Below are 60,948 nucleotides of genomic sequence, written 5' to 3'. Positions count from 1 at the left end.
TTTTCTTAGAAATAAAATTCTACAAACTAAATCTAGCGCCTTATTTAAAACAAACGCCATCCGTATGAAGTCGGACAAGTGAGTAATGTATTAATGATTCTGCAAGTTTTGTCCAACACATCATCCCGTTAGTTTATATGTTAAGAGCAAAAGCGATAACGTTCTTAAACATTGAATAAACCAACCTTACTTAACAATTAAAAAGTTACATATTATGTTATATATACATATATTAATACAATTTTGCTAAGTAGACGAATATATATAATAACTTAATTTAAATATCTTCATGCATATACTATATTTTTTTCGTTCCCACGACCTTATAAATGCAACTATTTCAATCGCCATTATAAACATGACCCAACTATGACACTATCTCTTTCCAACTACAGTAATAAACAATTTATATCTCAGCTAGCATCTTAAGAGAATACCCCGTTACTTTTACCTGTGCAAAAAGGCGCTATCTGCGGTGGCTTAAAGAGGATGCGACAACATGTTGTTGTCTCTTTTTAGCTTGTGTAGTAAGCGCTTATGTTGGAAAGGGCTTGATACAGAACAAATTGCGTCTCAAGGACCGGTGGTGCAAGTTTTTGACAGAATGTTATTAGCTTAGCGGAGTTGACTTCGAAGTTTGTTGCACGAAAGATGGATTGTTTTAAATAATTAATACGTATTTGTTTTATATAATGTGTTTAAATGTTTTTGTGTAAAATGTGATTGTGATATGTTATTTGTGATATTCTGATAAAGGTACGTATTTGGGTTATAAGCTATAACAGTAAATGACAGTTAGGTAAAGGTGCGTATATACGGAACTTTCTTTGCGTAACGTTTTGGTTAGTCATCAAGGTTATATTGTAATTTAAGATTTTATATTGATGCATGATTTAAATGCCATCTTAAGATTTCAACCGTCGTGTAAAAATTAAGAATAATTTTTTTACAAACCTTGAATAACTGATAATTTAAAGATCACATCCGTATATTTAAAAACAAAATATGACAGTTATAAGTCGAACTGGCACATATGTCATTTTCTATATATTGTCTATTGTATTATAGTATTATTTCCTATATATTTGAAATAATCAAAAAAAAAAAACTAGTTAATAACCACTACTTCGCACGCGTTGAAGTCTTTATATTGGATGTTTAACTTCATATTGGACGTTGTAAATAATTAGCTTTTGCTCATCATATTAAAATCGTATAAATATTTGAAGTAGCCACTTACCTATTAAGTGGTCTAACTTTAAAATATATTTATTAAATAAAACTGAACGAATTGTGTGAATGAATTAATGTGACGTATTACATAAAGTTAATCCAAACGAAAATAAAAATATTCGTTCAAAAAACTTATATCAAGAAACATCCAATTTACACAATTCTCACGGCACCATTAACCATTGTCTACAGTTCACTGACTTACAGGCCGTTATGAATGTGTTCATGGAGTATATAAACATAGGGTTAGTAGATAAGATTAATAAATTAGTAACAATTACAAGCTGGGGGTTGGGTTAGGTAATTCAGTTTGCTCTTTTCTAGGAATCTCAATTATTGGAGAGGAATAGTACTTATTCATTCAAAGTATCCGGTGTTCCTTTAACATTTAATCATAAACATTATAGATAAAAATAGTAAAAACAATTTCAACACAAGCCAATTTATTTATTACATATATAATATTATAGACATTGATGAAAATTAAATAAAACACATTCACTCATTACGTAGTTTCTTGAAAATTTAAGGTACAAGATAATGACAGCGAAGATTCTTGATAAGTATGCTAATTATAAAATGCGTCTAAATATGCGGGTATCCAATACGTAGAAACATATACGTTTTCTATAAAGGTATTGACAAAACTACTCTGCGATATGAGTCGATATATTCTGTTTCATACCTAGTGCAAACTATTATTTAACTATTAATATATACACATATGCTTATTTTATTTTTGAGCAAAAATCTCCTCTTCAACTAAGGAGAAACATGTTTACATATATCGTAATATATATAATTATTTTTATATATTTATGTATGTTTATTTTGAAATAATCACAATATTATTGTTTTTTTTTAAGTATTTAGTGTTTATGATTTTGATACAAATATTAACATATATGAAGCACAAGTAACAAAGATTTTGTTAAAAATTCTAACCTTATAACTAACTAATTCAACATCACTATGTGAATATCATGCAACAAAAACACAGAAATTTCGATAATAGATCACGACGCGTTGTTTCGCTTCGAGGGGGGCATATTTATTGACGTGTTAAAAAGTAGTTTTCATGTATAAACGGTTGCAACATGCGTATATTTTTTATGCTTAGAATGATTTACCAGAAATAATTTGGATAACAATATAATAGCAATTTTAAGCCACGTCTTTAATTTATAATTAAATGAAACGAGTGGCAATTTGATATCAAAGTAAGTTGCTTACAAATGAGGAAATTTAAGACGTGACGTTAAACGCATACGCTGCGAAACCTAAAAGAACTCAGGTGACACAATCTTAAATACTCGTAGATAAATAACATACTTATTCATAGCTTGCTGGAATCGTTATGAACGGATACCTGAGATGACGAAAAGTGTGTGATTGCAACATTTATATATCCTATTTTTTCTTATGCGCGGCTGTTGTTACTACATGGGAAAGTATCTGTTGTCTGCCTTACGACAACCTACTTTCGGAACTTCGTTTAGGTACCTAATTTGCATTTACGATTAACAACATTTTTCCTTTAATTAACGTTAACTAATGGCTTTATCTACTCTATTGAATAACACAAACCGTTTTACAGGTGATGAATATCACCCATAGACATTGGCTCTGTAAGAAATATTAACCAATCATTTTATAGCCAATGTGCCACCAACCATGGGAACTAAGATGCTATGTCCTTTCTGCCTGTAGTTAGACTGGCTCACTCCCCCTTTAAACTGGAATACAACAACACTAAGTATTACTGTTTGGCGGTAGAATATATGATGAATAGGTGGTACCTACCCAGAAGGGCTTGCATAAAGCCACCGAGTAAACCAAGTAAACCGACCACTATGTAACCAAAAAATACTAACTATTACTACGACGTAACTATAACAAAATGAATGCAAGTTCTGACCGAGAGCCACTCGCTTGATTAGAACTTATTGCAAAACGGCACGATTTTACGATAAATAACCGACTGCTCTGAATTAAGGTCCGGTTATGTTGAAGTGTACATCTAAAAACGATTTAATTAGTAAGTGTAATCTAGGTGCGTGTTTCTATAATTATTTGTACTCTATTTAAAGGAAAGTACACTGCATTACATTAATTAGTAAACAAGTTATTTTTGTGCATTTGTGCACAACTGTTTCTGTTGTTCACATCGAGGATAACATTTTAGATTCGGTGTTGGCTTTGCAAGAAGTGCTTCTTTTAATACCGGATCATCAAGTGGTCTATCAGCACGACCGACTTCCTAAATTAAATTGAAAAGAAAAACCTGCAACATCATAAATAAATAATGCTGATTCTGTTATAAAATGATTCTTCTTAATCTGTCCTCATATTTTCGTTTAAATTACTACAAAACTAAATTCATGAAATAATAATAATATCTATTTTTTATAGTATAGATTGGCGGACGAGTATATGAGCCACCTGATGTTAATTGCACCAACGCCCATAGACATTGGCATTGTGAGAAATGTTAACCATCGCTTACATCGACAATGCGCCACCAACCTTGGGAACTAAGATGTTATGTCCCTTGTGCATGTAATTACTCTGGCTCATTCACCCTTCAAAACGGAACACAACAATAACAAGTGGGTGGTACTTACCCAGACAGGCTGGCACAAAGCCCTATCACAAGTAATTTAATAAAAACTAACCTAATTAAGTAAAAAAATACTGTCGAATCAATATTAGCAGTAATTCAATATGAATATGATATCATGTTGTGAAATAAATGCTTACTTATTGCAAGATATGTAAAAAACACACAGAGATAACTATCATATGAAACTCAAAAAGTTCCTCGAAACAATCATAGCGATAGGCTGAATATTGACAAAATTCTAATTTGATTTTGGAACAAGATCTTATATATTTTGATCGATTCAATACACAAATAATAAAATAAACACCTAAACGAGCTACCTTCATTTAAATTTCCATATGCGTCTAAGGGTCCGTTACTTGTGGGACAAGTGATGGAATTGTGCCACTTTCAATTCTAGTCAACAAAATACCGGTTATGCGGTATAATGACAAGGCCAAGATATGGTTTCCTGCGGCCCGATTAAACAATAGCTATTTTATTGTACATTTGACACATTCATAATTTGAAGACTAAAAAGTATGAATAATTCTGACATCTGTAACGAATTCTTGACCTGTACACTCGACATTTTTCAATTGTTCTTTCGATTTATTTAGATAATAATTAATTCTCCTAAATATTATTTATTTAAATAGTAGTTTGTTTTTATTATAATCTGATACATACTTCGATTCAATTAGATTAGATTTTGACAATCATATTTGAAATAGAAATATTAAATAAGTACAACTATCTTGTTTTGAAATCTAATTTAATTTAATATACTATAATTTCATATTATGCAGCCAGGATATATTTAATTTTTATTTTTCTAGATGGCTGAAATACTTCTTCAACGACGAAAAGTAGCAGCGGTGCTAATCGAACCAAATCCTTTAATAATATTATTGATTATTTCTTTGTTACAACTATGTGTGGCTCAAGTTATAAACAGAGCACCACATTTCATCCCACAAACTGGAGATATGTCAAAATTCAGTTTACCCGAAAATACTCCCGTAGGAACGCCAGTTTATCATTTAAAAGGTAAATATTGTAGAAAGAAATCAGAGAGCTTTGTATATTATTATAAAATTAAATGTAGTATATTATAAAAGACTCAGCAGCACATTTGAACAAGTTCCCAAATACGCTCACTGCATTGCTAATATTTTGGTAGTTAGCCTTTTTTTATTTGCTCCTGATCGTTTGTAGATATAACAAACATTCTATTTTCTAGGCATTGATCCAGAAAATGGTCCATTAAGGTATTCCATATCGGGGCAGTACTTTAGTGTGGATTCTGCAACTGGTGTCGTCACACTGGCTAAGTCTTTAGATAGAGAGGAGCAATCGGCGCTAGAAGTCATAATCAGTATTACAGGTTTGAATTTATAATATTTAATTTATTAATTAAAAAACTAAACGTTTTTAAAATCCTTTATTTACTGTAAAATTTGTATTTGTGTATATGCCAGTAATTAAAAAATATTAAAAATGTATTTTGTTATCATTTCAGATGAAGGTATGGAAGACACTGAACCCAATACAGTATCTCTCCGACGCGTCATACCAGTGAGAGATGTAAACGACAACCCGCCTATATTTCACAACAGGCCCTACATAGTCAATATAAGTGAAGCAACAGCTGTTGGAACTGAAATCGAGGTGAACTTTTAAATTTACTGATTGCTATGCATTATTCGAAATAATTTAATGCAATTTATTATTTTATAAAAATCGTGAAGATATTACGCGATGAAAGTAAAATTTCTAGCTGCTGTTAATCCCGATGCCTTTGGTACAAAATTCGGGCAGGAACAATAAAGAGTTATCTTTTTCATAAAACATATAAAATTCAATGTATTATTTTGTATGGTCACTACCATTAAAAGTGTGTCTAAAATTTCAGCTTACTCCTGAAAGTGCTTCAAAATTCTGTTCAAAAATGTTGCTCATACATATTATTAATAATTGAAATTAGATAAAAGCCGTTATATCAATAGCTGATGATAATGAATTATTAAAATAACTGTTGTTTTTATATGACAGGTCTCTCCGAAAATAAGAGTTACGGATCAAGATGAAGGTGAAAATGCAAATATAAAAGTAACATGCTCTACCAAAGAGAGGGGAAGTGATGCTGAGGCCTGTTCCGTCTTCAGAATTGTTACAGATATGGTAAACTTTTGAAATGATTTTGTTGTGACAAGTTATTTATTTTTAACTGTCACACATTTTATTACAAAGCATCAGCACCAGAAAAAACGAAAAAAAAACTATTCTTCTTAAATTAATTTATTGAAATAATAATTTTACAAATTAAACTTAATGAAGACTAAAGATCTCAAAAAATCTCAAATTATATATTTAATAATTATTTGCCTAACTGCAACCTCAACAGTATTCCTATACTAGCTCTGCGTAACTTGTATGTATATGGATATATCAACAGTAATTTAATAATCATATATCACGTCCTAAGACTAAAAGGCTGAAGGTTCTAATTCATTCTGTAATTTTAAAGGTAACACCAAACGAATACCAAGTCAGAATCTTCCTAGCGAAACCACTAGATTTTGAAAGTCGCTCTGCTTACATAATATCACTGGAGGCTTCAGATGCATCAGACAAACCTCTTCGAGCCACAGCTAGCGTATCAACAGCGATCCGAGATGTGCAAGATCAACCTCCGGTATTTGTGAACGCGCCATATTCGGCAACAGTTGCTGAGAATACTCCACCGGTAACTACTGAGAAAAGTTAATATTGTAGATCTGTAATAATTCTCAATTTATAACTCATAATAGCTATTTTCAATTATTTTTCGTTCGGTATTTTTTTAAACGTAAAATAAGGCTTACTTTACCTTACTAAGATTTGAAAAAATATTATTAACATTTGTTTCATAGAACACAAGTATAATGGAAATCGTAGCCAAAGATGGGGACACGGCCAATCCACGCCACGTGCTGTTGACTATAGAGGGCGATATCTTACATTACTTCAAGCTGGACCCGGAGAGGTCTATTGGCCGAGCCACACTGATCACAACGGATGTTCCTATAGATAGAGAAAGCGATGTAGTAGTGCAAAATGGGGGTGTTTACAGTTTTTACGTAAAGGTAAAAGGTTGTTATGTATTCTGACCTCAATTGTAACTTTAAAGTTACGTACCAATGTAGTACTAGTAATGTGCTTAGGTTGTGTAACTTATCTTTACTATATGTTTCATTTCTAAAATAGTTTTTGGTGATTTTATAACAACTATAAATAAGATAAAAAATACAACAAAAGATTCCCACGTAATATTGTAATCTAAAGTTCTGATTAATTAAAACTTTACAGGCAACGGAATTAATAAACAATGAAGTACCATCCGATTCCACAGTCATTCCTGTAACAATAATAGTGACAGATGTTGACGATCACATACCCCAATTTAATCGGGATGTATTCGATATTTCGATACCTGAAAACATTGAAAATGGAAGTCCCATCCCAGGTTTATCAATATATGTCGAAGATAATGACTTAGGGCAGAACAGTAGGTATGATTTAAAGATTCGAAATGTTTTTAACTCTGAGGATGTTTTCTCCATAAGTACAGATCATGGTGAAGGAAGAACACCTATTAGCATAAAAGTAAAGGATTCATCTAAATTGGATTACGATATTGATGATGAAGATAAACGATTGTTTAAATTCGATGTTGTTACCTCAGTAAATAATAAAGAACTTTCATCTGCAAGAATTAACATCAAATTGTTAGATGTTAATGATAACGCTCCAGTGTTTGATGAACCACAATATAAATTTAACGTATCCGAAAGTGCTCCAGTTGATTACAAAATTGGTGATGTACAAGCAACAGATATAGATTACGGTATATTTGGAGAAATTGAGTATTCTCTTACTGGATTCGGGTCACATTTATTTAAGACTGATAAAAATAGCGGGGGATTATTTGTAGCAAATATATTGGATTATGAAACACAAAAAAGTTATAGCCTAACATTGTTTGCAAAAGATGGTGGAGGGAAAGGAACAACTACGAGTATTTTTGTTGATGTATTAGATGCGAATGATAACGCACCTGTTTTTGAGGCTTCAGAATATAGTCGTACTATCAGAGATGGTGCTACTACTTTCGAACCACAGCTCGTAGTACGGGTAAGATTTTTTTTCAATATACTGTGCGATATATTAAGTGTGATGCCTTTTAATACCGATGTTAAAATTTACTAGACTGAGTGGCAATCACAATAGGTTAAGATATTGTCATACTATATTTAAAACTTTATATAATTTTCTATCAAGTACAAGAACTTATATTTCAGGCAACTGATATAGATGGTCCGTCTCAAGGTGGCGGACGAGTGCGATATTCTTTGGAGTCAGACAACAGCATCGCGCACAAAGGAAATGTGTTTGCAATTGATGAAGATACAGGAGAGATCACCATCATGACCAAAGTTGAGACGATGGACACTCCAAGAGGACAGTACGAATTAGTCGTTAGGGCTACTGATTACGGTTAGTTGATAGTTTAGTAGTATAGACTGAAATGTCGCTGATCTAATTTTTTCATTATATTATAAAAATGTTATACATTTTTAGTTATGCTTCGTATCTTTTGTTTTAATGAAACACATTTTTAGGAAAACCAACAAAATTTAACGAAACGAAGGTTTATATAAGGGTAGGTGTACCTGGAAACCAGCGACCGACATTTAAAGGCAATTATCATCACTATAAATATATAGTTAATCAACGAAATCCAGAGAGCAATGAAGATTTTACATTCGATCTAAACCCGATGAATTATAAAGCTAGTATTAGAGAAGATGCCTCACCTGGACAAAATGTTACTACAGTTGTAGCTAGCGACCCTGATGGCTTGGACGATCTACTAACATATCATATCGTATCTGGTTCTAAAGATAATTTTGTTATTAATGAGCGGTAAGAATTAAATATTAATTACAAAAAATTTAATCCATAGAAATACTGTACTTACAATATATTCTTGATTTGTTGATTTATTTGCAGCATTTTAAATTTGTAACTACTGTTTCGACATATATATTTGAATTATTATATTTACTTACAGAAGCGGCTTGATAACTGTTTCCAATGATTCAAATCTTGATCGGGACGTAAATCCAGACCGCTATGAAATAATAGTTTCTGCTGTAGACAGTGGCATACCAATTCCAGAAACAGCGACAACTACCGTCTTTGTAACAATACAGGATGTTAATGATAAATCACCGAAATTTAACGTTACTGAGTCAACAACATACATATCTGAACGAACTAAAGTAGATGACGTTGTTACTAAAATTAATGCTCATGATTCAGATTTAAACGCAAAACTTAAATTTAGTCTCATTGAACCAATTAAAGCATTTTCGAAAGCAGGTGTCCAGCTAAAACCGAATTCGCCTTATGATTACAAAAATATATTTAAAATTGATGAAGATTCTGGTGAAATATTAGTTAATGGTAAACTAGATTATAGTCAAACGTCTATAATAATTCTTACTGTAAAAGTAACAGATATCAATGCTGAAATAAATAAAGACAAACAATTTGCTGTAATGGAACATACGATATACATTCAGCCGTATGCTGATAAAAATCCACAGTTTACAAATCCAGGCTGGACTAGCTCTAATCCAGTAATACATCACAAAGTAAAAGAAGATCAGCCTATTGGAAGTACAGTGCTTGTATTAATGGCAGAAGATCCAACATCAGGTCATATGGTGTCCAACTTCAAAGTTATAAAGTCGCAGACTGGCTTACTACAAGTAGATCCTTTGAGCGGGCAAGTAGTTTTGACTAAACATTTAGACTACGAAGAGCTGACTAATGCAAATTTGACCCTTACTGTTCAAGCTACCAGTAACGATGGTAGTAAACACAGCACAGCAAAAATAATAATCGAAGTTTTGAATTTAAATGATAACGCGCCAGTTTTCGATAAAGAGGTACTGTTTTCATTTGTAACTACTATTATTATATTTAATTAATAATTTGCGGGAAACGGCCTGTCCACCTTCCTGCAGTATATTGCGATTAGCTAATGATGATAATAAATAAATAAATGAGAACAATTAATTTTCTCTGACTTACGCACTGTTTCTTATTGTTGCTGTATTATATAAATATGAAAAATAAACATACCCTATGAAAAATGGTAAGCACTTTTTAAACATTTTAATTGTACGACAATTATAATTTACATTCTAATTTTTTGCAGCTTTATAAAGTGAGTGTTCTAGAATCAATAAAACACCCGGATCAAATAATAACGGTGAAAGCTATAGACAATGACGCAGTTTTAACAGAAGAGGACAAAGCAAGTGGGTATGCTGATGTTCGGTACACATTGAGAGGAGACAATGCAGAGCTGCTAACTATTAACAATATCACTGGAGTCATTATGGTATAATAAAATTTAAAAAAACATTCATTTATTCAACATTCCTAAATATTTAACGTAGTAAACCAAAAGCCAAAATATGTCCTGTTTTCTGATGACATGCAGACTAAGTTATTCTCGTTTCGTATTGAAGTAGAAATACGACCTAGACGGGCAATATATTAAAATACAACAGTTATAAATTTAAAAATAACAATTTAGTAGCTTTAAAGATATCCAACAAATCGCTTTATTACTTTTGAGTCACATCCAGGGATGTATTCAAATTATTTGCGAAAATTGAGTACAGGTTAATTTAATTTAAATTAATTTTATAAATAATAAAAAGCTAGTTGCAATCTTTACAAATCAATTAATTAATTCCAATTTTATTAATTTTAAAATAATTTGACTTCTATATTTTAATCTTTTAGGTAGCTCCAAATAAAACATTGGATCGTGAACGCCAATCTGTTCTGCGCTTAGAAGTGGAAGCATTCGACACACCCAAAGGTGGGGGCGATCGTCTCAAATCTGTGGCTACTCTTCTAATAGACGTGTTAGATGTAGATGATAACACGCCGGCCTTTGACAAGGCTTTGTATACAGGTAAAACAGAAACATTTAATGAAATTAAAAAAATACAATTTGAATTCCTTTACATCTTTATTCGTAATACAAAACATGTGATGTTCACGTAAAATATAAACCTTTAGGTAACTTTGCAAGCATTGTAATTTTTTTCCAGCTGTCGTACCAGAAAACGTTCCAATGGGTTTTACAGTTACAAAGTTAACAGCAACTGACCCAGATGAAGGTCTTGGTGGTGAAATTACATATGAATTTTTAGATGAAGGTGAAGCTAATGGTGAGTAACATGAAGTTATTTTTTTTCTTTAAAGTTTAATTATACATCATATTAGGGCTAAAATATGTTTTATATAAATATGGGTTAAGTTAAATAAGTCAAGTACCCCACGTGAAAACAAATAACAATACAAAATTAATATAAAATACGTAATCATTATGAATTAAAAATATTTGTTAAATAATTATTAAGCTTAAAGTAAGCGTTTTACACGTCGCCATTGCCCGAGTCACTCGAACCACACTCAAAAGCTATAATTTTGACCTTCCCATTCTTTTATTACATGTCCGTCTATCTTCTACATACCTATTGTGCCATCTAATCTGTAAATCTATTCAGTTGGGTTGAATATAAAATATAATATTTTCGAATTGTAAATTAAATTACTTTGCAATTAATATTACAAATAATAAAATATATTGTATAATACTAGTTCCAACGCATTATCACTTTCATATACACATATCTACATATTATATAATACCTTCACAGATACTCAGGCACTAAATATTATAATGCATCTTATAGTTTCATATACAGAAACTCAAATTTGTTTATTTTTTTAGGGCTCTTTGCTATCGATGTCGCCACGGGCGTGGTGAGCACGCGCGCCGCACTCACAGGCCGCGGACGTACGGCGCCCTACCGTTTACTGGCAGCGGCTACGGACGGTGGTGAGCACCAGGCGGTTGCATCACTTGCGTTATATGTGGGCGACGTCAGCGCTAATGATGGCGTACCCGCCTTCATCAGACCTACGCCTGAGGAGGAGCTTAGTGTTAGTGAGGTATGAAATTATGTCAGTACCAAGACATAACCCGACCGCAGCGAAATAAGAGATTGACCAAGAGTCTATAGTATCATACATTCATAGACTAATAAATACTTATCGTTACGTATCTAAGTGTTAAACATTTATCCAGAACGCAACAATTGGCACGACAGTATTTCAAGTGGTTGCGACCGACCCCGATGATCCCACGCAGCCTTCCGGACAACTTGTTTATTCGATACAACCAAGTAACGCCGACGCAAAAATATTTGCCATCGGTGAGTCTGACATCTCTTAAACTGACGTTTCTATTTAATTTTAAATACTAGTAAAGTTGACCAAGCATCCTATCACTCCCCAGATCCACACACGGGATTAATAACGACACGTCAGACGCTAGATCGTGAACGTCAATCACAGTACACATTAGTATTGGTGGCAGCGGACGGCGGGCGGCCGCCGCAGCAAACCTCACGCGTAGTGCGCGTACAGGTGACTGATGTGGACGATCATAGACCGCGATTCGCGAGAGCTCTGGTGAGTTTCTTGACTATATTTCCCTATTAGGTACAGTAGGTAAGTTAGGCAATTATAGTAAGATCTCCATTTTGTCCTAAATGCACGTTCTAATGTAATATATAAATATTTAGTTTCACTTTTCTTCTATTTATAAACATAATTTACAATTCGCTATTTAAATGCGCTTTAATTTTAATTTATCGTGTTGGTTAAGAAACGATACGATATAAACTACAGCTAACCAAATATTATTTACATTTTAATAAATTATAATATACAAAACTGAAAGAACACGATTCACTAGTCGTCATAAAATTATAGACTCGTGTGAACCAAATAAGGCTAAACTCGGGGACCATTTAATTAGTAACTAATAATCATTTATTAAAGAATACTTGGATCCATCGTCAGATCAGTTCTAGGTTACAAAATTATTGTGTTGTTAATTGAACTACATAAACGTACAATGATTTAAATCGATAAGAGGATAAAAGTGAAGCTAATATGAAGTATATTAATTAAATAACATATGTTCTTAAAGGACGATCCGCCGGTCTTAATAGCTACAAATGAAGAAGTTCCAATTGGAACTGTGATTGGACAGCTTGAAGCTGTTGACGAAGACATTGGCGAAAATGCTGCTATAGATTATACGATAACAGGTAAATATAATAATTATAAATAACAAATTACCCATTTGTACTACTACTAAAACTACTGATAAAAATAGGCTTATTATATCAAATACGGTGTGTTTGCTTTTGGTATTTTTCATGTAACTGGAAAAAATAGTTTTTGAAAGTCGTTATAATATATGACTTCAGTCTCTAAAAATAAATCCTCAAACGGTTAATTTAAATTTGTTTTACAGCGGGAAATGAACTAGAATTGATTAAAATAAAACGCACGAATGATAGTAAAGCACTTCTAATTGCGGCTGCAAGATTGGACAGGGAGGCTGTTTCGAGACAACTGCTTACTGTAAAATGCTTCAAGTATGGTACCAAGCCGAGACATAGTAAATCTTATAATAGATTGGTTAGTATTTAAATTATAAGTCAAATTTCTAGTCAAAATCAGTAATAAAAATCTTTATATAATAAAACTGTTTAATTATGAAGCTTAACAAGTTTATCTGTCATGTCATAATTATTTTTATAAGAGTAAACTTAGTTTAGTTTTTCCCTTTATATTAGTTCACCAATTACCAAGTGAAAATATACCAAGTAATTGACCTTAAATGATCTTCCAGGACCCGACAGAAATCCAGGTGGTCATTAAGATACTGGATATAGACGATCACCTTCCGGAATTCGAAAGCACCAATATGACGATTGGCGTCCGTCTTAACGTGCCAGTAGACACCGTCATAGCCACTGTTAAGGCCATAGACAAAGATCCTGATGCACTCATCATAGAGTATAAAATCATAAACATGACTTTCGAATCGCCTATAAAGTCCAAATCATCGAATAATGTTACTGATGTTATTGTAGTAAATAATGTGACTGGAGAAATCAAGATAATGAAAAATTTAATACATTATGCTGACGGTATATTCAGGTGAGTGAAGCTGCGAAGTGAAGTTCTTATTTTAAAGGCTTGAAAGTATTTTTTGTGTTCATACATTATCCGTTGCAAATTATAATACTAAAGAAATATATTTTCAGATTAATCGTACGTGCAAATAATTCTAACGAAACACAAAGATACAGTGATCTTTATGCTGAAGTAAGTATTGTAAAAATATAATTGATATAAATAATGCACTAAACATTGACATGATTTCAATTATATATTACGTTAGTGAAATATATTTATTCGTTAAGCGTGACTTCACATTTAGTACTAATTATATTATTAATCATGTAATTGCCAATATTCTAATGCGGATTTGTTTTATTTTAAATGTTTTCAAAATTTAATATTAAATTAGCTCTTTGATTTAATAAAATTAATAATACCTATACATTCTAAGGTTTATTTTTTCCTTAGGTTGTGGTAGTGCGCGAACGCGACTTGTTGAGGCTGGTTGTACCTGACGGACGCTCCCGCCTCGCTTCCCTGAAGGAACAAATTTCTAAAATTCTTGAACCCCGCAACTTGAAACTGCAAATACACGACTCTCCACATGCAGCTTTCTATGACAACGTCGGGTGAGTTATTTTAAAATTCTTGTATTGCAATGACTGACCATGAGTTGTGTCAGGAATCAGGATATCTACAGGAACAGGAATTTTAATGTATTTTACTTGCACTCGTACTTCGTCGTTATCGTCATTTAATATATATATTATTTTGGTCCATACTATTCACAATAATAAGTCTGCAATGCTTAATAATAATTTGTTTATGATAACGTGATTTCTGTGGCAGGCCGTGCTTTCAATTCCGCAAGACGGACACAGGGGAGGCGCTGACCCCGAAGGCAACGCGTGCCGCTATGCGCTCTGCGGGAGACGAGTTGCAAGCGGTGTTATTGGAGCATGGCGTGCGCGGCGTGGCGGGTTGCGGGCCCTCGCGCAGCACGCAGCACTCACCGGCACAGCGCGCGCTATTGCTTTTAGCCGCTGCTCTGCCACTCGCTGCGCTCACTGCTGTAATAGCGCTGTGCTGTCTACGTTCCAGAGGTAATACACTAAAAAACCGGTATTAGTGTATGTGTGTTAATATGAAAAATTTGAATGACAGAAATCGAATAATGTTTGACGTGTAGCATGTTTTTTGATTCCGGTGATAACAATATATTCATTGTAATATTTGGTGAAGCTGATTTTGAAGATATTATATAATAAGTAAACAAGTGTGAGCTCTTGAATTTCAACCAATAAACGTATTCAACAGAATTGAGCTACGTCGTTCGGCGAAAATAAATTGAAAGATTAAAATTTTAAAGTCATCTAATTTCATTTGTCAAAAATAAATATGAAATATTCATAAATGCTTAAATATGTTATTTCAAGTTGAAATGTCATTCTACAGCTAAGAGTCGCATGCGCGCCGCGCTGCACGCAGCGCATGACGTACCGCCGGCCACCCGCGCGCCTCGCCTGCTCGCCGAGCCGCTTTACTCTACGTGACAATTCCAACGTGGCACTTATTTACATACCTTACCACGCTTATCTTATATACATTACGTACTTAATTCCCAAATTTATAAACAAGTAATTTACAAAATTCATGTTTAATGAGCCAATTTATAGATAACACTTTACAATGAATTTACACTTTTTAAAACATTTCTATCAGAACATAGTTAAAATATAATCGTCAATAATTTTCAGATACTGAAATTGCCGTAATGGTTACATAACATAAGAAAAATTTAATATTAGCTGAACTCGTATGATGAATTGATTTAAATAAAGAATAATTTAAATTAAATAATAGAAAGACGTAAGAAACAATATGCGTAAATAATTGTGTGTGTTTGATTTAAGGCGGTACTTCAATTGGCTTTGCAATTCAATTGTATTTACAAATATAACAAAAACGGTATCCGTTTATGGACTTCATCCACAAATAACTCAAATAGGTAAATAAATTAATTCAATGCTACTGAGCGGACCAGTTGACCACGATAAACGCAAACATTTACTTTTTTTTTTAAATATATACTCTGATGTGTAATAACATTTTTAGAATTTGACGGAAATACCTCATTTCTATTCGCGTCCATAATTGTATAATATTATAAGCATATTATCGTATTCGGACAAATGAGGCAAAAGCGCGGAACGCTATACCAAATAATACCATTAAATTTTCTTGACAAAAAAGAGTCATATTTGCTAACAATGCCTGCACCTAAACCTGCACTGTCGTAGGCACTGTATATTTAATTACCTTTAAATTATTAGTAAACAGTCGTTAAAAGAATATATTTTCAATTTATAAAAAAAAAATACTTCGAGAAGACTATAATATTATTTATAGTTTGAATATAAAATGTTGTATCTTTATAAATAAATAATAAATTTCAAGTTGTCAATAATAAATTTAATTAAGTATTGAAATTCTTTTAAAATAGGTATTTTTTTTTCTTTCTGAACCAATAACGTTTCAATAACTAATTAATGGGTGTATTCTAAACAAACCACTGGGTAATATATTTATGTAATTGCTGCGGCTTTGCGCTGTATTTCTTTACTTTACCTATTTCGTAAGAACAAACAAGTCAGAAAATTATGTGTGACATTTACTATAATAATTGTAACATTTACGCGTCATTATAGCCTATCCGTACCATAAGTCAGTTTTTAACATTTCAAAAGTGGCATACATGATCTGGGCTAATTCTACTATTTTATTTTTTTGACTTTCTACTAAAACTAAGATCGGAATAGATCGTAGTATAAATTATCAGAATTTGGCCCCAGTTACGATTCAACTGAAGTTTATTTTTGTAAGGAATTGAATCGGGAACGATTCGTAATCTTTTTAAATTAGCAGAATTTGACCCCTAATTATAATGTTTAAGAATTATACGAAAATAATATAAAATGTATTATAATATTATATGTAGTTATGTTATTTGTAAATGACCTTGACATAAAAACAGTTTGTACAAATATTTCTACGAATCTGAAGTGAATATAATTATATTGTGATAATTTAGTTAGAAGTTAAGTCTAAGTCACAACAATATAAATATTATTTTATTTTTCCTTTAAGAATAATAATGAAAATTTATCTTTGTACATAGAAAATAAAATATTAGTGTTTTTTTTTAATTGTATTTTTTTGCTTTCCAAACCTTCACTACAATGAGGCCATGTCTTTCAGCATCGTTAGCAAAATTCTACATTGTGAGTACATAACAAATACACAAAATTGTTTTATCGGTAAGGTACAATATATAGTATGTTATAACGTTAAATACAAGTTTAAAACGAACATAAATTAATTCAACTAGTTAGCATAATTTAAATATATAAAATTATCAAATTCACTTCAAGGTCAGTCAACCGAAGTGCGAATGGGAACAGAAAATTGACGTTCCGTACAATGTTAAGAACTAGCTCCTCCGCGCGGTTCCACCCACGTTATACACTATGTAAGTAATATTTTTGAAGTCACATCAGATACGTAATTTTATTTATCTGTATACAGTAACTAATAATATATTCTCGCGACATCTGGTTGAAACTAAATGCATCGTATCTATATCCTTTGTCTACGTCGAACATTCGCACCGAGAGACAATGAGTCATTCAGTATACATTTTATATATATATATAGGAAAAAATATAAAAAAGCAATAATTTTCATCTCCCAATAGAGGGACGAATTTCAAATTATATTTACAAGTTATTTTTGATAGCATATCAACAATATTTATAAAAAAATACGAATTTCATACACGACAGACAGACAAAATATTTGTACACATCAAACCGCTTCTTACTTTTCTATTTACATATTATTAATTAAGTGAGAAGAACCCTAAAATTAAAAAGACAGCGACATTAAATTCTTAGATTAAATGAATGGCTCTTACAAACGCAACGTGTTCGTTTAAATTAAAACCAAAGTGAATTTAAATTCCTTAAAATATGTTTATATTATTCATTTTAATTTGTGCAATAATCATATGTTTATTAATAAGTAATTATCAGAAGAAACGAAACGCAATATGTAAGTCAAAAAAGCAACTTACTGGGCGTACGACAATAGTCACCGGTGGGACTAGTGGAATTGGATTACAAATAGCCCTTGATTTTGCCAGCAGGGGCGCCAAAGTTATCATCGCTTGTCCCTTTAATGATGAAGGAATGCGCGCTCAAAATCTAATCATAGAAAGAACAGGTAACCGAAATGTGATTTTCAAATTTCTTGACTTGGCATCCTTGAAATCTGTTCGTGATTTCGCTGACGATGTATTGAAGACAGAAGATAGATTGGATATATTAATGAATAATGCAGGTGTCGGCATCACGGGCGATTTTTTAACAGACGATGGCATGAGTTTTATAATGCAGGTGAACTATTATGGGCATTTTCTTTTATCTATTCTCCTACTTCCGCTGCTGATAAAAACTGGTAAGGAATCCGAAAACAGCAGGATAGTAAATATGACGTCGATGACACGTTACATTGGTTCTATGGACGTAGAAAATTATGATAAAATTGGATACTGGCTGAAATTGAAAATATATTCGAATAGTAAATTAAGTTTTATATTATTTTCAAGAGAGTTAACTAAAAGGCTTGCGGGGCATAATGTTGTCGTGAACAGTGCAGACCCAGGTCTTGTAGGCACTTATATATATGACAGTTGCAATGTAGTAATCGGTTGGATCTTGCGACAACTATTGAATGTGTTTTTCAAAAATCCTCGGGAAGGAGCACAGACGGCTATCCATATCGCACTGGATGAGAAATGTGGATTGCTGAGTGGAAAAATATATGAAAATTGTGAAATTGTTAATAACAAATTCTTTGATAACATTGAAAATGCTTCAGAGAAATTATGGGAACGATCGATCGAGCTTGTAAAATTAGAAAATCATGAATTAAAATTTTTAAACTAAAGTAACTATTATATTCTATTAATTATCATCAATAGTCTAGCAATTACTGTAACAGTGAATATTTGATTTATTTCATATATTATAATACATCGTAAGGTAACTAAGTTATGTATTGTCCCATTATTAAGTTATGTTAATTTGCCGAAAAAAAAAGCCGAGATGGCCCAGTGGTAAGAACTCGTGAATCTTAACCGATGATCGTGGGTTCAAACCCGGGCAAGCACCACTGAATTTTCATGTGCTTAATTTGTGATTATAATTCATCTCGTGCTTTACGGTGAAGGAAAACATCGTGAGGAAACCTGCATGTGTCTAATTTCACTAAAATTCTGCCACATGTGAATTCTACCAACCCGCATTGGAGCAGCGTGGTGGAATAAGCTCCAAACCTTCTCATCAAAAAGAGGAGAGGAGGCCTTTAGCCCAGCAGTGGGACATTCACAGGCTGTTACGGTTAATTTGGAAGATTTTGAGAACAATCCTTAGGAAATTATAAAAACAGAATAAATTACTAACATTGTTGTCATTGTATTAGCATTGTCAATTGTTCAAGTCGTGGATGTGACTAATTTTTATAACAATACATAATGTTGAGAAATTTGTATATGAAGCTTATAGTAGTAGAGGCATCATCTTTTAGTTTGTTTTCCTAAGGAACATCTCTACAATAAATAACACCGTAATAAGATGTTAACCGATGAATTTTCAGATGACAGTACATGAATGCGTAATACATATAAAACGAATGCAAAATCTCATTTTTAACATTTTATTTTTTATTGTGTTTTCTTATAATATATATTTACAATATAATTGTTGAAATGAATTCATGATTACAAATTCTTAACCAATTCTAACAAAAATCATTTGCTCTTACTAAATAATTTCGACGAACTAAAAGCATGTTTATATTATGACAGTGGCTGTTAACAGTCACAGTAGCTGCTGCGTCCCCGGAGTGCCAAAATGATACGCGCTCTGAGTATTTATGTTTACGACTCACTGATGGATACATGAAAATAACACAATCCAATGTCGTCAGTCGACTGGCTGAATATATAACTGCCTTTATTTAATACGTACATATAGGCTGTTTTATATTATGCTACTGAATTTTAAATATAATAAACTGGACAAAATTATTTGGTAAGCAAATTGATTTAGACATGATCACCATGAGGCATATGATCACAAAAATTTGGATTACAATAGTTGTTATTCCTTCACCTTCTTTTTATGATTATAGAAGACATCAAATGTTGAACGCCTGATTCTTGATAAATTTTATCCCATAGTTCCATTCTCTCTTTGTCTGCGAATTTTCCCATTGTCATAGGTTCACCGATATTGAGATATTCTCTTCCATCTCTGGTGTATGGTTCCCAAGTTACTCCCAAGTCGTTATCAGGTGTGGGTCGACTGTAATTAAAATTATTGTATTAGTTATTTAATTTACTTCGGCTGAATAAACTTTGATAAAATAAATAAAAATGAATAATTTATATTGTTAATAGTTTTATTTTACCCTAATTTAGAAATTAAAAACTTCAAGCATTGGTAATATTTTTAACACTTATATGGACTTTATATAATTTATATAAAAAAATATATATCACCAAAACATAGTTTAACTAAATGTCTTAAAGGAACAGTTAGACTCAAATCGAAAAATCATTTAATCAAATATTTGATTCGAACTGGAATCGTATCGATTATAGAATATAATAGAATTTGCTTTATTGTACACCAACAGAGTTATAGAAATATAGAGCAATAAACACAAACATATATATATATATATATATATATATATATATATATATATATAACAAAGCCTTCATAAGTTGTCACTGTAATACTTTATGACACCTATAATACAGATATTTCATTTCAAAATAGCAATCTAAAGAATAAATAATATTGTTATTTGTTTAAAACGAAAAGATAATTTATTCTTAAAGGCATTTAACTACAATTATAATGTAGAGATAACCTAGAGTCAAACGCTTAATCAATAACAACGAGGTCTAATTAAAAAGCGACTGTTCAATAAACTACAAAAATAATTATCGCCATTTAAAAAGCGAAACAGTTCTTTCATTTTTAAATAATATTCTTAATGAGAATTTGTCCGAACTTAGGGAATAAAGAATAATTTTTTTTATTGGTATGGATAAACATATGCATAGGCGCTGTGAGAAATTTAATTTCACTCGTCCCTTTTATTTAAATCAACTTAGTCTTCCGAACAAAAAAATATTGTAACTTTTCAGTTTTATGATAGCACAATATAAATGAGTGATATCGTTCTTGATATCAACAACAAAACAGCGAACTTTAACTCTCAGATATAACAAAAAAAAAGAACAAAACTTTTCAACTAAATAATGTTGAACGATATGGTCGATATCTAAAAGCGAATAAAATATGGTAAGTTTAATGTCGATACAATAGATATGAAAAATAATATCAACACGATAACTTGAAGAAAACTATTAAATTAGGAAAATATATATTCTTTTCTTTGAATCATTAAGGTTATCTAAATAAGTAATATTATAGCAAATTATAATCTTACCCAGTTTTTGCAAAATTGGTCCAAAGTTTTGTCACTTTAAACACAATGTCTCTCAGTTTCTTTTGAGTCTTGTAAGGTTTTTCGTTTAGATAATTGTAGAACATGTAAAATAATTCATCAGCGTGACTAGCGCCTTTCAGGTCTCTAAGACCTAAAGCTATTTTAATGATATTTAAATCTGTCTCATAATTGAATCTATACATGTAAGATACTCCGCAGTGATAAGTATACAAATGTGCAAATCTATGTGCATTAAATGAAAAATGCATATCTGTTTGCATGTCAGTGATTATATTTAAATCTTTCTCGGTTATGTTTCTATTTCCAACGTAAAATTCTTTAATTCTATCGCCAAAATCGTTTAATTTTTCTCTCGAAACTCTCTCTACTAACTCCCTCGGTACGTAGTAAGAAGGTTCTTTATTATATACATCTAATTTCGTTATATGATCTTTTAAGCCTACTAGGCCTTCTCCAGAATTATATCCAAGCATCAATGGAACCTCCTCAAAATGTTTTTCAACAAGAACTTTCAGTGGATCTTCATCGATAAAAGCTTCGACATTCGGAAATTTCTTTTCTGCTACAGGTATGAACTGCTCTGGAAGACCTCTGTACCTTTCATCTGGTGTTAAAGTGGCAATAGTAAGGTTAGTAAGAGAGCTCGCATTTAATCCTCTGAAAAAATGAAGCAACTCCTGAACATCATTTGTGTCTTTACCTAATAATTTTCCAGCTCGGAATGCTCTTCCTTTGGAATCTTTGCCAATAGCCCAATCGTTAATCGCAACACCGCTTTGTGCAATTACTTTGTGGAAAAGACCTTTCGACATTGGAGACAACATATGATAAGTAACAGATGATGCTCCCGAACTCTCACCAAAAATCGTAACACTTCCCTTATCACCCCCAAATTTAACAATATTATTTTGAATCCATCGGAGGGCCGCAACTTGATCTTTCATCCCGGCATTGCCAGGTACTTCTGGTATCTCTAAAGATAAGAAACCCAACAATTCTAGCCTATAGTTCAATGTTACTAAGATAACATCGTGTTGTAAGAAAAAATCTGGCGTAAAAAAGTCCCCAGAGCCCTCATAATAAGACCCACCATGGATGTATACCATAACTGGTATTTTAGCATTTTTGTCCAACGACTTTGTGTAGACATTTAAGAATAAGCAGTCTTCGTCACCTTGGAATGTTGTGTTAAATTGTGCACAAATAGAACCAAATTGTTTTGCGGCACGAACCCCTTTCCATGATTTCGGTGGTAAAGGAGCCTGAAATATTTCAAAAATTTTGTCAAAATCGGAGGAAATTGAATATAATACACTCATACTCTGGTAACTCAACTTATTGGTAATTTTAGTAAGGATTTTATAAAAAAAATAAAAAAAACCTTTCCCACCATAATATTGCAATGGTTAGTACTTTTTTGTGATGGAGAGAAATAGAAAATAATTTTATAGCAGTGCTAACTGCTACAAAGTTACATTTTAAGTACATAGTTCAGTGTATGGTTTTATTAAAATATAATAGTAACCTCACCTTGAATCTAAGATTTCCAACAGGCGGGGCTGCGTATGGTATTCCTTTGAAACTAAAGTAAGAAGAACCATCAACAAGCTTTTCTACAGAACCTTTCAGTTTTCCTTCGTTTACCGCTACTATGGGATCATTCTATAGTAAAAAAATATTTTTATTATAATATTTAAGTAAAATAATACAAATATTTGATATGAAATGTTTGTTTCTTACATACTACGTAATTATAAGTATAAAAATTTCTTTATTTGGTATTTTCACAATTATTTGATATATGTTTTGTCATGTATATAACCTACAACTTTAAAAACAACTTACATTTATATGTAGTGACGAGAACACAATATTTATTTGTAAATAATAAAATATTATACGAACTATAATATTATTTAAACTAGACATTACTAAAAAGTACTGCTCCCTTCAATGGTGATGAAATAATAACTAATACATACATTGAAATACGTTTTATTTTATACTAGCCAAGTTGTTATTTTGTCGATGTTTTCCTCAAACTATGTTTAAAAACCCAATGATATTTTAATGAATAATTTTTATAAGTTCAAGGTCTTTATTATATTTTATAAGTTCATATAATTATATTATGTTCTAATAGTATTATGTAATGCGTCTAAAATAACAAAAACATAGCGAGTTATGAATTTTGAATCAAGTAATATTATTATCCAAGCAAATCATTTTGTGTTCGTTCAAGAATCGAGACTCCATTCTAATATCAGACATATCAGGGTTGTCCTACTTATAAAAATTCGCTAAATTTAGGTGAAATTTGTTTTTTAACCAACTAAGGTAGGTGGTTAAAAAACGAAAAAGAAAGAAATGGTGACGCCTATTGTATTTTATACAGCAAACGTAAAATAAATATATAACGATTGCAACTTTATTCTCTAGAACACATTAGCAAGCCTCCTATATAATGCTGACACAAACATGTTTTTAAGTTAATAATAACTTGAATTGATCCTTGATTTTCTAAATATACTTTCGAGGCGATTTCATAAAATATTTTTATTCTCTTATAAATTGTTATAAGCAGTCGATTTTTGTGATTTGTGATTGTGATAGTCGATTTAGACAATTACTTACAAATAAAAATTTAAGTAATTAAGTAACAAAACTAGATAAAGCAAGATAGTTTTTTTTAGTTTCTTTAATAAATCTAGTGATTGTGGACGATTTGCTTCAGAAGGAAGAGAGTTCCACAAACAGCAAATGAGTTAGTATAATATGGATTCGAACGAAGAGCTGCGGATCCCATAATAAGTGGTGATCAAAAATTATCCCTATTTTAATTTCTTCTTATAAAAGGCGAAACATTATTGTATTTTCTATATTTACTGTGATTAAAGGATATCATTACTGATAGAAAAAAACAACAAATCATGTTTGATGGTGTAATAATAATCTTTTAATAAAATATAGTCTATAATATTCTAAAATATAATCTCTATAATAGTAATTTAATTTAAATTTATATGAGTATAAATATTTAATATTCTCAAGATAAATGTGGAAGTCCAGCCTCAGTATATAGTTCATCCCAAAACTCCATCCTTTTTTTATCTGCATAATGTCCCAACGAAAATGGATTTTCAATGTTTAAGTACTCTTTTCCTTTGATTGTATAAGGTTTCCATTTAGCTCTTAGGTGGTTATCTGGAGTTGGATGACTGAAAGATAAAAAAATTGGTTTTCAAAAATAAGATGATATACAAATGAGGTTATACCTTTAAAATTCACTCTTCTCACTCACTAAATTGAACTGTGTGTATTTTAAAACATTTTAATAAAATAAAGAGTAGTAACATAAAAATTTAAATGAACGAAAGAAAGAAATTATTTACGATATCTCGTTTATACATTCTATTCCCATATTCTTTAACATACTGTACTTATAAGAGTACTTGAAATATAACTTTCATCGTACTTCTTAAGCCAATTTCAAATTATATGAATCAACTTTTTTTGATCATTGGTTTGGAAACCCAGCCGACCTAGAAATAGGTGACAAATCGATGAATAGTCAAAAACTCGTCTATGTAATGTACAAGGCAAACATTGTTGAACAACGTTGAGGAAATAAAAATGGAATAGAAAGAATATCATTGAGGAGTGACTAACTCTATAAATTAAGTATATTTGTAGAGCCTTAATGCATTTTATATAATAATATATTCAATTTTACCATCCCGGAATTCAATTTTTTTTAAATATTTTCCGGGAAGGCAAATGACTCTACTCCACCTACTGGTAAGTGGTAGTAGAGACCAAACGCGACGACGCCAGTACAGTTGGGAAGAATGTTCTGCACTAGCCACCCCCTGCGACCCGCAAGATGCCTCTTCACGCCTCGTTGGAAGAAACTCAGGTTATAAGAGGGGGGGAACACGTGAGCTGGTAAAGAATTCCATTTTGGAAGTGCGACAAGGAAAAGAGTTGCCATATTTCTTTGTGCGCGATAGAATTGATGTCACAGTTAGGCGCCTTAAAAGCTTGCACGCGTGGACTTATGGAGGAAGGGGGAAGCATGAATTAGAGAGAATAATTCCTCAGGGCATTCGACGTGATACAGAGCGAATACGATAGAAAGCGTTCAATAATATAATTCCGAATTTCTGTCATAATCAAAATGACAACTTAATTTCTATGGCTTATATTTACATTAGAAAAAATGGACAAAAAGAAACACTTACCCAGTTTTAGCAAAATCCGTCCACAATTTAGTTACTTTATACACAATGTCTTTAAGTTTCTCTTGACTTTGATAAGCTCTTTCATTTAAGTAATTGTAAAATATATAGAAAAGTTCATCAGCATGACTGGCGCCTTTTAAATTGGTTAATCCTAAAGCAATTTTTAAAACGTTCAACTCAGTGTCAAAATTAAATCTGTACATGTAAGTGGATTCACACGAATTCGTATACAAATGTGCAAATCTATGAGTGTTATACGCGAAGTTGATATCTGTTTGCATATCACATATAATATTTAAATCTTTCTCAGTTATATTTCTATTTCCAACATAGAACTTTTTAATTCTATCACCAAAATCTTTCAATTGATTTTTTGAAATTTTTTTAACTACTTCTCTAGGCACATAATATGATGGTTCCTTGTTATAAACATCTAATCGCGTAACATGATATTTAACAATCACTAATCCTTCTCCAGAATTATAACCAATCATTAGTGGTACTCTATTGACTTTGCCCTCAAGAAGTAGCTTCTCTGGTTCTTCGTTGAGAAACGATTCTATTTTAGGAAAGTTTTTTTCAACTACCGGTAAAAATTTTGCTGGTAATCCTCTATAAATTTCATCGGGTGTAAAAGTCGCAGCAGTTATGTTAGTGAGAGCATTTGCATTGAGATTTTGGAAGTAGTCGAGTAGCACTTGTACGTCATTTGTTTTAATTCCAAGAAATTCCCCAGCACGAAAAGCTCTTTCTTTCGCACCTGACGCTTGAACTAAATCGTATGTTCCACTTTGAGCTATTGCCTTATGAAATAGGCCTTTCGACATTGGAGACAACAGATGCAAAGAAACACAAGATGCACCTGCACTTTCGCCAAATAATGTGACGCTATTTGAATTACCCCCGAATTGTGCTATATTGTTCTGAACCCAACGAAGAGCAGCTACCTGATCTTTCATTGCTGCATTTCCTGGTACATCAGGCGTTTCAAGTGATAAAAAGCCTAAAGCTTCTAGTCTATAGTTAAACGTTACCAAAATAACATCATGCTGTAAAAGAAAGTCTGGTAAATAGAAGTCCCCCGAGCCTTGAGTGAATGAGCCTCCGTAAATAAACACCATAACTGGGAACTTAGCCTCTTCGCTTAAAGATTTCGTATACACATTAATAAATAAGCAATCTTCATCACCTTGGTATGTTACGTTAAACTGTGTGCAAATACTACCAAAGTTTATTGCATTACGTATACCTGTCCAAGGTCGGGGAGGCAAAGGTGCCTGGAATTATAAAGGGTTACTGGTTTAGTTAATATTTATTTATTTCAAAAAAGTAATAAAAATGATTTACCTTAAATCTAAGATTTCCCACAGGCGGAGCTGCGTACGGTATTCCTTTGAAACTAAAGTACGCGGATCCATCTACCAGATAACCCGATGAACCTTTCACTTTGCCTTCTTTTATCGCTACTATTGGTTCATTCTGTAATAAAGTTTCAACAACCAGATATAAATTTTCTTAAAAAATATATGACAAAATCATATCTCATATTAGTATTCGATAAACTATAATAGATCTATAAATGAGCCGTTAGTTAAAAAAAACATCGAATAAATATATTTTGTTTTTAATAGTCATTAAAACCACACAATAACTAAATGATACATGGATTTGCATTTTTCTGAAAATATTTATTGAGAATATAAAATGTGTGGCTATTTTTCCATTTGTTAGGAATATAGTCTAGCTAGTTAAAAAACGTACAAATTGTCTATTGGAACATCTTAATATCTGTCATGACAGCAAATACGACAGGAGGCTATAAATTGAGTAGAGTAGCCTATGCCGGATGCCTTCACAATAATAAATACATATAATATCAAGTACTAAATAACTTTTTTTTAGAATACGAGAAACTTAGTTAATGTGAAATCAATACAATATCTTGTAAATATTCCGATTCTTTTGAACAAACAGCTAAATAACAAACTTTTCCCAATATACCTACTTAATTTATAACAAGCTCCAGAGGTTTTCTAGTACATTAGCTTACATACATTGGCTTTGTTTGTATATACAAATAAACCAAAATAATATAAAGCGTATAAAAATAGATTAACTCACGTGTTGTTTTGTAGACAATACTACGGATATTTGTAAACAAACTACGATAATAAGATAACATTTCGAATGCGACATCATAACATTTAATATTATGTCTGACGTGACAACATAAATAAACTAGAAACGTTTTTATACAAATATATTGTAGTAGATAATATAAACATTAGTCGTCTGTAATACCGATTCTAATTGACTCACGATCATTTGCTATAACTATGTTTATTTTATTGAAATTTTCCTCAAAGACAGGGCTAGGGTTTTTACGATGCTGCCAGGCATAAAATTACTCGCTTCCCATTATTTTGAAATCGGTATGTACTCGCGTGTAAGTTGATTACGCACGGAACCGCAAAAGAAGTAACACTGTTCGCTGAGTTCATAGCTCATTGCTAGTTACTGCAAAATATAATCGTTTCCTAAAGATTAATATTTTTCATGTTGTTGTTCATGGCATGCGAATCAATGCTCACATTATAATCATTTGTAATATAATTTAGTAAGGTGTTTTATGTAATCAAAGTTAATTTAATAATTTTTGAAGCTTATTAACTTTGTTTTTTCTCATCCAGAAGAGAAACAGATTTTATGAAAACATCGAATTGATCTTAACAAAAATAAAACACCAAATCATACGAATTGACGTGAATTACTCACTCAATTACTCTTAGAAGTCCAATTGAACACTTTTAACAAATCACAAGTCGTGCCAATAATGACGTTACCTTACTTATATCATTATAGCAGTGATTCCTCTGAAGAAAGAATCTAGATTGGTAAGCCTGTGAACAGAGCAACAGACTGATGGCGTCTCAGCGGCTGAAAGGACCACACAGCATGACTAAGTGTCAGTGAAGACCATCCGTCTTCCAAAGAAACAGACACATAATTGAACAATTTTTACATATCTCAAGTCACTCCAATAATGAATAACCTTATTGTCCGAGAGTCCATAAAGAAAATGGCGGTTTTAATTATTAGGATTAACGTAGTTAGCGAAAGTCATCATTTGTAGCAAAGGAATATGCCGTCTAAAGTGCAAATATAAAACTCACTTGTTCTGGAAAATATTGAGAATTACGATAGCAAAGACACTAAAGGATCTACTAAAATACCCTAAACGAGACAATTTTTTAGTTTCCCTATAGTGAATTTTTGTTGGATTTTTTCTTTAAATTAATATGGAGCTACCCTCAAAATATAAGCTACACAGTCAAATAAAATTATTTGCAAAAATATCTAGTAGCTAATAATAATATGAACAGAACATATGATAAATCAATTGTTGTTCTACTCTTTAAAGTGTATTTTAGTGATGATTGCACTTAAATAAGTATTATTTATTAAATACTATTAACGTATTAATTGTCACTGAACTTACTGACTTTGCTCACATGCAGCTTTGAGGGAATTGTCAATATTTTTATACTCAATCTTGATATCTTATGAAAGATATCAAGATGAGTTCATAGACATTTTAGTGCCTTTAATAGTTTTGACATATTCCTAATAAGAATTAATCAATTAATTTTTTTTGAAACAAACAAATCTTTAAAAATACTTGATATTTTTTTTTTATCATCGATATTGTTCTATCCGCCTTTAATGAACCCCCTGGAAATTAGTGATGATGGTAAGATATCTCATTTATTGACACTAGTTCTGTTGTGTCAATACATGTACACATGTACATTTTAAATGGTTTTAATCTCTGGTGTCTTGTAGAACAGTTTATCTATTGCAAGCACCACTCTTCGCATTATTTATTTGATATCTAAATGTTATATGTAATATCAAAATTGTAAACTTTTTGTGGAGAAATAAATAAAATATTATTATTATTGTTTAAAGCTTAACTCTTTATAATAATTATCTAATCTAATATTAGACATTATCTAATTTAATTGCTTTTCATTTAAATATGTACTTAATTTATAGGGAAAACCTGTTATTTTGTCACTATCACTAAAATGTAGCGAATGTACTCAGACCTAAAGAATGTCGCTTTGTTAGGCTGACCCGTTGCTGGGTGAAAGGTCAAACAAACTCTTACATTTATAGTAATATTACTAATAAGGATTACGTGACTTCAACCTAAAACACGCTTATTTTTTAGTTTATAACTATTTTAATTAATTACATTATTAAAGTATGAAGCAGAGAAGGAAAAGCAATAAAAACATAGAAGTAAAATAACAACACAATTTATTATATAAAAATTTAACAGACAATAAAAAATCTAGTATAAATAGAAAATACAAATGGAATATTTTATTCCAACAACTTCAAAATCACAGATTATGATCAACCTATCGTAATAAATTTCTATGAACTTTGTTGTAAATATTTTACACATTAAAATTTTACGAGTATTTTTAATAATGTCAGAATTGAAAGTGTATGGAATAAGCGCCATTCATGTTTGAATCTAAGTATTATTCATTTTCATTTATTTATCAGATTTTGAATTGAAACCTGACGTCATTTACCTTCTTTGCCTTATCAATTATAAGTAAAAATAATTGGACTTATGTTCTAATTCTTTTTAAATGCAGAAGGTAATATATTTTTTGTGAACAGTTGCTTCATTGTATCCAGTTAATGTTTTAAATTCAATCTTGTTATTTGAAAGTAGGGCTTTGTGCGAGCTCGTGCGGGCAACTCATCACATATTCTGTCAAACCACAATACTTAGGCGAGTGAGCTAGTGAAACTATACCCTATTCCAATCGAAGGAGTAAACATATTCAAACTTTAAGATAAGATTTACATATTCTACGCATTTTGCTAAAAGCTCTGTTGTATTATGCACAACAAACAGTTTTTAATTCATTTACTTTTATTTATAATACAACTCTATCCCACTTAACTAGTTATAACCACTTTATTTAAACTTCCAAATTTCTGATTACAATTTCGCGGCCATTGAACACGCCAGTTTTTCACGAATCCATAGTGAATATCATAGATTATTCAAAATCTCGACGAATGATATCGCGTCAATTCAAAGATGTTTATTTGTCTTTACTCCTCTTTTAGTTGGAATAGGTTGGTGGAGCTTTGGCGAACGGTAGCATACGCAAGCGACCCCGTGGCGCTCCTCGTTAGGACGGAAAGGTTACTGCTGATTTTTAGTGGGTATTCCGACGTTCGGGGTGCACTCGACGCCTTGGATACCGGCGAGCCACACACCTACATACCCCTTCCCCCATTTTCCCGTGTGAGAAACGCCTAAAAAAAACCTTTGGCGATCTAAGGTATGGTTACTATTTTACGGCACCAATGTCTATGGGCGGTGCTCATCATTTACTATAAGGCCCATTTGCCAGTCCCCTATTATTAGGCCCCATTATTTATTATTATTATATATTAATCTATTATTTAAAAAAAACACGTACAAAAGTATGTGATTACCTATACAAATAGTTATTTATATTATTTAGTTTCACCAATATATTTAATATTATGTAATCGTACACCCATAGAATTAGTTAAAACCTTTAAAAAGCCTTTTCCCCAAAAAAAAACATTCAGTATTCTTACAAAATATACATAATAAATGGTATATCGCTTATTAATTTGTGATATTTTACAAGCTACTTCTGCTAAGACCTGGCAGACCGGCGTCTATAAACAGCTTGTTCCAAAAGTCTATGTGCATTTTATCATCGTTTGTTCCCATGGACAAAGTCTCATCTATACGCAAATACTCTTTGCTTGATTTTGTGTATGGATTCCATTTAAAATTGCATGTGTTATCCGGAGTCGGGTTTCTGGAAAAGAAAGAATTATTATTCTAAGGGTAATTCAAGTCTATCCACAATATCCTCTTGTAATTTGACTCCAGGTAAAATATTCTTTATCTTAATGTAATTAATAGTTCAATATGCAAATACGTTTCGATAAAAATTGTTTGTAATTAAAGTTGTCATTAAGCACCTAATTACAGTAACCTCAATTTTAGCAGCAGGCACTCCTCGGGAAAAAACGTAAACAACACATACATTTTGTATGTAATATGAATTTATGAATGTAGTAAAGTCATTCTTAAAACAAATGATCGAACGCAATCGCTTTTCCACTTCTGGTCGATTGTAATAGCTTTCAACTTACAAGATAAAAACACGGCACGCGTAAAATTTGATTGTTTCAAGACTTCAATACAAGTCACAAAACTCTGTAGTTTGTATTGAAGAATTAGTTTAAAAAGTACAATAACTTCGATCCAATGTACGAATTATTGGCTTTCAATATTAGAATGTAGATGGCGCACTCCATCTAACATTCTCATATTAACCCCTTACAGAAAAATGAAATTTACCCGGTTTTAGCGAAATCGGTCCAAAATTTTGTTACCATATATACATGGTCCCTTAATTTCTTCTGTTCTTCACATTTTTCTCTAGTACTTATATTATTAAAGATGTAGAAAATGTCATCTGCATGACATGCACCGTCATAAGCTTCCAATCCTAACATTATTTTTATCAAATTCAATTCCGTCACCAAATTAAATCTATACATGTAAACTGTTTCACAAGCTTTAATATAGAAGTGAAGAAATCTATAAATGTCGTATATGGTTAATTGAAGTCCCCCGATGATTGCTAATTGTTTGACGTCATCACGTGTGATATCTCTGTTTTCAAAATAGAATTGCTTGATTCGTTCACCTAATTCTTTAGCCTTGTCCTCTGTTACCGCCATGCTTATTTGTTTTGGCAAAAAATACGATGGAAACTTGTTTTTAACTTCTAATTTTTTCAATTCATTAGGTACTGATACCAAACCTTCGCCGGTTGTGTAGCCAGTTAAAAACGGAACCTTATGAATTTTTCCAGACATTAACATATCAAGAGGATTCTCGTTAAGAAATGCCTCACAATTTGAAAAATCTTTTTCAACAACAGGAGTAAAAATGATCGGCATTCCTCTTACCTTATCCTCATGCGTCATTATTTGATATGTTATCCCAGCTAACTTATTACTCGGAATGCTTTGTAAGAACTCCAGTAACTCATAAGGATCATTGGTGTTTTTTCCGAAATAATTTCCAATATTGAAAGCATTCTCTTTTGCATTGTTTCGAAATGCCCAATCTGCTAAGAATGTACCACTTTGTGCTATCGCTTTTTCAAATAGTCCTTTGGCCATAGGAGATATCATGTGGTATGTCACTGATGCACCACCGGCGCTCTCTCCGAAAATAGTAATGTTTTCAGGATCACCGCCAAACTGGGCAATATTATTTTTAACCCAATTAAATGCTGCAACCTGATCTTTTAAGCCAGCATTACCAGGCACTTCTGGAATATCGAGACATAGAAAACCTAATGCTTCTAACCTATAATTAATAGTTACCAAAATAACATTATGCTGAATCAAAAACTCTGGACCGGCCATGTCGGAATTCCCAGACCCAGCTTGAAATCCTCCACCATGAATAAAAATCATTACTGGTATTTTTGAGTCTGGTCGAAGCGATTGTGTGTAAATATTCAGAAAGAGACAATTTTCACTGCCTTCTAATAGATTCCGAGTTAGAAGATCGATTTGGGGGCATACAGGTCCATGTTCTATTGCTTTTAATATTCCATTCCATGGCATCAATGGCTTAGGTGCCTAGAAATGTGATAAAGTTAAATTTAAATTAAAGAATAATAAAGTATATTTAAAAGCTTAGAAGTTTATTTTTACAATATGTATAATTTCAACCATGAATTCATTATTTATTCAATTTAACCTTATAAGCAGCACAACTATTGCCATTTATAGGAAAAAAATAAAATAATTTTGTAAAACCAGTATCACATAACATATAATTCTCATAATATTTGCTTATCATATGAAGCAATAAAATATATTTTTTTGTTTTCACAAGAAATTATTATAATAATGATACACACATGTGTCACAATATATCTGCATATATTATGTTTTGTATGTCTGTTTTACTTATATTAATGTCACCTTGAATCTTAATTTTCCAATAGGAGGTTCGGCATATGGCACTCCTTTGAAGCTGTAGTATTTTGTTCCATCACTCAAATTTTCAATAGTACCTTGCAATTTTCCTTCTTTTACTGTCACTACCGGATTATTCTTAAAGCATTAATTCCAATTAGTAAAAATTATTAAAATTAATTATATTATATGGTACTGAAAATTGTTTTTTTTTTTTTTTTGTATTACACCTTATCATCATATACAGTAACAGCCTATTAATGTCCCACTCCTGGGCTAAGGCCTCCTCTCCCTTTTTAAGGAGAAGGTTTGGATTATTTGGTTTGGCTTATTCCATCACGCTGCTCCAATGCGGCTTGGTGGAATACACATGTGGCAGAATTTCAATGAAATTAGACACATGCAGGTTTCCTCACAATGTTTTCCTTCAACGTCAAGCACGAGATGAATTATAAACACAAATTAAGCACATGAAAATTTAGTGGTGCTTGTCCGGGTTTGAACCCACGATCATCGGTTAAGATTCACGCGTTCTAACAACCAGGCCCTCTTGGCTCATATATTTGTAGATAATAAACTTTTTTTTTTTTGTAAAATATCATTATATCAAAAACAAACAATCTTGGAGTTATGGTATTCAAATAAATATTAAAGCATGTTAACGCTTTAGTACTAAAAAGATAAAAACTGAGATTAAAAATGCATAATGTGTCCTTCTTCATTACATAGTAAAATAAATGGTGTATATTGTTACATGATTCTTCGCTTGTAATAGATAAAAGTATTATTTTTAAGATTTTATGAAACGGAGTGAGGTATATAAATAGTTATGAAAATAGGATATTGAACTTACCATTGCACTTGAAGTAGAAATAAACCTAAAATTGAAAATTTTTTTAGTAAAGATTTTATTTAAAAAAAAAAAATGTCATCCTATAATAAACTTAGATAATATACCAAATATAAAATAAAAAGGATTATCAATGTTCACTTTTTTAATTTATTATTAATTGCACTTTACAATGTTAATTCATAATTTATTGTTTACCTTGACAAGTGACAACTATTACATATACAATTATCGAAAAAACAGGTAGTTGTCAATGTCACAATTATTGATAAAAAGGTATCCCACCATACAGCCTGTCATATAATAATTAATATTTTATATAATTGTCATATAATTTCACGTTTTAAATTGAAGGAAAGTTTAACGAAACTTAACTTACATTTGCTTGAATTCAATTTAGTGTTATAATATTCAGTTAAAAAAATGCGTTTTTGACGTTGTCAATTTGGCCATGACAAGTATATGTTACATTAAAAATAAGCAGTGTAAAGATGTTACAAAAGATTGTTTTTTCATTTATTTAAAATGTCATCTAGCACAAAATTTTAAAATGTACTGGAAATTAACAATATTATATAGTCATTAGTTTAACCTCAAAGTTAAATCGTCTATTTAATCACAGATCCTTGAGGAACGATTTCTTAGCAACTGAACTAATTTAAAGTTATTTGTTGTTAATTGATCTCGTAATAAAATTTATTAAAATTAATCAAATTATTTTTGGTATTCCTACCTTTACATTTTAATTACTTATATCAACTTATCACAGATAAAATTTGAAATGGGAGGAATTGAGTTATTTCGAACTTCTAAATTCTGCCTAAAGGAAACTTACCTAACATATTACTTTTTTTTTTTTTTTTTTTTTTTCAGCCTTTTGCCGTCCACTGCTGGACGAAAGCCTCCCCCATAGAACGCCAACCATCCCGATCTTGGGCAGTCCGCATCCATCCCGAACCTGCCACCTTTTTTAAATCGTCGGCCCATCTTGTCACAGGGCGTCCTACACTACGTTTGCCTAAGCGTGGTCTCCACTCCAACACGTGTCGGCTCCATCGGCCATCAATGCGCCTGGAGACATGACCAGCCCACTTCCACTTCAGCGAGCTAATTCTAAGCGCGATGTCGGTGACTTTAGTTCTCTGGCGAATGTCCTCATTTCGGATTCTATCTGCCAGAGAAACCCCAAGCATCGCGCGTTCCATTGCTCGCTGAGCGACCCTAAATTGGTGGACCAGTCCTACGGTAAGTGTCCACGTTTCGGCACCGTAAGTCATTACAGGTAGGACGCACTGATTGAAGACCCTGGTCTTAAGCGACTGTGGGATCGACGATTCAAAAATATGACGTAACCTCCCGAATGCCGCCCAGCCCAAACGTATTCTTCTTTTAGCCTCCTTCTCAAAGTTGTGCCGGCCAAGTTGTATAGTTTGGCCCAGGTAGATATATTCCTGCACAACTTCAAGTGGAGAGCCATTTACGACCACTGGTCTCGGGGATACATGACGGTTTGCCATAATTTTGGTCTTTTCAATGTTCATCCCGAGACCTACTTGTCTTGAAGAATCGCTCAGGCTGTTTAGCATCTCTTCCAAATCCTGCAGAGTCTCCGCCATGATGACAATGTCGTCGGCAAATCGCAGATGTGTAATGTGTTGGCCATTTATATTAATGCCGCGTCCGTTCCAATCGAGCGTCTTGAAGACGTCCTCCAATGCATTGGTAAAGAGTTTCGGTGATATTACATCTCCCTGTCTTACCCCACGATGCAATTGGATTGGTCTTGTGCTCTGATCTTGTACTTGGACGGTCATGGTTGCGGCTTCGTACAAACACTTTACCACCTGGACATACCGACAGTCAATTAGGTATCTCTGCATGGATTCCAGAACAGCCCAGGTCTCGATGGTATCGAAGGCTTTTTCGTAGTCCACAAACGCTAGGCATAGAGGCTGATTATATTCCTCGGTCTTCTGTATTATTTGCCTTAGTGTGTGTATGTGGTCTACGGTACTGAAGCCTTTTCGAAACCCAGCCTGCTCCACGGGTTGGAAGTCATCGAATTTTCGGGCAAGACGATTCGTGATTACCCTCGAAAACAATTTGTAAACATGGCTTAAAAGTGAAATGGGGTGGTAGTTTTTCATATCACTTACCTGATTTTAAATTGGAAACAACGTAATATTGTAAATATGATTTCGCGGCGGGCTTTTGTTGAAAAAAAAATCAATGAGCATCAATTAGAACAAATTCTCGTACCATATATTAATCATACCTATTTATTTAAAATATTTATTAGTTTATTAAAATTTAACAATTTTTAAGTTTGTCATTATTCCCCTTAACTTGATCATTAATAGTGACACTATTGAATGGTGTTATAATACAGAATGTGATTTTTTTAACGAAATCGTGTTCGTAATGATACTTAAGAGTACTTTTTGCTACTCTTCATAGTTTCTGATATGGCCCACGCCAGCGCCGTTGAAAAATTCACTTTGCATATATTTATTGTATTATCGGATTATTATTAGATGGTAAAATATAATATTGTGAATAATTGCTACAGAAGTTTTTTTTATACAATTTAAAAAATATAAAGAGTTAATTGAGACTAAAATGTGTGTTTGATCCTTCGTCGTTCCTGTACTGCTAATCAATCTAAAAGTCTATCATTGCATATAAACAAATCTGATTGTAACAAAAATATATATAAAAATCATAATATTATATTATGATAAAACGCATTTTTTTTTAAAATATAATTTCGTCGGTCTTTAAATTTTACTTTAATAGCGTACAATATTAAAAGATGAAGAGGAAGTTAGCAATACAATCTATTTAAAAAAAACACTTTAAACGATAAAATGAAACAAATTCAATAATAACATCACTATCACATTCTTAGCATAATCGCGATTTCATATTTATTGAAAATAAATATTGTAACTCGTTCAATATTGTTACGTTTGTGCGTGTAACGCAGCGTTACTGATTATTAACGCGCCCTAAAATTAGCGCGTTATTCAAAAAAAGAGCGACGAAAAATTAATCACTATTTCCTTACTTTTCATACAGATTATATATATTTATTTTTTGTATTTTACACATTTATAAAATTACAGTCACGAATATTATGATATGATTCAAGTGTTCAATGGCGCGCTGACTTCGATCTAGGCGATTTTCGCACTTAAATTCATAAATAGAAATGGCTCTTTTTGTCTACCTGCTTGCTTATCGGTTCACCCACTTCACAAACATTCAATGTAAATAAGGATTACCTATATTATCAATTTTATTGTAACCAGGAATAATTTTTTTAGAGCTCCGACAGTGCGATATCTCCGCAAAATCGGACATTTGTGCAAATAAATTCTGTCATAATAATTGTTTATTATAATTATTTGTTTAGTATTATTTGTATTTTCAAGGGTTTGCACGTGTTGCTTTGTAGTGAATATTTACATCGGTACAGGTTAACGCGATTTTTGCGCGCATTTCCGTATTTAGTTCAACTCCGAGTACGCATTAAAATCTATAACTCGTTCAATGTTTGTAATATAGTATTTTCTAGAGCTAGGTAGAGGTAAATGTAATGTAATGTAACCTGTATTTTATAAAATTGAACTTTTTTGAAATTTTACTACTTTGAAAATTAAAATGTTTATAAAGAAACATATGTACATACAGATATATAGATATTGCTATTCACGTCGCATTTCGCACAAAAACTGCAATTCCGCTCTAATACCACGAGCTCTAATTATTAAGTCACTTAAAGATTTGTCTAAATTATTCAGTAATCTAATAAAATTTAAATTTAAATATGATTATATTTATCGTTACTACATTTAGGTCTTCGATACAGTAAGTCGAACAACGAGTAGCTCAAGCGATTGGGGAAGTAATAATAATTAAAAAAAGTATTTCAGTAGCTTAGCTTGAATTTATCTAGAAACTAGTATGGATTTGTTAAATCTAAAAAAATGTATTTATGTAGATATTGAATTGAGATATTCCTTTAACAGCGCGTCTAAAAGTAACATTTCTTTAGATTTCTTCCGCGCGTCCTTGTACTTAATATTTATACGCCCCATTTGACACGCGATCTCATTTCTATACTTTTTCTATTTAAAATGACCGGCAATATTGTTTTTTTTCGTGTTCCCCATATTTTACAATTTATTAAGAATATGGTGAAGTTCTTTAACCATAAGATGATTAATACAGTGGGCTATAAAAATTTCGCAACTCCCTCGTCTCAACAGCGCTGCAGCGACCGATTTTAGAAACAAAATACGTTTGAGGTATAGACGATGCGACATTTCGAGAAAATAAAATGTAGTAAACGCCAACAGGTTTTCGTTTTTATAATTTTTTTTTTATAGAATAGGAAGGCGGACGAGCCTATGGGCCACCTGATGGTAAGTGGTCACCACCGCCCATAGACATTGGCATTGTAAGAAATGTTAACCATCACTTACATCACCAATACGCCACCAACCTTGGGAACTAAGATTTTATGTCCCTTGTGCCTGTAATTACACTGGCTCACTCACCCTTCAAACCGCAACACAACAATAACAAGTACTGCTGTTTTGCGGTAGAATATCTGATGAGTGGGTGGTACCTACCCAGACGAGCTTGCACAAAGCCCTACCACCAGTAAATTATTATACTAATCTCTAATAATTATATTATAGTTAATCTCAATATCACCTTTCTTGAAAAACAGTACCACCTCACTCCCGCTCCACGTTTCCGGGGTCTTGCCATGTTGGATGACGGAATTAAAGAGGCTTGCTAGCTCTTTCAGGACCGGAGTCCCGCCTGCCTTAAGCAACTCTGTTGTGATTCCGTCATTTCCCGGAGCTTTGTTGTTTTTAAGCTGTTCTAGAGCCGCCCTAATCTCGCCTTGGTCAACGACCGGGAGCATTGGGCAGCATTTGGCAACCTTCGTCAAGTCCTCAAGTCGTCTATACCGCAATGTTTGAATACGAAAGTCTTCAACCAATGCGTCTTACCTGCCATAACATACGGTGCCGAAACGTGGACACTAACTGCGGGACTAGTCCACAAATTCAAAGTCGCTCAGCGTGCTATGGAGTGAGTAGATTGATTGATTGAATCTCAATAACCTGTCTGTCTCAATCTGTAGCATTACGAGTATAAATCAAAGAAATGTCAATATTAGACGTTTCTGATCAGACATAAGCCTTGAGAGTATAATGTAGTTATACATACAATATTATAAGCAGAATAAGTCAATCTTTCCGAACGTCATACGTCAAGCTGTCAGATTGGTTTTAAAAAGCCACGGGAGGTGGCGCAAAATACGGTCAGGCGTATCTTTAATATCATTTTTATAATAATAATTTATAAACCAGATTTTAATAAAAGTATTAAGTCAATAGTTCTTATATTTTTCCAATAAATGTAACAAATTCATTTTGTTTTGTATATAATATGTTATTTTTAATTTTAAAATGCATTTACCTATGAAAAATCAAATAAAATATTACCAATTTTGTTCTATACACTCCCTAAGGTTCTGACTGGAATTCAACTCCTAAATTTATATTTATTAATTTGTATGCTTTTTAATTGTATATGTATAATACAATTTCAATTTCAATTTTATACAAAGATGAGAAAAGTTAAGTTACACCCAAAAATAAAACATGATAGAAATGAAAACGTATTTATCTTGTATTACGTAGACAATTCTTTTACTACTACTAAATATGTAATTAAAATAAAATGTATATTGTACTTGTAAATAAGTTTGAAGATACTAACAATTTCTACTGCTTTTATGACATCCAATCTAATTGACTATTGTCTATTGCAATTCAATCTTAGGTCTGACTTTGTTATTAAGAAACACAAAATATATAAATATAATAAAATATATAATTAATTACAATACTAAAACCTTATCATCATCATGTAAAATGTATTAATTTATCAGATAACAAAGAGATAATCAAGTCCACAGACCACAATTGATTTCCTCTTTTTTATCTACGACGTCGAATCCGCATATTATAATCTATGTTTAGATATGTCCCTCGAATGAAAATATATTTTCTGCCTTCATATAGAAGTGCACAAATAATTTTGCGTACATTACACGTAATATGGACTTGTGTTTTATTTATTTTTAAATAATTATAAAAACCCTACATAGGCATCGAACATAACATATCCTTTCTAAAGAGTGGGTAAAAATATTGGAAACAAAGTGACTAGTTGTCATAGACCCATTTTGATATCGTTTTGATTTAAATGCCACATTGTATGTGAATTCTTTTTAAGTGACAAAATCATAAATAGACACACAACGTTGACAATGCAAAATCATTTATAAATAATAATTATAATAACAAAATCTGATACAGAAGTGGTTTAAAACAAATCATTTGGTTTTTATATAAAAAACGACCACATGTTAAGCTATTCTTAGACAATAGAAATCTTAGTTTAACTTATACTACATAATAATTTGGAGCTGCTTTTGAAGGTAATTTCCTACATAATAAAATCGTAAAGAAGGTACATTTCCCAATTACTAAATACAGTGTATATGCTAAAAACTTTTTTATATAAAATACGTTAACAAGCGAGCTTATGGGCCACCTGATGGTAAGTTATTACTTCCGCCCATAGTCATTGGCGCTGTAATAAATATTTAGCATTCCTTACATAGCTCCTTGCTTCAACCTTGGGAACTAAGACGTTATGCCCCTTGTGCCTGTATTTATAATTGCTCTCTCATCCTTCAAACTGGACAATTTTACTAAGTATTGCTTATTGGTGGTAGAACATCTGATAAAAGAGTGGAACTTATGCAAACGGACTTGCTCGAAGTAAACAACATGGTAGAATACTTAGATGATAAAAAATCATAATATTTAATAATTATATTCGTCTCGACTCGTATAGATTGCCTGTTTTTTTCCGATTACAAATACATTTTGACTAGATACGTTTGTTGATTTAGATCTAAGTTAGATTATTATCAGTCATAGACTTCATAAAAACGTTATAAAATAACGGTTCAAAATTGGTTTTAAGAGCCCTCTTGTACAAAGCGTTTTATAATAGGACTACAAAGCGTTTTATAATAAGACTTTATAGACAACAATTATAAATGTTTATTTATGACTTGTAAGATCTCGACGTATCGAATACCTATGGATGGGTTTTTATCATAGGCTGTGGTTACATTTTTGAATAGTCGAATAGAACAAAGCTTTTCTTTTAAATATCGAGCAAGTAAGCCAAATAACAATGAACTATTTATCACAACTCATATACATTGAGTTTCTGATATAATATATATTTCATAAATATTAATATTTACAAAGCTATCGTGTCCAAATCTATCGGAACAAATGAAACAGAAATCACGGCAAATAAACGGGTGAAGTCAACTTATTAGTTATGATATTGCAAAATATATTAACGGTATTATCTGTCACCATACACCTGACGTACCAAGCATTTTTCTCACGTTCCCATCATTTTATAAAGGAAATAACAGTAATATTATCACGATGAGCAAATATCCTTCAGTAACTTTATTAAATTGTCATTTATGAATGTTTTATAGATCCGAATAAGAATACAATTATATGTAATTAAAATAACATTAACTTTCGATACTTAAATCAATTTTATAAAATCGAATGTAAATTAAATAGAAACATGGAGGTTTAACAAATTATGAAGCAGGTTGATATGTATTCGTATGTTGTGAATTTCATGCTTTGACTTTAGACTGCGGAGAAGTCTAAACACAAACTAAAATACATATTAAATTATTACCACAATATATAGATAGTTAAAATTTAACTAAATATTCAGAACTTCATTAAACGTATCACTAACGCTGGAATTGCAAATTTAAAGTGTTTAATGATAGCTACTCCACATCCACGCAGATTATTTCATCTATGATAGCTGAGCATACAAAACCCATTAAGAATATACTCTTACTGAGCCAGATTTTGCCCGTAGAATGTACCTAGATGATGATCTATTGAAGAAGCAATAATTGCAGCAGAATATGTATAATATATTGTATGTATATCTCTAAAATTTATATAAGTTTCCTGTATGTGTTGAACCAGTAGATAAACTTTGTGCCACATAAGATTGTACTTTACGTGTACAAATCATTCCTTAATGATATATATATAAGTATAAATTTATTTATTCCACCGTAACTAAATTAGCATCGACTTGTCCACGTCTCTTACAGATGGTTACTCATCCGACTTCGAAGGCATACCGTTGGTGTGAGTCTGAACCACTATCGCCTAATACCTCGGCAGTCGATGTTTCACTGGGCATTGGAAGCATATTGACCTTATTCTTGACGACATTCGGTAAATTATTCCTAGATAAGTATTTGTAATTATTTTCGCTGTGGCTCGAACTGTTCTGTTCTAGAGGTCGCCGCCGTTTGGGCACGCTGCTTCCTAGCCACAAACCCAGCAACGGGATTAGATTCCGTCAGTTGCATTGTCGATGTTTTAAAACCGGTGTAGCAAGCTGTTTCTAGCTTTGATCAGATCCCACGTTTACAGTGGCCAAAGCAATATGCAGTATGATGTCTGTCTGTCAGTATGTAACGTAATTTTATAATTACGTCCGCAGCTATTAGTAGCTTCCATAAGGGAATCCCAGTGGCCGAAATTTAGCGAAAGCTTGTTATCGTAAATGTGTACGTTGTTGTCGAATGAAAGGTAATGTAATTACTCCTTTAATGGGGAACTTACCAAAGCAGCGTCTTCTTCCAAGAGGCTATCCATTTGAAAGTGTTGGCGTTGATTACGCCGGCCCTATCGTGTGCGCTAGTCGACAAGGTCGTGGGATTCAATCTTCAATTAGGATTTATATCCTATAAGATAAAATTTGATATGTAAGATAGCTTACGGTACGATGGGTTTGACATGCCACAAGGATAAAAAACCCGTAAAATTTAACCATCAACAATGTCGATTGAAATATTTTTTTCAGTATTTACTGAAAAAAATATTTCAATATAAATATTTCAATATATATTATAAATATTGCATTGTTACTTTGCTAAACGCTTGATTCACTTGTTCATCTTACTGCATCGTAGAACTAAATGTAATAACGATAAGCAGAACCATATTGAAATTAAAATTTTATTATATTATTGAACAATTTATTCAGAAATATTGGTTAAATACTCGATGAAGTATAGACATTTATAGTAAAACATTATAGTATAGTCAAATTCTAATCAAAGTACTTTAAATACTCGTCTTTCATTTCAACGAATTATGTTTGTCCCAAGCGTCAACATGTATTGGCTAAAATGTCAATGCTTATTGGATCAAAAGATTCTTTTTAAATACAAATTAAAGTAAAATAAATATTGAAGTATAATTTAAATAATTACGATAGGTAACGTATTTTTTACTATAACCCATCAAAGTCTATCCAGTTTTAGAAGGAGTAGAAGACGTTCAGTAGAAGTTCAGTGTAATATCACTTCAATTACATAAATCTATCTTTTCTTCAATTACATAAATTTTTAAAACTTCGCAACACCAATTCCAGATTAAATTTGGACTTAGTATTTTAGTTTTATATACAAACGAGTTTTAATTTAAAAAAAACACGCTAGTAAACCATATTGTTTGTTTAAGTCTCATTTATTTTATATGTGAAAGTATGTGCGAAATAATATTAGTTATTTGGACTTCTAAAGATGAGTTTAATAAAACCGTTATAAAAGTAATGGGAGTTTAGCAAAATGTGAATTTTTGATGGTTAAAAGGGAGATCGTCTGATATAAAGTATTAAGAAAATGAATACTACCAATAATGTTGTATTTTTTGCTATTATACTTGACTAATTTCTTTCTTTTCATATTATTTATCGATTTTTAAAGTACTACCTTACTACACTTGGTTTTAGAAAACAATCCCTGCACCCTTTTATGAGCAAACGTTTAGTTTTCTATAGATTTGCACCGTCATTATTTACAACCCTTTGGTAAAGCCCTTAACGACAAAGCATTTTAACATTTTAAAACTGCGACCCACAATGGATGATGCATTGATTTTTTTTTGACCTCGGCTTATACAGGCCTTCGCCGTATAAATGTTTTAATATTTAAAAGATTAGCGTCATGTTAGTATGTTTAAGTGTAGGTAAATATTTTAAAAATAAACATGTTTTTATTTGTATTATGATTTTGATTTTTAAATCATTTCAAATTAGGTTTTATGGGACGGATTTGTACCCCGGTTGGTTGTATATAAATAGAAAATAAAGCTACAAAGTTATAAATTTATGTAATGTTAAGTTATGTAAGAGTAACAGCCGATTAATGTTCCACTGCTTTGCTAAAGCCTTCACTCCTTTTTAAGGAAAAGGTTTGGAACTTATTCCAACACGCTACTCCAATGCGGGTTGGTGGATACTCATGTGGTTGACGGAGATATAAATCGATTCTAAAACGGAACGGTATGTTATGTACTTAAATTTTTTTAGGCAATTACTTTTATTTAATTAACGTTTTTATTTCATTTACAATGTTTTCAATTAGAACCACTTTGTTTTATCTTAGAGAGTTGATGTCTTACAAGTGTGCTCTGTTCCGATGACATGATATTTTTAACGGACTTCTAAAAGGTATACATAGACGATATAGTAGAGGTTTTATATAAAAAGTTTTGTATATAAAAGCTCCTTTTTAAAATATGTTTTTAATATTAATAATAACTTTGTTATCAAATCTGATTAGTAAGTTTCAGCGTCTACTCAAACATAGACAGTTGTTTAGTTATGTAATGAAAACATAAAAAGTAATATTTTATGTTATTATTACAATTCCACACAATTGCTTCAAACTTTTACACTACTTTTTGACAAAAACTAAGATGATTTTATTCAGTTGATAATCTGAAAACAAGCATATAATTATCTGAACGCGTGAGCCGCTAAGTCCGCAGAATTATGCTCGGTGGCGACATTCTTGTTTGGGACACGTGAGGGGCGCGCACACAGCAAGGGTTAATATAGTGATGCGATTAATCTGTTGATGATGTATCGATAACGTAGTATAAGAGATAAATTTATTACTCACTGTTCGACCCGATCGTAAAATTATGTAAGCCGAATTATGATGTGCGTATTTCTAAGTTATTATAATCATTATTATTGATTACTAGTTTTCACACGTGGCTTCGTCCGCATTTTAGGTCGTATCAGGTTTTATGGATAAAAAAAGTATGTTTATGGTCCTTCTTTAGGATTCAAGCTGGCTTTATACCAAATTTCATCCAAATCGGTTCTTTGGTGTCGCTGTAAAAGTTTATAAGATAGACCGACAAACAGACAGAGTTAATCTCACATTTATAGTATTAGATAGATGTATTATTTACTGTTGTCTATTACCGTACATCACATGTTGTCTTTTTATGGAGTTTTTTGAATAACGCCTCGTATTACCATCCGTAAGCAAAACCAATATATATTTTTAATTAGTTACCTTACATAAAATAGCTTAATTTCTACTCTTGGTACAAATACATTAAAAATTATTACTATCGTTTTTTTTTTATTCACATCACTATCCTCTACTAACCCTTTAAACGCGTACGCGTGTAGAGGCGAATTTTAATGCATTCATGACCTCTCAAGCGTGGCGACTGCAAAGTAACTAACAGCCCCATTGCCCCACCCTATTCCCTTTTTTATTTATTATTTTAAACGGCACAGTTATAATTTCGAGATTTTTACTCAGGGGATGTAACGGATCGTTAGCATTGAGTTACAACACCTGTTATATGTTATTAGAGATTTTTTCTTAAACTTATTTAGAAATTGACTACATAAACTAGTAAGTACTAGGATCGTCGTCCTGCCAGCCTTCGAAGTTTGGATGAGACGGAAGCGACGAGTCACCTTCCAACTTACGCAGGTAATGATCGGTTATGGTTCTTTAGTAATGCGGCGACATAACCTTCGGCCCTGAGAAGAGCTCTGTCGAGCAACAAGCGGAGCATAGAACGGTAGGGACCGCGGATGCGTTATATTAACAAGATCCCGCAGTCTCTCCGATCCGTGCTGTGGACGGCCATAGCAGTGGTTTTAGTGGGTAAAAATCCCATGTAACCCGGTCCCCCCTTAATGGAGGTTTCCACTGCGTGAAGTAAGAAAAAGTACTACAATCAACAACGATCCTTTTCGAGCACGTAATACTAACATCGTCAACTTCCTAACTACGTCTGTTATATTATATATAGAGGGATAGATAGGTGGATACTCTTTTATTGTACACCACGTACTTATAAAAGAAATATAGAAGTAATGGGCACGTTTGTACAATAAGGCAGCGTTATCGCTTAGTAGAGATTTCTTCCAGACAATCTTAGGGCAATAATTTTGCAATGGAAATAAGGAACAGGTGTCGAAATAAAAATATTTAATAGTGTGTTCATGTATTCACGTTTTTTATATATAAGTTTAGAATTGAACATTTGTATGACGCTGAGTTAGATTCGTACAAGCCCTTTTGTTTGAGAAGCGTGTCGCAATTTATCACAAATTGGTAAGAAATCGACATCAAGCCGTGAAGTTAAGCATTTGTTACAACATACACGGATATTTGCCATCCAATCATCTGGAAAGGAAACACGATACGTATAAATATATGCAACATGTATTGAATTGAGCTGTAAAAAAAAATAGACTGTTTGTGTTTATATCATTGTTTTTGGTACAAAGCCGATGCTTTTTTTTAAACATAAAATATTTATAATATACAACAGCGCCCATTGGGCATAGGGGCTGTAAGAAATATTGAACAACCAATATGCCAACAACTTTGGGAACCAGGATGCTATGTCCCTTTTGCCTGTAGTTACACTGGCTACTCACTCTTCCAACCGGAATACAACAATACTAAGTATTGCTGTTAGGTGGAAGAATATATGATGAGTGGGTGGTACCTACCCGGACAGGGTTGCAAAAAGCCCTATCATCAAATAAAGCTTGCTCAAAAGAATTTAGTCTATACGTGAAATTATTATACATTGATTTGTCTAACTTTGGTCCTTAAATATAGGTAAGAAAATAAGTAAAACAAATTAATATATTGAATCAAAAATTATTTAACAAATTTACTAGACTATGCAGAATCATTGACCCTATCATGAGAATATATACATTTGGAAAAAGAAAAATTACCTACTCATTTTCATTCATCGATTTTTCTCTTTTTTTGGAACCGATCATATATAGTCGTATTACGTATACCGTTATTGTGAGTTAGGTACTATATAAAATAAATTTATATATCAATAAAATGTAACGGATGAATCTAAATGGTGTGACCAATTAAATATTAATATAATTTATTGCATGTCAATATCGATAAAGGGTTGCATCACAATAAAACATTTTCATGCACTATTAACCTATTAAATAAACAAGTTAACGGTACATGCAATTTTTGTCACATCTGTTTATTTAGGTTCTTCTTTATTTATAGAAAACTTATAGAATATAAAAAAATAAAAATAGTTAACAATAATAATGCTTACAAGTAAATATTTTTAATTAAATAATTTTAGTAAGGATTTAATGGATTTTAAAAATATACAACATGGTACAATACTCATCTGAGTTGCTAAATATAAGGATAGAGGAAACCCCCGTTCTGCCAAAAAAATGTTTTTGGGTTTTTCTGTCAAAGATTCTAAGTAGTAGCCTGGAGTCTGGCAGTTGGAAGTGTGTACACCACCGTGCCTCGGAAAGCACGTTGCTCCTGCGCCTGAACTCTTTCCGGTCGTGTCGTATTGTCGTCCTATCGAAATATGAGAGTGAGAGAATAAATAGTGCATCTGTGTTTGCTCAAACACTTGTTCACCATAATATGTCTTGTGCAGTTGGCTAATCTCTCTTAAGATTACACGCCGTGGCCAAAATCGGTCAGGTAGGCATCATCAATACGCGCAATTTAAGTTGACCGGTTTCAAGCAAGTCAAAGCCAAAACGGGAATTGTGAGCGGTTACATTAAGATAAATAAATAACACCTTAACGTTACTTTTTATCGTTTTACATGCTTACTTATCGGAAAGCCTAACTTCTGGCCTTTTGTTGAGTTAGAATGTTAATATTAAAATAGATGATAGATCAACCATTCTTCATGTGCTTAAAATAAAAACTAATTTAATAATTTATAAAAAAAGCTTATAGAATGCATTTATGCTTATAGAATACATTTGACGAAATTTTTCTATCGCCATATTCGAGTATGGGGCGTGTCCTTAAACACCTACAATATCCCATTGGAAAATTTTACAATAAAACTAGGGTGAGCGGCGTTCAGCCCACAGTGTGGCGTCACAGGCGCGGGAGTACACAACCACAGATAGTAGATTCTAGTCATGGAGTATATATTTATTTTTTTAAATTTATTAGTATAAGTTAGTGTCGAGTGTTTATAGTGGTGTGTTACCGGTGTCAGAAACTTAAATCTGTGTGATCATAATGTAAGTTCAATGTAAAGGTTTATAGTTCCTTAAGAAATGAAAGAAAAAAGAAAATTAATTCCCGCCAAACATTTTGGCTCTTTAATAATTGTTTTTCTAACATGATACAAGCATTTAAAAAGCTAATTGACAAACAAATTATTATTTATTATTAGAAACGGCCAATGAATATATCAAATAATTATATTTTTATGGAGATCTTATATATATTTATTAACTATTCTTTATATATTCTTCTTTTTGATCAGACCAGATCAGAGAAGTGATAAATCCTTTGTTCACAATCAACTTACTAAAGTTATTGATTCTCGTTTACAGTATTATGTTGTGTATAACAAAGAGATTAAATATTAACGTCATAAATTCAATCAAAACTATATCGATATTAAGGGTAAATTTTTAAGTAAAATAAAAGTCCATCTTTTTCTTAAAGGAGTTCATACAAATCTATTTAGTACAAAATGTGAATATACTCGCATTAGGTGCTACTAGCGTAACTAGCGTGATCACAGCGTTGTCTCAAAATCTTTTATCAAAAAGCGCTACGGAGCGCTGCAAGGAAAGTTAGTTTTTTGCGCTTTGCTTTAAAGAACACATTTGTATTGTGAACATATTCTATTATGTATATAGATAAAATCTCTACCAATAAAGAAGGCGGAAATTTTGAGCCAAATCATTAATAGCTGTTTTTGAGATACACGATAACCAAGAATTGCGTGCTTATTGATTGAAAAATCTACAACCAACAATAATAGATGGCGAAAGAAAATTTATTTATTTTTTATATTTTGTTTATTGTTATAATTTATTATGCGAAAGGGTCTGGATCCGTTTGTTTTTATGTGTTACTAGCCAAACTTGGGCTTCACCAGCGTGAAAATCAGTTGATGACGAAAAACCTTTAAAATTTGCCATTTTAAAGAACACAATGCCTATTTAAATGAAACATGGTACAAAATATTTTTAAATTATTAAGTACTAGCTAATCGGCTAGGCTTCGCACGGGTAGATAAAGAAAAATGTATTTTGGATATGATTTCCGTAAACTCCGTTCTTAGTGGGCGTCTACATCGGGGAAGGAGTAACTGTGACAAATTTCAAGTCAATCGGGCAGACAGTTTAGAAGATTTCATGATTAAAATAAAATAAAAACTCACAAATAGTCAGATTAACTTAAACAGAGTTAGTTATTTAGAAATCACAGAAAGAACCTCCCATTTTGATGATTTGTATTGATACACAAGTTAATTAAATAGTCGGTAGCTTTCTGAAACTTTATAAATAATATAATTGCTCTCAAACGTTGGCATAATAAAGAGTATAAGCCATTCTTTAATAGTATACATGAAACACAGACTGTGGGATATATGTGGCCATTTATATGGCAAACTCACCTTAAAAATATAATACATATTAATCTATGTACAGACATTTGTATTCATATACTCTATAACTAAAATTAAAATAATAAATAGTACAATAGTGCCAGCGTCTTGGGTGCAATGCAACAGGACAATCTTTTAGACGGCGTGTTTAATTTTGTTTTTTATTTTAATTTTACTCACCTTATAAATTGGAATGCATAGGAATTTGTAAGTGAAATAATAATTACTTTACGATGAAATACTTTATGACCGCCCATTTGCACTTGTCTGTGAAGTAGAGCAAATCAACCAGTATAATAATTTCAATCGATATAATGTGATATATTTATCATCGTTAACTTCTTTTTACTACTATGTAGAGTATTTTAGTACTATTATAGATTGTTCAGCTTAGTAGCTTAGTGATAAGATTGTCCCAGTTATTGTTATTTATTTAATTTAGATTTCTTATATTGTCATAATTTTTAAATGACTAAATTTAAGGAAGTAACTAATATTTCTATTTACCCCTTTATATAAGACAACGGTCCCAGGAGTCAAGCTACGGATTTTTTATTAGCTAGACGGCCCTGAAACCACTGCGTAGACTCGTTAATATAATGATTATATTTACACCATTTAGTATTATATTTTAATAAGAAGTTAAACACAAAATAATTGTTACAAAGGTATAGAATAATTAATGAGGGGAGTAGTACACGTCGCGTGCATGTCGCGTGCAGGTGGTACCGTCATGTGTATGGCGGGTGGTAGTTTGACCCGATCACGCATAATATTTCATTTTTATGCTTCCATCATTCAAACTTTATAAAATTTTTTACTTAAAATTTTTCATGATGTCCTAGGATGAGCATTCCTGAGTAATCTTTAATCTTGTAGCCCTGATTACAATTTTATTTGAGATTTTATATCCTTAAACATTTCCTTTCCTTCCTTTCACAATCAAAAATGTATTGTGACTTAGACTTAGGGCCATGAGAATAATCGAACAACGTATGTAGTTTTGAAAACAATAAATAATTTGAACTAAGCATATATCTATCACGCTTATACTTACGTTATCAGCGTTATATGTTAGTCAATTAGATAAAGAAAGCTATATTTCTTTCAGTACATATAAAAGTGCTCGGTGCTGCGTACTGAATTTAATATTTACCTTATATGTCCTGTTTTTAGTAGGTCTTATTTCGTTATTTAGAAATTGAAAAATAAAAAATGATAAATGTTAATTTAATATATAATGAATAATCGACATTATTTTCAAGGAATTTACGAAGCATTTGGCAATTTTGTTTTTAAACAATGAAGCGTGACTCTCATGACCTGTAAACCATGTAATAAGTAACTGACAGCCTTTGGTATGTAAGCATTGTTTTGAAAAAAAATTATTGTATAAAATAATCCCTGAAAATACGTTGATATACCAAAATATTGACTCTCTTTTAAAAATAAATATAATATCATATACATATCATAGCTTTAAAAGTTACTCATTTAAAAACGAGCACCGTGAGAGTGATTAAGTAAAACAATGCCGTATATTCTTCTATTGAATGTCAAATAAATTATGACAGAAAGGCAGAAATCATTGTTTAACTAAACATTTATTTACCGCAATGCTTAAAACCGTATTAAAATGACTTCTTAACGCTTCGATTACAGACACGCGCAAGTCACGTGTCATGTGTTATTCGGTAAGGGATAGTGTCGATTGAAGTTATTAAGGGCATGAATATAACATTTATTCAATTTCGATGAAAGGAATATTAAAAACAATTGTCACTTGTTTCATTAATTGTACTTTTATAACTTTTTAGTCATTAATGAAAAAGTACGAAAATTGAAATAACAGACGTACTTCTGAGTTGTGAATCTGAGTTGACACTTTTATTTATAATCTATATAAATTAAATGAAAAATTAAAATAATGGATAGAAATAGTCAATAATTATATTACTAATAATCGCGTGAAGTGTAGAGACAAATTAACTTTTTAAGCGCCCCTTACCGGAAATCACAGACCGGAAGTCGGAAGTGATAAAGTTCAACTGACTTTACCGTAACACATTGCTCACGCAAGCTTAGGGGTCGCTGGAGTTGACACGAAAATTACTAAGTTAAACATATAGAACATATTCGACTGCAAGTGTAAACACTGACAAAGTAAAAAGCATTTGAAAATTTGTGAAAACCTTTATAGTTTTAAGTGTCCGTCTCTTTTTCTATTATTTCTTATACAACAAACATTTCCCCTGGTATCTGTGTAATACTTAAAATTTTATTTACTTTAATATTAAACTTGTTTTGTTGCAGATTAACCATAATGTTCGGAACTGATTTTGAAGATTACTGCGACTTTAATGACAGTATTTGCAGTAACGATTCTGGTTTTGAAAGATCACATACAGACTCTTTGGTGACGCCTGTTTCTGTCACAAGCACTCCAATAAAACATGATACTATCGATTTAGGCGTGTCTATGACACCAAACAAAGAAAGTCATGTACGAAGAAAGTTGTTTACCGATGAATATAACTATCGTTTTCCCACACCAATTGAAGACGTCAAAGTATTCGAAGACTTCCAACCACTAAACAACACGTCAACGCCAGTGAAATCAAAAGATAAGAAGCCTAAAGATCCGAATAAACCAAAAAGGAAATACGCTAATGGCAAAAACAGAGTATCAAGATGTAAAAGTCCTACACAGATTTTAAGAATAAAGAAAAACAGAAGAATGAAAGCCAATGACAGGGAGAGAAATAGGATGCATATGTTAAATGAAGCTCTAGATCGGCTAAGATGTGTTCTGCCCACATTTCCAGAAGATACGAAGCTGACGAAAATAGAAACGCTGCGATTTGCACACAACTATATTTTCGCTTTAAGCCAAACCTTGGAATCGTTGGATAACATAAATTCAGGACAATTACCAGCTGGGGAATTGAGTTTTAATTATGATAAGTTACAAAACTATCCTATAGCTGAGAAAGTAAACAAAGACGCATTCAGAGACATGTTTGTTCCCAGCAAAAGTGACGAATGTAGTGGCGATGGATACAGAAGTTTCCAAGGATTTAGCAAACCGTTTGCTAATGGATCGAATTTCCTTCAAACCCCAGAAGGTGTGCTGATAAATGTTGGTAATGTTACCGTCTCTGTAAACAATAAAGGTGGCAATTGTATAACGTCTACAACCGGAACTGGTTTTTTTACACATCCAGCAAGTTTTGGAGACGATATGTTTCAAAAAAATTGTTACAATGAAACTTATGCCGCTAACAATTATAATAATTTTGATTCGACACTGCAAAATTCAATTCAAAGTTCTAAAGAATATTTCAATCAGAAAAATTACGAGATATTTAAAAATGCATTTGAGAATGCCAAAAATAGAAAGAGTTCTAATACGAGTGAATATACATGTAACTACAGTCCCATTTCTAACCAAAACTACAGTTACAATGAAAAATATAATTACGGAAATGACGCATATTATTCTCAAAGTAATTTGTATTACAACGACCAAAGATATATAGGCAGAGATTTTTATAGAAGCCCTAGTATTGTAAACGCGCAAACTTAATAAATTTATTTTGATATAAATCTATTTTTGTAAAATAAAACTAGTCATTTAGAAAAAAAATTATATGTTTACTAAATTTATTAAAAATAAGACAATAAATAAATTGTGCCCTTGAGATAATTAACCAAAGTTTATAATATCTAGTCATATGTAATTGTAAAAATATATTTTTTTATATTTGTATTTTTTTTTGTATTATTTAAACCTAAGAATCACATCAGTATTACTCAAAATGGAGAAAAAGTAATTTTTTTGTTTTTAAGTTTTATTTTGTTAATTGACTGCTACAAATTTATTGCATTTTATATTCCGTCCACCATTTATTATAATCTTATCTTACGTATATTTTTTATAGTTATTACTAAAATAACGATCTTATCTATAATGCAAAGTGGACAAGTTTTACAAGTACTGTAATCTCAATCAGACTCAGAATTCAATAAATAATTAAATTTAAAATATTTTAAGCCTTGAAAATATTTTTAAATACCAATATGTGGCAAATTAATATATCTTTTACATACACACTTAAAAATGTACATTTTTGTTTAAAGTGCACAAATTCACGATCATAAATCTTCAGACATTAAATTTCAAGAGTAGGCTAATGATAAAGTAGAAATCTTAACCGTTAAAAACTAAATTATTAATGATATAATGATTTTAATTCTAATATCAAATAAGAGAGAAATAGAATTCGCACTTGATTTACTAACAAATAATAATACAAGGAAAAATCATGAATATAAATCAAATTGGAACAATGGATGTTAAAGAGCGAATAGTTGTGAATGCTTTGAGCACCCCTGTGCAAGTGCATTGTTCATATTCAACACAAATCCCATTTTATAAACCAATCTTGCCAATCAATATTCGACTCTTTATCAAAGTAATAGAGACCTACATAACTACAATGTTTGAGTTGTAAATTCATTATAGGGGCACCCGTTTTTGGTTCGTGTTACGAAATTTAATGTTTGCTTTAGAAATCCGTTACGGTCTATTTTGTTGGGTCAGGATATGCTTCTATCGGTAGATGTTTGAATTATATTGTTATTGGGATCATAGAATGTAGTTCGCGTTATAATGCTATAAATTATAAAGACGAACTAGATAATACTTATTTCAAAAAGAATAGTAAACGTATCTAACGCGTGTACCAATTGTCCGATGTCGTTATAACGCCAATGATTTTATTGATATCGTCCTGACTGATTTCTGCCATGTTGGCTATTTTCAAAAGATACTAATAATTTGTACAAATAATACTACATATTGAAGAGATAAAGTCTTGAAAATACATCATATATTTAATGATTTATTTATCGAACAAATCTACACTTTTGACATGGGTATTCATTTCGGTTATTGATTTGTCAAATGTATAAATTACAGGAAATCAACATCCGTTTATAATTGCAACATGCACCATATGTCTGTCCAATGGAGACTTATGCACTTTTTTATATAAAAAAAAAACTAATTAAGATACAAGAAAATTTAAATGGAAGACTAATCTAATATGAGTAAAGTATTTTATCTGCGATATTTTTTTAATCAACGACGTATTAACCTAATATAATGCTATGATAAATAGTACAACAGTTTTTTTTACGTGTTTAAGTATCTTGCTTCGAATCGCAAAATGTAATAATAATAATATAATAATAAATAACTTTATTCACCAAAAAGAAACAAAGACAAAAAAATTAAGGTACAAAACCATAAAAAAAAGAGTTAACAATATCATAATTTGGTGAAAAGGTCGTAGTCTCAGCTAGGCTGCTTTTCAGTCTACGTCTTGTACATATGCTGCTAACACAAACGCTACGTTCAGTGCAGTAAAAGTTTATGCATATCATATAGTATATCCATGCGAATTTAAATCAATGTTTATGTCACCAGTTACAAATACGTATTCATATTTTGGTGTTAAAATGATAGATTGTCATCTAGCGTAGATAAAAATGTGCTAAAACTAAATGTGTTAAGCCATATTTATCGATATAAAAAAGTCAGCATAATTTGTGGACCTTGAACATGTCGATCAAGAAATTAGTGCCAGCGCATATTTAAATTTTATAGACAAAAAAACAACAAATTAAATGTCCCAACTCAGTAATATTTTTTAAAAATAAATATAACTTATTAATTTAAAGATTATTATGTAGATAATTTATATGCACTGCAATTCGCACCATCGGTTTTAGAAAGGCATTTTATTTCCTTATTAATACAAAATGTATAAAAAATTCTATATATTTTTTTAATAATAATAAAACTAATACCAGTGAATTTACGTTATGGTTATGGATTTCAAAGCCCGGTAAATTAGTAGCCGAATATTTAACGTCATACTTAACGACCCCACCACAAACTATGTCCCCATCCAGCCACTAATCCTGCGTTTCGCGTAAAATCCATTTGTTCCCCTCAGATTAAGTCGAGACCTTGTAAATATTCATTGCAAATGTGGTGGTTTTGCTGCAAAAAAATATAGCAATTATTTCGTTTAAATGTATTCTGCACGAATCAATTTATTTTATATATATATATATTATAAATGTTATATTTTGGCTGAATTAATTTAATATTAGTTAACCATCGTACTGGGCATTCCATGAAACCTTATTCATTCTTCCTTAAGATTCTTTTGAGTAATTTCCCAAAAATGCTTTCAAATATAAAATAAAAACAAAACACGATACAGTATATTCTGTAATCGTTAAAGTACAATACAATTACAATTATTATGCAATGTCTTTTGTGATTATTTTTGTTTGTTGTCAACTATTAGTTTTAGCCTTACTTATAAACGCTGCTTAGCTATTGATTAGTTAACACAAACAAGGCTATGTATTTTTCAATTTTAGCAAATAATTTATTTTTTTATATTAAAATTAAAGCCACATAAGGAATCTATTTTATAAACTGAATCATTCTGTGTTCAAAGTTAAGTTTTTTAGTTGTTATGTACCTTTTGAAATTGTTTAAAGAACCCAATCAAACAAGACCACATGTTTGATATCGTATGTCCATCACTGGCTCCAGGCTAATTGCTTACAAGTTTGTCTGTGTGCACTTATTTAAAATGCCCGAGCGGCCCCGCGAGCGACGCGTAGTATTTGTATAGCTAAGCCAATATTAGTTTGTTTATTTTTTAATTTTTTATTAGGGTTGTTTTTTTATTGTGTAGTTTTATATTATAATTGAGTTGTCAAATTAAATATCCAAAGTTTTTATAACAGGAAATATATAAATAAATATATTCATGAAAACATTTAATAAAATTGTAAAGAAACGAGTCTAGACGTATGTGGTTGCTTGGTTTGGAAATAGTTTATGTACTTACTAAAATATGTGTATTTTAGTAAATACATAAGCTTTTTACAAATTCCAACTATTACTTTTTAGTAGCATAAGTTTAATTACCATACTCAAAAATAAAAGTACAACGTAACTAAATAAATTATTCTTAAATAATAATATTAGTGTTGCTAAGAAAATCTATTAATGTCTAGTCTATAATTATTGTGATGGTAATGAAAAAAGCATATCAATCATTTATAATCACAGCGACCCTTAAAGCTATGAATAACGACTCACTCTCTAATCCAGAAGATGAATCGATGTCACCGCAAATTACTGTACCAGCTGACGAATTTAAATCGATTTTATTGAAATAAAACATTTGATTACATAAAATTGATATAAAGATTATTCCTTATTATAAAAGAAATTAAAAAAGAAACATGACAGATAATCAATATATTTTTTTAAATTTGTGTCTGTGATGTGACACACATAAGTATGTCTAATAATAATATCCTGGGACATTTTTCACACACGGCCATCTGATCCCAAATTAAGCTTGTACAGAGCTTGTGCTATGGAAACCAGACAACTGATATACTACATATACTACTTTTCTTTTGTAAATACATACTTATATAGATAATTACCCACTGGTGGTAGGGCTTTGTGCAAGCTCGTCTGGGTAGGTACCACCCACTCATCAGATATTCTACCGCAAAACAGCAGTCCTTGTTATTGTTGTGTTCCGGTTTGAAGGGTGAGTGAGCCAGTGTAATTACAGGCACGAGGGACATAAAATCTTAGTTCTAAAGGTTGGTGGCGCATTGGCATGTAAGCGATGGTTGACATTTGTTACAATGCCAATGTCTAAGGGCGTTTGGTGACCACTTACCATCAGGTGGCCCATATGCTCGTCCGCCTTCCTATTCTATAAAAAAAAAAAATTACACCCAGACTCAGGACAAACAGACATGTTCATGCACACAAATGTCTGTCCTGGGTGGGAATCGAACCCACAACCTTCGGCGTGAAAGGCAAGTGTTCTACCAACCACGCCAACCGGCTCGTCATTTCATCTTATATTTATAATCTATAAAAATATTATTTATATTGTTATAGTGGGAATATAATTCACACTACGGTGATTCGTAAGCGAAAAAATAACCAAAATGGCAAACTGAAATACGAAAAGTGCGCAAGATACGACATGCGTTTTTCGACATGAGAAATAAAGTAAAAATAAAATGTATATTTAACATTTTATATTTGTTTACTTTTTAAGTCACATAATTTTCCTTTTAATTATATATAATAGGTTATTAAACTGCTCATATTAGTTAAGTTTCCACGTAAAAAAATACAATACCATTATGAAATTTAAATAAAAGTTATCATTATTATTAATACATTCGTGGACTAGTTACCGTATTAAACTATGGGGTATGTTTTTCTAAAGTTATAGAAACATTTGGCACACTAACTACCCTGATACTTGAAGTTGATTGAAAACCGGCCTTGCTTTGTATGTTTGTTTGTAAAGATAATAACTGACATCATTGAAATTGAGCACGCATCTGCAGTAAGTGGAGCGTGGGTCGAGTGGGCAACTCGTAACATGTTGATGTTGCGTTTGCCCACTTGTTTACTTTATGACCAGTGACCCTATACAGCCTGTACCATGTAGATATAATCACTTGCTAGGACTGCCGAGTATTTCGCAAATATATTAATTTGTCGAAAAGATCGTTCTACGATCGATCGACAAGTTATTGTATTTTTTACATATATAAATATTTGTTTTATATTATACTTTAATTAAGGTCCTTGCATGCTTTTCGTGACTTTACTACATTAAATACTTGCTATACACTAAATAAAATTTATGGATTAATTCATAATCTCACGCGTTTATTTTACTCGTGAAATTCTAAGACATAGAAATATTAATTTCCGCTCACGGCTTTGCTTATGTATAAGAGAGAAGGGGCAGGTATGGTACCCTATGTACTTGTCTGTATCCATGACAACGAATGCAAATTTTTAATTGATGAAGAACAAACAAATAAACAGACTCTATTTCGCATTTATAACATTAGATACGATTTTTCATATTGTATAATTTGTTGTTTTTATAGCCTCTTTATTAATTTTCACTTGATTTTATCAATAAACGGCAACATATCTTTACTTCTCACGTTCAAAGGAACCATCGACGGGAATAGTAAATCCCCATTTCACCTACGGCAGGTGAAATAGTATACTTAGCATCAACATGGAGCTTGGTAAAATACCGTAAGTCTGCCGATCGGTGAGTCTTACGCCATAAGCAATGGAGGGCTACAATTTTACTTTCAACTAAATTGAAACGTTTTTATATAGAACGTTATTAGTAACTTAAATGTAGAGTTTTGTAAAACTTTTCTTTAATATAAAAGAATTTTTGCCTCAATATAAGACAGTTGTGCTAAAATCGCGACAGATACCACAACAATAACCCTCAAGTACCCTACTACCCACACGTGTCTCCAATTCAAACTACAAATAAACCAGAAGTAATTTATTAAGTAACACTTGTTAAATAGGGAAATTGATATCTTTATGAACTTCCATGCAAGTGTTAACACGCGACCGACACACGCGAGACACGCGCTTACGGTTAATACGCGCTGGTGTAGTGATCATGATTTTAAGCGAAGATTTTTTATTGAAGAGATAAAATATAGTTTCCGCTCGCGTATGAGAGGTGGTATTACGTACATTTATGCATGATACATTTCTTACTTCTTACTTATACTACTGTAGTACATTGCAAATTTTAGTTAGTCTGCCAGACCATTTATAACATTAGTAAGTATTTAATTATTTCAGTGTGTTAATACAACGATTAAAAATGCAGACTGTTTTCATATAAAAATTGACACACTTAGCTATTTGGATTATAAGCTTGTACTTTCGTCTATGTGGGCTATTCAGGATTATTGTTTTTTATTTTTAAGTTGGAAATAGGTGCAATGCTCGCATTTTAAGATGGGATAACTACTAGTTAGGTTATTTGCGTGCGCATGGAATTTTCGATTAAAGCGATACAGATCTTACTCATACTTATTATATTTTCTAAATACTAATAAATACATTCTGTTACAGGATATGAGCTGTAACTCAGCTCATTGAATTTACCTGCAAAATTTCATATACATTTAAAGATTTTATAGTCCAGTATTATTACTAATAGCTGCCCTAGCTTATTTATAGTATATTTGGATATTCAAAAATTGACTAAGATAAACATAAATTTTTTGCATAAATTATTGTGTTTTAATTCGAAGCAGAAAACTTAATAATAATAATATCATGGTGCGACAAAATGGGGCTAACAAGCA

The 60,948-nt window shown here is 31.7% G+C and overlaps 6 protein-coding genes across 7 annotated transcripts; 3 read left to right on the top strand and 3 right to left on the bottom strand.

The window, feature by feature from the left end:
* Positions 1 to 628: 628 nt before the first annotated feature.
* Positions 629 to 17,153, top strand: LOC126768466 (cadherin-23). The gene is made up of 24 exons (XM_050486590.1): positions 629 to 756; positions 4,675 to 4,885; positions 5,079 to 5,222; positions 5,358 to 5,506; positions 5,891 to 6,019; positions 6,366 to 6,584; positions 6,751 to 6,963; positions 7,187 to 8,011; positions 8,179 to 8,374; positions 8,500 to 8,803; positions 8,952 to 9,834; positions 10,107 to 10,292; positions 10,703 to 10,877; positions 11,017 to 11,136; positions 11,703 to 11,923; positions 12,060 to 12,186; positions 12,270 to 12,445; positions 12,969 to 13,089; positions 13,299 to 13,465; positions 13,680 to 13,990; positions 14,098 to 14,158; positions 14,423 to 14,583; positions 14,804 to 15,057; positions 15,410 to 17,153. Exons 2-24 carry the CDS (start codon positions 4,675 to 4,677, stop codon positions 15,505 to 15,507), a joined length of 5,451 nt encoding a protein of 1,816 aa, XP_050342547.1. The 5' UTR covers positions 629 to 756; the 3' UTR covers positions 15,508 to 17,153.
* Positions 17,154 to 17,880: 727 nt separating this feature from the next.
* On the top strand, positions 17,881 to 19,693 carry LOC126768540 (retinol dehydrogenase 11-like). The gene has a single exon (XM_050486715.1). The coding sequence runs from the start codon at positions 17,983 to 17,985 to the stop codon at positions 18,958 to 18,960; it is 978 nt and encodes a 325-aa protein (XP_050342672.1). The 5' UTR covers positions 17,881 to 17,982; the 3' UTR covers positions 18,961 to 19,693.
* Positions 19,694 to 19,713: 20 nt separating this feature from the next.
* Positions 19,714 to 23,576, bottom strand: LOC126768489 (esterase E4-like). Its single transcript, XM_050486638.1, has 4 exons — positions 23,405 to 23,576; positions 23,090 to 23,221; positions 21,539 to 22,821; positions 19,714 to 20,379 (listed from the first exon to the last, which is right to left on the bottom strand). The coding sequence occupies exons 1-4, from the start codon at positions 23,486 to 23,488 to the stop codon at positions 20,184 to 20,186; spliced, it is 1,695 nt and encodes a 564-aa protein (XP_050342595.1). The 5' UTR covers positions 23,489 to 23,576; the 3' UTR covers positions 19,714 to 20,183.
* A 911-nt stretch (positions 23,577 to 24,487) lies between these two features.
* Positions 24,488 to 28,186, bottom strand: LOC126768492 (esterase FE4-like). Its single transcript, XM_050486642.1, has 4 exons — positions 27,922 to 28,186; positions 27,148 to 27,279; positions 25,801 to 27,077; positions 24,488 to 24,777 (listed from the first exon to the last, which is right to left on the bottom strand). The coding sequence occupies exons 1-4, from the start codon at positions 27,997 to 27,999 to the stop codon at positions 24,606 to 24,608; spliced, it is 1,659 nt and encodes a 552-aa protein (XP_050342599.1). The 5' UTR covers positions 28,000 to 28,186; the 3' UTR covers positions 24,488 to 24,605.
* A 1,969-nt stretch (positions 28,187 to 30,155) lies between these two features.
* On the bottom strand, positions 30,156 to 35,122 carry LOC126768494 (juvenile hormone esterase-like). Of its 2 annotated transcripts, XM_050486643.1 has the most exons (5): positions 34,840 to 35,122; positions 34,736 to 34,760; positions 33,889 to 34,020; positions 32,240 to 33,540; positions 30,158 to 31,691 (listed from the first exon to the last, which is right to left on the bottom strand). In XM_050486643.1, exons 2-5 carry the CDS (start codon positions 34,736 to 34,738, stop codon positions 31,508 to 31,510), a joined length of 1,620 nt encoding a protein of 539 aa, XP_050342600.1. In that variant the 5' UTR covers positions 34,739 to 34,760; positions 34,840 to 35,122; the 3' UTR covers positions 30,158 to 31,507. The 2 variants fall into 2 exon arrangements, with proteins under 2 accessions (XP_050342601.1, XP_050342600.1); XM_050486644.1 differs by lacking the exons at positions 34,736 to 34,760; positions 34,840 to 35,122 and having other exon boundaries at positions 30,156 to 31,691; positions 33,825 to 33,930.
* Positions 35,123 to 52,990: 17,868 nt separating this feature from the next.
* Positions 52,991 to 54,253, top strand: LOC126768364 (basic helix-loop-helix neural transcription factor TAP). The gene has a single exon (XM_050486388.1). It carries the CDS (start codon positions 52,991 to 52,993, stop codon positions 54,251 to 54,253), a length of 1,263 nt encoding a protein of 420 aa, XP_050342345.1.
* The last annotated feature ends 6,695 nt before the right edge of the window (positions 54,254 to 60,948 follow it).

This window comes from Nymphalis io, chromosome 5, assembly GCF_905147045.1.
Source record: "Nymphalis io chromosome 5, ilAglIoxx1.1, whole genome shotgun sequence".
NCBI classification, from domain to species: domain Eukaryota; kingdom Metazoa; phylum Arthropoda; class Insecta; order Lepidoptera; family Nymphalidae; genus Nymphalis; species Nymphalis io.
Note: the sequence above shows the minus strand (reverse complement) of the source record. Positions and strands in the feature narration are given on the sequence as shown.

Bases quoted from the DNA above. Each gene is read 5' to 3' on its own strand.
- LOC126768364 (XM_050486388.1), top strand. From the start codon at position 52,991: ATGTTCGGAACTGATTTTGAAGATTACTGCGACTTTAATGACAGTATT.
- LOC126768540 (XM_050486715.1), top strand. From the start codon at position 17,983: ATGTTTATATTATTCATTTTAATTTGTGCAATAATCATATGTTTATTA.
- LOC126768489 (XM_050486638.1), bottom strand. From the start codon at position 23,488: ATGTCTAGTTTAAATAATATTATAGTTCGTATAATATTTTATTATTTA. The intron at 22,822-23,089 runs GTGAGGTTACTA...GAAATATTTCAG, and splicing joins TTGGAAATCTTAGATTCAAG to GCTCCTTTACCACCGAAATC. The intron at 20,380-21,538 runs GTAAGATTATAA...TTTTAATTACAG, and splicing joins ACCAATTTTGCAAAAACTGG to TCGACCCACACCTGATAACG.
- LOC126768466 (XM_050486590.1), top strand. From the start codon at position 4,675: ATGGCTGAAATACTTCTTCAACGACGAAAAGTAGCAGCGGTGCTAATC. The intron at 8,012-8,178 runs GTAAGATTTTTT...CTTATATTTCAG, and splicing joins AACCACAGCTCGTAGTACGG to GCAACTGATATAGATGGTCC. The intron at 10,878-11,016 runs GTAAAACAGAAA...ATTTTTTTCCAG, and splicing joins TGACAAGGCTTTGTATACAG to CTGTCGTACCAGAAAACGTT.
- LOC126768494 (XM_050486643.1), bottom strand. The intron at 33,541-33,888 runs GTGACATTAATA...TCACATTTCTAG, and splicing joins TTGGAAAATTAAGATTCAAG to GCACCTAAGCCATTGATGCC. The intron at 31,692-32,239 runs GTAAATTTCATT...TTTCTTTTCCAG, and splicing joins ACCGATTTCGCTAAAACCGG to AAACCCGACTCCGGATAACA.
- LOC126768492 (XM_050486642.1), bottom strand. From the start codon at position 27,999: ATGATGTCGCATTCGAAATGTTATCTTATTATCGTAGTTTGTTTACAA. The intron at 27,078-27,147 runs GTAAATCATTTT...TTATAATTCCAG, and splicing joins TGGGAAATCTTAGATTTAAG to GCACCTTTGCCTCCCCGACC. The intron at 24,778-25,800 runs GTAAGTGTTTCT...TTTATCTTTCAG, and splicing joins ACGGATTTTGCTAAAACTGG to TCATCCAACTCCAGATAACC.